The 72,089-nt window shown below is 36.0% G+C and overlaps 3 pseudogenes across 2 annotated transcripts; 1 reads left to right on the top strand and 2 right to left on the bottom strand.

The window, feature by feature from the left end:
* Window positions 1–31,066: 31,066 nt before the first annotated feature.
* LOC149176710 (uncharacterized) lies at window positions 31,067–32,643 on the top strand (annotated as a pseudogene).
* Window positions 32,644–53,835: 21,192 nt separating this feature from the next.
* Window positions 53,836–55,400, bottom strand: LOC149176709 (luminal-binding protein-like; annotated as a pseudogene). Its single transcript, XR_016258358.1, has 5 exons — window positions 55,339–55,400; window positions 54,890–55,155; window positions 54,428–54,642; window positions 54,096–54,338; window positions 53,836–53,969 (listed from the first exon to the last, which is right to left on the bottom strand). The product of XR_016258358.1 is annotated as a luminal-binding protein-like (transcript).
* Window positions 55,401–56,462: 1,062 nt separating this feature from the next.
* Window positions 56,463–58,402, bottom strand: LOC149176708 (protein PMR5-like; annotated as a pseudogene). The gene is made up of 5 exons (XR_016258662.1): window positions 58,023–58,402; window positions 57,747–57,918; window positions 57,475–57,665; window positions 57,194–57,352; window positions 56,463–57,099 (listed from the first exon to the last, which is right to left on the bottom strand). The product of XR_016258662.1 is annotated as a protein PMR5-like (transcript).
* Window positions 58,403–72,089: the final 13,687 nt, after the last annotated feature.

The following is a 72,089-nucleotide window of genomic DNA, read 5'->3' as shown; positions in this document are numbered from 1 at the left end:
TGTAGGAAAAATGAATCAATTTTATCATACCACGACCTCGGTTCCTGTTTTAGTCCATACAATGCTTTCTTCAATCTACAAACTAATTTTTTTTCGCCTTGTTTAAAAAATCCTCCAGGTTGCACTAAATACACTTCTTGTTTTAATTCCCCATTTAAAAATGCAGATTTCACATCTAGTTGGTGTATCATCCAATGATGTTTAGTAGCTAAATAAATTAACATAATGATTGTGTTTAATTGAGCTACAAGGTCGAAGGTTTCCTTATAGTCTATACCTTCTTTCTGCGAGTACCCCATTGCAACCAGCTTAGCTTTACATTTTTTTATACTCCCATCTGCTTTAAATTTAGGCTTGTATAGCCATTTGCAACCTATGGGTTTCTTGCCTTCAAGTAATTCACCTGGATCCCACGTTTTATTTTTAAATATTGATTCATATTCCTCTTCTATGGTTTCCCTCCATTAAATATATTTACTAGCTTATTTATAACTCAAGGGTTCAACAACATTTAACTGTTGGAAATATTGAGAGGGAGGGTGAATTAGTATTTCTTTTTTCGACTGTTGTTTTACGAGTTAAACCATATTATATTCAGAACATTAGATGAACAACAAGAATAAATGATTTTATTAATATAAATTGTGTAGTAACATAGATACAATATATAGATGGTTACAATCAGTTGCCAAGCACCAACTTGGACTTTGGTGAGGCTCCAACCTCCAGAGCTCCAACTCTATTTCGCCAAGGTACCAATCTTGGACTTAGGAGCACCAACTCCCAAGGACTTTAATCCTTTCATTTCTTGAGACATCATTCCAAAGGACACCTATCCTTCCAAATTCTGAGGCATCCACCCCAAGGACTCCAATCCTTCTTACTTATGAGGCACCATCTCCAAGGGTTCTGAGCCAATCTTGTCAAAGAACATTTGATAGTAATGTTTTTCTCCCAGAACTCTTCTCTACTAAGTTCTATCTTTTTATAGCTTCACTATAGTCTCTCTGTTATAGCATCAATGACAACGAGTATTCTCATGAAGAAGTCTTTACAACTCTGCACACTGCCCACACATAGTCTCTAATAACTTTCATGCTCTCTGATAATGTCTTCACAAATGTTTAGTAAGTCTACTATTAGCTACACTAACCTTTGTATAAATACCAACTTTCTGTTCAAGCTTATGTTCTTCGCTCGCTACTTCTCCCATTCGATTATCTATTGTCTTGTTGGTCCTTTCGCCCTCTTTCTGTTCTGCTAGATCCTCTCGCTGTCTCTATCTCCTCTAGCTTATTTTCCACAGCATTCAACAACCTTCAACAACATTCGACCACATACTATTCTCTGTTTTTCCTCCTTTTATTTGTTCTCCATGCCTCTTTTTTTCCCAATTTCCTCTCTTCGCTGGCCCTTTAGCTTCCTCCTCGGTCTCTATGGTTTCCTATGTCTCTTTGTAAATCACCATCACTCCCGAGACCAGCATTTTTGACGTGGTTAAAACCCTCAAATGCAAGGAGGAAAACAGTCCACGGCCTGTCCCAATGTGGGTACTACAGGCAATTTATTAATCAAAGAATGAAAATTTACATAAGCTTCTCTCATGCACGGATTACCCGAACAATGACCCTCCATGCGCTTTAAATAGAACTCATGGACCAATCGGGTGTCAAGCCACGGATCAAGTGTCGGTAATACCAAGGTGAGAGTGAACCGTCGGATCACTACATATCGTGACCGTCGGATTGTAAGTTACAAAATGTACAACGGTAAAGAAACACACTTTACCTAACTCTAACCTAACTCTATACTAGACCAAGTTGAACTTAACTATATCCTATGTGTCGGAATATCCTAACATCCCCCCTTAAGAACAACTTGGGATAGGATTGAAGGATTTACAAATATGACACAATAGGAGAAGGAAGGAGGCACTAGAGCCTATCCCCCCTTAGTGACAACTTCCTGAACTCCAAGCATATATCGAAGTTTAGTGAACTTCGCCTCTGTGAGAGCCTTTGTGAAGATGTTTGCAACCTGATCATCTGTTGGACAATATTGCACTTCAAGAACATGGTCATGAATGAGCTTTCTGATGAAGTGCATGTGTAGTTCAATGTGTTTGCTGCGCTGATGCTGGACTGGATCTTTGCATAGCTGAATGGCACTTTGATTATCACACCAAAGTGTGGTTGGATGCTGCTGCTCAAAGCCAAACTCTGATAGGATCTGACGAAGCCACAAGGCTTCCTTACTAGCTTCCACGACACCACGATACTCTGCTTCTGCTGACGAAAGAGTAATGGCAGCCTGTTTCTTACAAGCCCATGTAATAGGTCCCGAACCAAGAGTGAAGACATAACCGGCAGTAGACTTCCGATCATCAGGGTCACCAGCCCAATCAGAATCAGTGAAACCAACTAACAGAGGAGCTGCTTTGGCACTGTAATGAATCCCAAACTGTACTGTACCTCGAACATAACGAAGTATTCTTTTAGCTGCTTTCCAATGACTTTCACGGGGGTTTTGCATAAAACGAGCAACAAGGCCAACAGCAAAGGAAAGATCAGGACGAGTATGGGTTAAATACAAGAGTTTTCCGACAAGTTGACGGTATAAGGTAGCATCAACTTCAGGAGAAGTACAAGAGACTGAAAATTTGACTCCAGACTGAGAGGGAGAAGGGGCTGGCTTACAGTCTTCCATGTGAAAATGACGAAGAATATCACAAGCATACTTGGACTGGGAAAGGAAAATACCCTCCTGGGATTGCAAGACTTGAAGACCGAGAAAATAGTGTAAGTGTCCTAAGTCTGTCATTTCAAATTTCTTTTTAAGGCTGGACTTAACTGTTATGTCTTCACTCTTGGTTCAGGACCTATTACATGGGCTTGTAAGAAACAGGCTGCCATTTCTCTTTCGTCAGCAGAAGCAGAGTATCGTGGTGTCGTGGAAGCTAGTAAGGAAGCCTTGTGGCTTCGTCAGATCCTATCAGAGTTTGGCTTTGAGCAGCAGCATCCAACCACACTTTGGTGTGATAATCAAAGTGCCATTCAGCTATGCAAAGATCCAGTCCAGCATCAGCGCAGCAAACACATTGAACTACACATGCACTTCATCAGAAAGATCATTCATGACCATGTTCTTGAAGTGCAATATTGTCCAACAGATGATCAGGTTGCAGACATCTTCACAAAGGCTCTCACAGAGGCGAAGTTCACTAAACTTCGATATATGCTTGGAGTTCAGGAAGTTGTCACTAAGGGGGGATAGGCTCTAGTGCCTCCTTCCTTCTCCTATTGTGTCATATTTGTAAATCCTTCAATCCTATCCCAAGTTGTTCTTAAGGGGGGATGTTAGGATATTCCGACACATAGGATATAGTTAAGTTCAACTTGGTCTAGTATAGAGTTAGGTTAGAGTTAGGTAAAGTGTGTTTCTTTACCTAACTCTAACCTAACTCTATACTAGACCAAGCGAACTTAACTATATCCTATGTGTCGGAATATCCTAACACGAGACACGTTGATTCAACGACGAGGACCGAATCATGCATAGAGGACACATATTCAAAAGATTGTAACAATGCTCTCCTTTTTTTTAAAGGATGGCAGGCATATGCAAAGTCGACATAGTTTAATGGATAGCCACATCCCAATCAGAATCGCAATTAGCTTGATTCATCATCCTGAACTATCGTTCAGGCCTCCTGAACTATCGTTCAGGCCTCCTGAACTATCGAGAGTGTTGTTGTATAGCATTTTTGCCTCAAAGGGCCATGTAGGACAAATATCAGAGAGATTCTTTTTTTTTTTTTTCAAGTTCACGAGTTGTGAACTGTTATTTCTTCGTAATATAGATGCCCGAGATCAACCCACTAAATGAAGTGTCTTAGCTCATATATATATATATATATATATATATATGACTTTTTCAAATCACCAAAGGACATGTTCCTTTGTGATTTAAAATATATAACTCGGAGAGTCTTCCATTATAGACCTATTGCTCACGGAAACTATTTAAATAAACATGGTATACCCATATGGTGGTCCCACATGCCACATCATCCTTTTATCTCAATCACCACTTTCGGGGGTTCTTCTACAAGTCGAGCCTAAAGCATTGCCAATGGCCGATGGCCGATACTAAATGTGATATTATATTAAACTGTTTATAATAGGTCTGTCGAGTCCACAATTTTATTGCAATCGGCGCTTTCATGTGGCAAGGCTTTACGGCTTGTGATATAGCGACAGATGCGACATTACAATAGGCGTGATATAATAGGATCATCGGGTCTACAATTGTATATCACAGTCAGAGGTTTTAATGTGGTAGGGCCTTTACCACTCGCGATACATACTCCCAATGCGGGGGAAGCGATATTAAATTGCAACATATTGCAATGGTCCCACGGGTCCGCCTATATATAAGTGCAATCAGAGGGTTTCACGGGTGACAACCATTTTGAACTTTGCAATATATATATTGCTCCACTATTTTAACTTTGTTTATATGCTCCTCTGCTTATGCTCTGCTTATGCACCTTACTCTTGGCATATGCAATAGCTCTACTCCTCTGATAGTCCTTCCTTTGGCATTGTTTCTCCAATAGTTGTTAATGCATATATAGATGGGTTTTGGCCTCTGATAGCTCCTGATTGTGTAATATGCTTCCTCTGATGACTCTGTTTTGGCATATATATATATGTTATATATATATGGCTCCTTCTTTTGCTCTGTTTGCTCCGTTTTCTCCTCTTCTTTGGAATATATATAACATATATATATGCTCTGTTTTGCTCACTCTGTTTGCTCGCGTAGCTCCTCTGGCTTAGTAGTGTCTTTCAAAGACCTCCTTGCATATATGAATGCCTCTCTTACTTTGATATCTTGTGATTTGATTTGATCTGCCTCCTTCGGTAACTCCTCTTGCGTATGGCTTAGCTATCATGATGGTCTTGCTCCTATCTCTCCATGGATCTGCTCGGCTTCCCCTTGGATTCTAGTATCGAGAATATTGCCATATTGACATCAATGACAGCCTAGGTCAACAATCTCTCCCTTTGTTATTGACGACAATATTCTTCTTCTCTCCCCCTTTGACATCAATGGAAAAGGAGTGCTCTGGGACTCCCCCTATCAAACTGCTTCTGTTCTTCATGAATGGTAGATCTTCATGGGTCTGTGCCTCCCCCTCTCATAGTGCTCTTCTTCTTTTTACTCAATATAGAAGGATTGATGCTTTATCATCAATCTGCACATTATTACCTCTTCATGTCTGAGAACCTCTTTATCATGGCTTCGACAATGCTTAAGGATGCTCTACTTCAATGCTTACAATCAGATTTCAAATAGCTATACACCAAGTGTCCAAGTCCACGCTTTTATGCTCCAATTCATATTGCTATCTCCACAGGCAAAATTGAGAGACCTTCATAGTCCGAATCTAGAGAAAAATTCCACTGAGATTGTCTTTCTTGCCATCTTTCTACAGATCTGAGTTTCTTTATGTCTTTGTGCTTCTCTTTAAACCATTGCCATCCAGTGTTCAACATCATTTAATTTGGGTGAAATGGTGAGAGGTTGTGCCTTACTGTTGCTATATTTTCTCAGTGAGGTTGTGCCTTTTGCCATGTTATTCCCTAGCAGATTCAGATATTTAGTCTATGCTTGTATTTTAGATCCAATTACTGATTTGCATCTTCATGCAATGCTTAAGTTTTGTTATATGTTGCTAACTTCTCTAACTTCAATCTTCATTCTAGATGTATCTATATGTTTGAAGATTGCCTCTATTAGTGTTCAGAATTTATCTGTTCTCTCATTAAATCCCTGAGTTAAGACATAAACTTCTGTGATAACAACACCATAGTTTTTTGCCCTATTTTCTCTAACATTAGATGACTTTCTATGTTTCTTCAAATACTACTTAGTGATTAAGTGGAAAGCATCTTTAACAATAGTCCAAAGAATCGTTACAGGATCATATTCTTCAATGGAGTACCCCCGAGAAATGATCCTTATCAAAGAATGATTGTTAATATAGTTCAGCAAGAATTTCATAAGGACCCTTTCACTAATAGCTTCAGCAATAATGATCAAAGCTCCCCCTAACTATATGCATCATCTCTTTTGGAAGTCTTCTCATAAAATGCTTAGATTGTCAAAATTCAGGCCAATGACATATGTTGTTACTTGTGTAACTTTCTTATTTAGCATGGTTCTATCTTGTGTAAGGGCCCAGGTTAGGTTACAATCACGTGCCATATGACCAATGTTATGACACTTGAAGCATTCTATATTGTTCATGAATAAGAATTCATGATTTCTTCCTGCAAAATTGTTTGTTGGAGATTGTCGGGGACTATAATATCTATCTTTATGATATGCTTTACAGTCTTTTTCCATGTGACCAAAGTTTGTACAAGAATAACAATAACCAAAAATTGAACTTTGGTACCTAGGAGATGGAGGTTTCCTTGATGTACTTCTGAAGCCTTTCTGCCTTGAGATCCTTTGATGATAACCATTGCCTCTCGCCTCTTTGACATCATCTATATTTCCTTTTGGAGCTGGATTTCTTCTTGGAGCAGGATATCTTCTATTGTAGCCATGATTTTTCTCCTTACCTTTACTGGAGCTTGAAGCATCACCATTTATTTCTGGCTTTTTCACATCTCTTTTGTTTAAATAATTTTCATTCTTGTTTGAGGATTCACCTACATATCCAAGACCTGATTTATCAAATGGACATTTGTGATTACTGAGCATGTCATCCAAGGCTTGAGAGCTCTTCAAGATTTTTCTCATCCCTTCAACCTTTGTTCTGAGGAAGACAATCTCTTCTTCCAATGTCATAAACTGTTATTTCTTTGTGATATAGATGCCTGAGATCAATCCACTAAATGAAGCGTCTCATCTCATATATCTATATATATATATATATATATATATATATATATATATATATATATATAGATATATATATATGAATTTTGCAAATCACCAAAGGACACGTTCCTTAGGTGGAGGGCTGACATATGAGTTTTCCTCATTTAAAATATATAACTTGGAGAGTCTTCAATTGTAGACTTATTGCTCACGGAACCCATATAAACATGGTATACCCATATGGCAGTCCCACATGCCACGTCATCCTTTTATCGCAATCGCCACTTTCAGAGGTTCTTCTACAAGTCGAGCCTAAAGCATTGTCGATGGCCGATGGTCGATACTAGATGCGATATTATATTAAACTGTTTATAATAGGTCTATCGTGTCCACAGTTCTATCGCAATTGTAACTTTCATGTGGGAAGGCTTTATGGCTTGTGGTATAGTGACGGACGCGACATTACAATAAGCATGATATAATAGGATCATCGCGTCCGCAATTGTATATCACAATTGGAGGTTTTAATGTGGCAGGGCTTTTACCACTCGCGATACATAATCCCAACAGACGCAATATTAAATTGCAACGTATTGCAATGGTCCCATGGGTCCACGTATATATTATCGCAATCAGAGGGTTTTGGGGGTGACAACCCCTTTGAACTTTGTGATATATATATTGCTCCACTGCTTTAACTTTGTTTATATACTCCTCTGCTTATGCTCTGCTTATGCACCTAACTCTTGTCATATGTGATAGCTCTACTCCTCCGATAGTACTTCCTTTAGCATTGTTGCTCCGATGGCTGTTAATGCATATATAGATGGGTTTTGGCCTCCGATAGCTCCCGATTGTGTAATTTGCTTCCTCTGATGGTTCTGTTTTGGCATATATATATATATATATATTATGTATATACGACTCCTCCGTTTGCTCTGTTTTCTCTGTTTACTCCTCTTCTTTGGCATATGTATAACATGTATGTATGCTCTATTCTGCTTGCTCTGTTTGCTCCTGTAGCTCCTCTGGCTTGGCAGTGTCTTTCAAAGACCTCCTTGCATATATGAATGCCTATCTTGCTCTAATATCCTGTGATATGCTTTGATCTGCCTCCTTTGGTAACTCCTATTGCTTATGGCTTGGCCATCTTGATGGCCTTGCTCCTGTCTCTCCATGGATCTACTCAAGTTCGCCTTGGCTTCTAGTATCTAGAATATTACCATATTGACATCAATGACAACCTAGGTAAACATTAAGATACTAGTTATAAAAGCACTCTCCTTATATCTTGTTGGAAACTTAATTTGCCTCCCTGATCTCCTGAGTGGTGGGGCGGCTTCAAACCTATTCTGGTCATCACTTGGTGGGCATGACTTGGCAACTGCATCTGTACTGTCCAGTTCATTTTTCTGTTGTTGTTGCTTCTCATGGTTGTCTCCAATTTCATCACTCCCTTCTTCCATCAGCAAAGGTATGTGCCACTCTTCATTGGCACTCTCATGGTTTCCATCATTACACTGTTCATGAAATACTACATATCTACTTGCAAAGACTTTATGCTTAGAGGGATTAAATAATTTAGCTTTAAACTTTGTACAATACCAAAAAAAATCATTTAATGGCCTTTGAATCCACTTTCTTCCTATCCTCCTTTGGAACATGAGCAAAGGCTTTGGAGCCAAAAACTCTTAAATGACTAATAGCATGCTTAAAACCTAGTAAATCTTTGAAAGGAGTTTTAAAATCAAGACTTTTTTTTGGACTCCTTTTTTTCAAATACACTGCAATATTTATTGCCTCAACCCAAAATCCATTAGATAGATTCTTATGTTTTAGCATGCTACAAGGACACTCCACAAGGGTTCTGTTTTTCCTCTCTACAACCCCATTCTGTTGAGGAGTGTGGGGTACTGTGAACTGCTACAGTATCCCATGGTCTTTACAGTATTTGATGAAACCAACCTTCTTGTATTCTCCCCCTTGGTCCGAGCGAAGAATCTTGATGAATTTTCATGTCTGCTTCTCAATCATGCTTATCAACTCTTTAAAGTATTCAAAAGTATGTCTCTTTTTTCCGAGAAAATATACCCAAGTGAACCTTGTACAACCATGAACAAATAGTGACTAATAATAGGCACCTCCCAATGACCTTGTCTGCATTGGCCTACATAAATCATTGTTCACTAGCTCTAATATATCTCTCTTCTTTTTATCTACATTTATAGGAAACTCATCTTTGTGCATCTTCCCAAGAGCACATGCTTCACAATCAACATGAACATTCTCTAAAATAGGGAGAACATTGACCATACCTCATTTTTGAAATAGAAAAAGGTCATTGAAATTAATATGGTCAAATCTTTGATGCCATAAATCATCTGCAGTTATAGCTAATGATGTCAATGCTTGGTGTGGCACACTTCTCACATTCAGCTTGTACAGACCTCCCACATGAACACCTGATGCAATTGGCTTCATATGATCCAGTAGAGCTTTAATAACACAATAAGATTTAAAAACCCTACCTTAAGATTCTAATTTGTTATCATAGAAACATAGATCAGATTCTTTTTTATTCCTGGTACATATATTACATTTTGAATATGCCTAATATTTCCATTAGGCAAAACTACGGGAACATTAACATATCCTTTGATTTGGTACCCTCTATCATCACCAAGATCGATGTTTACTCCACTGCTGGTCTCTTTAAAATTTTCAAACCAATGCTTGTTCCCTGTCATGTGGGTGGAAGCTCATTAGTCCATAAACTAAGTTTCTTCTTCATCATCCTTAGCATAAAATGCAGAATTATATACGAACATTTTGATATTCTGATTCTATTCTTCATCATCAAATGATGTGCATGCTTTTTGTGTCTCTATTGACCTTCATCAAACTTCTTCTTCTAGCAATATTTAGCTATGTAACCAACTCTACCACAATAAAAACATTTGGGTCATGAATCACTTCGTTTTGAGGGCATATCTTGAGGTGATTTTCTATGTGGTGTACTTTCGCGTTTTTGTCTTGCATTTTCCTTCGCTCTGAAGGGCTTCTTTTTTGCCATTAGAGCAAGATTTGAACTCTAGGGTATCAAGGTCATCCACCTTTCCTCCTTTTGCATTAGGATCGCTGCCAATTCTTCAAACTTGGCAGTGTTCTCTCTCACATTCAAGCCAATGATAAAATTTTGATAGTTGTCAGTCATACCATTCATGGTAATGGTGACAAAATCAATGTCTGACATTGTTTCGTCAATGTTGCCTAGATTATTTTTGAGCTCCTTGATACGAGAGATGAATGTCATTACTAATTCATTCTCTTCCATTTTAATGGAGATAACATTGCTCTTTAGAAACAACAAGTGATTTGTATTCTTTATGAGGAATACAAATCTTTCACAAATTTTCATTCTCGGATATGAGGAATAATGCAATCTTTCACAGACAATTTAAGTAGCACCTTCGCTTTATTCCCCATTTTTCCCAGTCCTAGATTGCTGTTGTTATTCCACCTGTAACTAGGGTCAGCTTCAACTCATCACCGGTTGCAATTACACATGCGTTTTGCCGCTCCAACAGTTTCTTCAACTTAAATTTCCAATTGGAGTAATTGGATCCATCAAGCTTATTTCTCTCATTCCGGTACACCTCTGCCATCTGGCTATTCATCTTGACACTTAAAAAACAAATTCCGACCTCCATCAATTAAAAAACCATATCTACCCCAAATCCACGACAAAGATCGGAGCGAATTACAGTGCTTTTGTTTGCTAGGTCAATGACAATGCGAACAAAATGAATTTTCTTTTTCTCAAGAAGAAGAAACAAAAAAATTACGTGATCGGGAAAAAAATGCAGCACACCTAAAGGGCCACGATTTAATGATTCTCCTATAGTATGGGGAATTCGAGTTTCTATAACGACTTGGTTGATCGGGCCTCCCTAGAATTGCTAACTCGCGTTGTGGACCATTGATGCTCCATCTCAAACAAGCAACACTCCAACAATACCACAGTGATTCTGCCACACAACACTCCAATAATACTAAAGTGTAGCCATTGTGTTAAATCCAGTTTTACAACAATGGCGCGTTTCTTAGAAAAATTTGTTGCATTGATTCGCAATGCATTAAGTCAATACTGATCGGCATGGTCCTCACCTCCTAACCCACGTCGATCCCTCAATTTGGCGCTGATCCCTCAAACTAGAGTTGATCAGCAGTCACACGCAGATCCAATTTATCTCAGATCTCTCTAGTCGAATGCATGCAAGAAACTTTCAGTAATTCACCAGCAGCTCTACAGCAATTCACGAGACCACCGATGCCAACTTGGCCCTGACACAGCATGGAGCTTGGAGCTCTAACTTATACTTCACACCCAGCTTGCGCCATGCTCAATTGAATGAAAAAAACATGTACGACGCTGATCCTATCCCTCGTGTTGGACCAAATCCTCACACTGGCTTCTTAGTCACTATTGGAATTTAATTCCAACTGCAACATAAACAACTGGACAGAAATCTGATTTGCTGTAGATATTCCACACTGTTGGATGCCTCAAAGTCGTGCTTGATATTTTCCACATTTATGTGCATTAAATTTCCAGCATTAAATTCCCCTGCAACAGCCGACTTCATTTCCTCAAAAGGCATAACCGCTTGCTGCATTCAATACGCAGATAAGCTTTAGAAGATATTTTTATTATCTTATTGTTTAAAGTCAGATATGTTTTAACATATAAATGTAATGAACAACAGTTCTGTTTCAGGTTAGAAGAATGATACAGAGTCTTTTTCGTAACGCACAACAGTGCTGAAACTGTAATTTCAATAATGAAAAATCAGTTTGTGGAACTGAAGTGTTCCTGTTGTAATCCCTCTATCAAGAGGAAGATGCCCTTCAGCATAATCTTTTGTGAAAATCGCTCTATGTGAGGAAGACGAATTTGTATCAGTTGGTAAATACTGTTTATAAATAAAAGTTTTATTTGCACGTTGATGTTACACCGTAAGCAGAAAATAGTCTTGACGTCAAAACAGAGTGTTGCTGATACACCAGTTTCAACATTGCTGAAACACCGTTGATGTTACACTGCAAACAGCAACTGACGAAACTGCGTTGCTGAAACATCAGTTTCACCGTTGCTAAAACACCGTATTCCGCAAATGATTTTTATTTCCGCTGTGTTAAAACAGAGTATTGTTCTGTTTGTCAGTTTTGTTTAGAATTATCAGAAATTCCAACATGGTATCAGAGCTGGTCTAGGCACTCAGTGAGTCAAAAACAAAGTTTGTTTTTTCACTGTAGGAGTTGTAAGAAGCTTATTGAGTAGATTTTCTCCAACAGAGAAAGTTTTTGCCTCTTTTTATTTATAAAGTCAGTATCTCTTCTTTATTCATACAGGTTAAGATGGCAGATGCTGGAACAGGTTTGACAAATTCCCAACTGCCATAGTTTAATGGGAAAAATCACAGTTATTGGTCCATAACAATGAAAGCATTGTTTGCTTCTCAAGGAATATGGGAGCTGGTTGAAACCGACTATGCTGAACATGCAAATGCAACTGTGGCGGCTGCTTTGACAGTAGCAGAAAGAGACCAGTTGAAGAGCGACAGGAAGAAGGACGCCAAAGCTCTCTTTTTTCTCTTCTAATCAGTACATGAAAGTGTATTTCCACGGATTGCAGCAGCAAAAAAATCCAAGGAGTCATGGGATATTCTCAAAACTTCCTATCAAGGCATGGAGAAGGTGAAGACTGCAAAGTTGCAGATGTTGAGGAGAGACTTTAAAACACTCAGCATGAAGGAATCTGATACAATAGATTCATTCTTCGCTCAGGTTATTGGGTTGATAACCCGGATAAGGTCTCATGGTGAGATTCTTGAAGAAAGAAGGATTGTAGAGAAGATCTTGAGAATTTTACCCTCAAGGTTTGAATCTATTGTGGTAGCAATAGAAGAAACAAAGGATCTCTCACAGTTCACAGTAGATGAATTGAGTGCTTCTCTTTTGTCTCATGAACGTAGACTGAGTAGAGGAACAGATTCCTCCTTTAAGCAAGCATTCAAGACTCAGATGTCTTTTGGCCAAAGAAAAGGTCGAGGCAGAGCAAATAACAGAGGTCGTGGAAGAAGCCAAAACAAAGGCAGATATAATCCTGCAAGCACAAGCGGAAGGAGCTGCAATTAGAACCAAAATGAAGGTTCAAGCAAACAGCAAGCTCATGGACCAAGGTATGACAAATCCCAAGTCCAATGTCATTATTGTAAGAAATATGGGCACTATGCCAATGAATGTAGGAAAAAACAAAATGACATGAATAGTAGGCAGAATGCTAATTTTGCAAATGAAGAAGATAAGAATCCAAAGATTGTGCTGTTAGCATGTAACATTTCACAAGACAAACAAGAAGATTTTTGGTTCTTAGACTCAGGTTGTAGTAATCACATGACTGGAAATATTGAAATGTTTGCCAATCTAGATGAAAATGTGAAATCTAAGGTAACAACAGGAACTGATAGTAAGATATATGTCAATGGTAAGGGCAGAGTCAGTATCTAAGCAAGAAATGGAGAACACATGATTGTGCCAGAGGTATACTATGTACCTGGTCTGAAATGTAATCTTTTGAGCATTGAACAACTCATTAACAAAGGTTACAATGTGTTCTTCAAAGATGATATGTGTACAATCAGAGACATACCTCCAAGTAAGAAGATCATTGCACAGGTGCAGATAACGAGCAATAAAATGTTTCCTCTCAAACTCAGGGCAGATTTGAAGGAAGGAAGAACTATTGCAGCTGTTACACAAGAAGTCTTTCAGGAACAAGTGAAAGATGAGAATTGTTAGTGGCACTTGAGATTTGGACATCTAAATTTCGAAGGCTTGAATCTATTGCACAGAAATGGAATGGTAAAGGGACTTCCATTGATCAAGAAACCAGACATCCTTTGTGAAGGCTACGTCTTGGGCAAGAAACACAAAGAAAGCTTTCCTTGGGCAAAAGCACCCTTGGAAATTGTTCACTCTGATGTGTGTGGACCAATGCAAATACCATCATTTGCCGGAAATAAATATGTTTTAACTTTCATTGATGATTACACCAGAAAGACATGGGTGTATATGCTGAAACAGAAGAGTGAAGTGTTTGAGAAATTCCGCCACTTCAAAACTCTTGTTGAGAAGCAGTGTGGGAATTATATCAAAGTGCTCAGAAAAGATAGAGGAGGAGAGTACATCTCCAAATACTTTCTGCGTTTTTGCAGAGAGAATGGCATACAAAAGCAGTTCACTGCGAGGTAGACACCTCAAAAAATGGTGTTGCCGAAAGGATGAATAGGACCATTATTGACATGGTTAGAAGTATGCTGAAGGCAAAACACTTGCCACATGAGTATTGGGCAGAAGCTATCATTTGCGCAGTTTACATCTTGAATAGATGCCCAACTAAAGCTGTCATGAACAAAATACCAGAAGAAGCATGGAGTGGTCAAAAGCAAACTGTCACTCACATGAGAGTATTTGGTTGTGTAGCATATGCACATGTACCGGATCAGCTAAGGCAAAAGCTTGACATTAAGGGGGAGAAGTGTGTCTTTATTGGCTATTGTGATGAGTCAAAAGCATACAAACTCTATAATCCATCCACCAAGAAATTGATAGTAAGCAGAGATGTGCAGTTCATTGAAGATGAAGCTTGGGATGGAAGCTTAGAGAAGACAATGAATGTGAAGACAATTGTGTCTCACGAAGAAGAAGAGGAAGGGACAACAGCAAATAATCCTTCCTTGGTGGATCCTCCTCCACCACAGCAAGTACAACAAACCACAACACAAGCTGGAATTCGAACAGCCTTGAGAAGTCAAGTAAGTGCTTCTCCAAGCACACCATAGGGATCAGAAATACCCTCAAGTTCGGATGGAACTCCAAGCACACCAAGAAGACCAAGATTCAAAAATCTGAATGAGATTGATGAACAAGGAGAGCTAAGTAACAATACCGGTCTGAATTCATTATTCGCTTTGTATTGTCATGTTGAAGGCCCAGTTCGTTTTAAAGATGCTGTAAATGAAGATAAATGGATTGAAGCAATGAATGAAGAAATTGGTGCAATTGAGAAGAGTAAAACATGGGAGTTAGTGGACCTCCCTGAAGGCAAAGATGCCATTGGAGTTAAGTGGGTCCATAAGACCAAAAGCAATGCTGAAGGAAAGATTGACAGGCATAATGCAAGACTTGTTGTGAAAGGCTACAAGCAGCAACAAGGAAAAGACTATTATGAAACCTTTGCACCAGTAGCAAGGATGGAAATAGTCAAAACAGTGTTGTCTATTGCAGCACAACACAAATGGAAGATTTATCAGATGGATGTTAAATCTACATTCCTGAATGGAATGTTAAAAGAAGAGGTTTATGTTGAACAACCTCCAGGTTATGAAGTTGAAGGCCAAGAGCATAAAGTCTGCAAACTGAAGAAGGCTCTTTATGGGCTGAAGCAAGCTCCAAGAGCATGGTACAGCAGAATAGATGCTTATCTAATTGAGAATGGGTTTGATAAGTATGATGGTGAACCCACACTCTACATAAAGGAGAATGACGGTAAGATTCTTATTGTTGTTTTATATGTAGATGATTTGATTTTTACTAGCAATGATGCTTCTCTCATTGCTGATTTTAAAGAAGTCATGAAAAGTGAATTTGAAATGACTGACTTAGGCTTCTTAAGATATTTTCTTGGAATTGAAGTAGACCAAAGTGAAAATGGTGTTTTCATTTCTCAAGTTAAATATGTAGAAGCAGTGTTGAAGAGATTTAACATGCAGAACAACAAGGCAGCTATGACTCCAACTGTAATGGGGTTGAAATTGACCAAAGAATACAGTAGCAAGGATTTTGATCCAAAATTGTACAAGAGCATAGTTGGCAGCCTTATGTACTTGACTGCAACTAGGCCGGACATTATGCACGCTGTGAGTTTAATCTCCAGATTTATGGAAAGACCGAAAGAGACTCATTGGCAAGCAGCCAAGAGGATTCTAAGGTATGTGAATGGAACGAAGGGGTTTGGTATTTTATACTCCTCTTCTGAAAATTTCATGTTGACAGGTTACACTGACAGTGATTGGGCTGTAAGTGTTGATGATAGGAAAAGCACATCGGGGTATGTGTTTCATATGGGTTTAGGAGCCATCTCATGGGCTTCCAAGAAGCAACCAGTTGTGTCTTTGTCAACAACAGAGGCAGAGTATGTGGCAGCAACAGCAGCAGCATGCCAAGCAGTGTGGCTGAGAACAGTTCTCAGAGATTTGTGTCATGAATAAGAAAAGGACACAACCATTTACTGTGACAATAGATCAGCAATAACATTGTCTAAAAACTCTGTTTTTCATAAAAGGACAAAGCACATAGACACCAAATTTCACTTCATACGTGAATTGGTTAACAATGGTGAGATTGTTTTGCAGCACTGCAGAACAGAGGATCAGTTCGCTGACATCTTGACAAAACCATTGGGAAAGAAAAGTTTTGATCATTTCAGGAAATTCTTGGTTATGCAGAAAAACCCAGCAGTTGAAATTAAGGGGGAGTGTTGGAATTTAATTCCAACTGTAACATAAATAGCTGGACAGAAATCTGATTTGCTGTAGATATTCCAGACTATTGGATGCCTCAAAGTCGTTCTTGATATTTTCCACATTTATGTGCATTAAATCTTCAGCATTAAATTCCCCTGCAACAGCCGACTTCGTTTCCTCAAAAGGCATCACCACTTGCTGCATTCAATACGCAAATAAGGTTTAGAAATATTTTTATTATCTTATTGCTTAAAGTTAGATATGTTTTAACATATAAATGTAATGAACAACAGTTCTGTTTCAAGTTAGAAGAATGATACTGAGTCTTCTTTGTAACGCATAGCAATGCTGAAACTGTAATTTTGAGATAGTGAAAAAACGGTTTGTGGAATTGAAGCGTTCATGTTGTAATCCCTCTGTCAAGAGGAAGATGCTCTTCAGCATAATCTTTTGAGAAAATCCCTCTATGTGACGAAGACGAATTTGTATCAGTTGGTTTATTGTTTATAAATAGAAGTTTTATTTGCATGCTGCTGTTACACCGTAAGCAGAAAATAGTCTTGACGTCAAAACAAAGTGTTGTTAATACACCAGTTTCAGCGTCGCTGAAACACCGTTGTTGTTATAGTGCAAACAACAACTCACGAAACTGCGTTGCTAAAACACCAGTTTCACCGTTGCTGAAACACCGTATTCCGCAAACGATTTTTATTTCCGCTGTGTTAAAACATAGTATTGTTCTGTTTTTCAGTTTTGTTTAGAATTATCAGAAATTCCAACAGTCACGAATCTAAGGCCACATGTTTCCCACCACATAAACTGTTGTCACTGGGGTTCCCTCGTTAATTGTCATGAAATCACACAACATATATCCACAACAGATCGTAATTCTTTAAGCTAATCACTGGAAAACCCTCACTTGACAACACACAGGCCTCTTATCACCCACTCTGTTGTGATACTATGATAAAAATTGAAGAACCAAATTTATTATTCAAACTGGGCAGCTCACTTCACCAGGAGACTGCCTCAGCAAAGCGCTCTACATCTAAATCACATTACAAATTATGAATATATAATAAACACGCAAATAGGCAAGTTAAAACAAATACCTAAGAAATAGGAACTAATTCCTAATCTAAGGCTCCAGTGAACCGACTCTTTCCTAACTTACATTTCTCCATTATCTGCAATAGTATTGATGTTGTGTCATGATCATAAAAATTCGGTACTCACTTATCCCCTTACCTCAGAGACCAGCTCGTCGGCACATAAACGCTAATTTCGTTGGACTGCCCCGTAGAGAACCCCCAAATTCGCCGATCGACCCGCTACAACAAGCTGGTTTTGAACCTCCAACATTTTTTTGGTTGTATCCCTGCAACTATTTACCATTACATTGTAGAATACCAGAATTTGGTATTAGAAATCCTATGCAGTAGTTATGGCAATCAAAATTTTGGTTTTTGAATATCTTATTTTTTTTAAGAAAGCAATAACTTACAGAGATGAAGCCCTAAAGAGATTTTTGAAAATTTTATATTTCAACCACTACAAGAATTTAGTATAGCACTAAAGGCCATCATGAAGAATAATGGAGTACCAAATTTTTATGATCATGACACAACATCGATACAAGGATGTTTTGGTCAGTTATACCTCCGTATCACACTCACTTTCCCCTTACCACTGGTTTTGAAGCACAAATACTAGGTTTCGTCTATTATGTGAAGAACACTATAAACTAAAAAATTGATATTTAAATCTTCCATTACTTACCTTACCGTGATAGTGATACTCGGTACTAAACATAAAAATCACATAATCCCCTGAACGCGAAACATAATTATAAATATGATCATAAATTATAATAATGAGAAATATTATGTTAATATTTTCAATTAATTTAAATCGGTTCTATAAAAAACAATAGTAATGATACTCCATACTAAATCTAAAATATCCTAGTTCTCTAAACTTGAAAAATAATTATAAATATGATCCTAAATTATAATAATAATAATAAATTATACTAATATTTTCAATTAATTTACATTTGTTCTATAAAAAAAAATTAATGCGAATGATAAAATCCTTTATTCAATTTTCTAAATATAACTTTATGTACTATCTTCAAATAAAATAAAAGATTATTTACTTGACAAACTTGTTATTTTATATAAAATTAGTTGAATAACGAAATTTATTTATTCAAATCTTCTTGCATGAGTCCATATACCATCTTTAAATAAAATAAAATTTTATTCTATTTAAAATTTTATAATAGACTTTTTCTTTCATGAATATAACTTTTAAAACTATACAATTTCTTTTAAATATATACAGTACTTATAAGTTTTAAAACCAGCTTTTAATCAAAAGTTCACGAGGCTCTTTACTTTAGGAATATATAAATAAATTAAAAATAAATAAATAACTCAACTGCGTCATATTTGAAACTAAACCCTCTTACGAATTCATCCTGCTTGGGGTTGGTACTTCGACAATTTCCATATATTGGCTCAGAGGTAACGAACAATTTTCTATGAAAGCGTAATCTTAGTGATGAGGGAACCGAGTGAATACACTATACATTCTTAATCTTAAATAGTGATGCATATTTAAAAAGTAATTCTGTAATTTTCTGTTTAGTAGTTTTTTTTAATTATTTTGAGTTTTTTTTTATTAAAAATATGGTAAAATAATTTTTGGTAAATTATGGTTTGTTGTTATTTAAAATTAGCTTTTAATTTTATATATAAATTTAACATTTTAAGAATTCACAAGTCAAATTCATGGATCCAATAAATCTCTACAATATTTTAGATAAATTGTACCAAAAAATATGTCAAAAAAGTCCAAAAAATATCACAAATAGATTACTACTTTTGTATGTTAGCTTGATTGTTTTTTCATTGTTTTTTTTCCTTTTTTAACTTCACAATATAGATAATTTCTTTTTGCTAATTTCACAATATAAATAAAAATTTATTTTTTTATTATTTCAAATATAATTTTAAATGCATAAATATATTAACAAGTATAATATATTATTTATTATTTAATAATTTTGATATCATTTTTTATATATTGTATTTTTATGTTTTTCTTTTTTATTAGGTCAAGTGAGTCTTCAAATGACTTGCACGCTTGTGGCTCTAGAAGCTACAACCAGGGGCATTTAGGCCATAGTGGATTGCACCATGGGTGGGCCACATCCCTTAGCATGACTAGATTTTTTACCTTTACACCCTTAAGTTACAGTGTGAGTGCCTTAATAAAACACCCTTTACACCACGAAGTGTCTTAAGAGTCAATGGACTACTTTTTATGTTTTTTTAATTTATCTTTCGTTTTAGTATTTTCATTTTTTTTTGCTTAGTTATATATTTATATATATCTAGTTGGTTGACTTATGGGAATTTGAACCTAAAATCTCATGGAACATAACACTTGATTATCAAAACAATTATCAATTAAACTACCCCATCAACTTAATTATATTTTTCATTATAACGAGCAATTGCCCCAAATGTTGCAAAGAAAACGTCGTAAGGCGGTAGCATATGGAAGAAGAGCATAGATGAAGAGAGATGTGATATGTTATGTGATCTAGGTACAAGGAAAATTTTAAGGATGGAAATTTATCTTAAATTTTAGAAACCTTGGCGAATCTTACTAGTCCCTAACATGAAAACTATAAAATGTTTAGCGATATGTTTGTAAAATTCTTCAAATATCTAATGATTTTATATAGTTTCTATAAAAATTTGGCCATTGTTCTTAAGGTAAAATAACTTTATTGTATAAAATTTGGCCAAATTATTTTTAGGAAAAATGGAAACTGACGAATCCTTTTTCTGGAAAAAAAACATAGAAAATTAGCCCACCAATGAATATTAGCCCATAAAATTTTCCCTATATAGGTTTGCTTAGTTTAGAAATATTTCCTTCATAACATAAATTACTACCTATAACAACAGGTAATAAACTAATTCAACTTTACAACATATTTAATTTGACTCAAGAAATCTCTACTCTTCTCAACATAAAGACATGGTACAAGATGTTTTGCGACATGCTAAAAGAAAAGCGTAGATGGTCCATGGTTGAAGAAACATTTCATGGTCACCCCCAAAATAGTTAAGAAATATTCATCGGTTAGGAAAAGAAAATTTGAAGGTATTTGACAATCACCATCAAACAAGAATTGACCCTACAAATAATATGACATGTGAAAAATCTGCCAATCCACCACTAATGCTACAAAAAATTCCCATGTATCATTTAAAATGCATTTGGTACAAAGAAACACAATAAATATCTCACAAGTGATGTCATTCATTGTAACTTCAAGCACTATTGTCCGACATGAGGCATGTACACTGTGAGCCTATTATATGAAAGATCTAGTTGTTGTAACTTCACACATTTCCTTAGAGTTACACATATACAATCTGATCACTAGTACACCCCATATGAAACTCAATGTGTGTTTCTGAGGAAAATATTTTCGAATTATATCAATTTTCTAGTTATAATTTATCCAATGACTCCAAATACGTGTATTGAATTTCAATTGACACGAAAAACTACATAGATATTAAGACACTAGCATCTTACAATGTTGACACTATAAGAACTGCCATCTCATTTAAAAAATATCACAAATTTTCTATTCTCATTATTCAAATGAAATTCAATAGGTTGTAAGACAAGATAAGGCTGACAAGCAATAATTATTGTTTCAAAGACAATGAATAATTGATATAGTAATGGAGCCAGTAAATGTGACATCAGAACTAGTTGTAGTCAGAAATGTTTTGAATAGGTTCCATTGTTGCAATGGAAACATCCTGAAGGTGGAGAAAAATAAACACATGAAATGAGAGTCCTAAAAAAAATCATTTCCTCTTAAGTGCCTATTCATGGGGACAATATGCAAGATCCATATAACTTACCTTGACAAAGATGAATCAGTTAGCTTCTCGCTTCACTATAGTGGCATCAACTAGATCTATTCTAGCTAACACTTCTACACTTGGGATTCTCCTACCATAAATAAGCGACAACAACATTATCTGTTTGAAAAATGAGAACTAAAAGATAACTAATGATACAAAATAAATGTTGACAAAAGCATGGGTCTGTTGATATGTTCTTAAAAGTATGTCCACTTTATACGTCATGTCACAATTAAAGTTAGACTTGATGGCCAATATCTTCAGCTATAGGAATGGTGCCATCAATATGAAGCTGCAAAGAAGATTTACACTACACAAAAAAGAGGTTTAGACATCACAAAGAGATTAAATTTGATATGCAAAATTATGACGTAAAAATAGCTAAAGTATTCTTAAAAAATTTTGAAGGCTAGCAAAAATATACGTTGTTGCCTCTTAAGTGCCTATTCATGGGGACAATATGCAGGATACATATAAGTTACCCTATGAAAGATGAATCAGTTAGTTACTTGCTTCACTGTAGTAGCATCAAATGCATTTATTCTAGCAAATAATTTAGCGCTTGGGATTCTCTTATGATAATTAAGCAATAACACCTTTATCTATTCAAAAAATTAGAACTAAAAATAAATTAACAATACAAAATAATGATTGACAAAGGCATGGGTCAATTGATATTTTCTTAAAAGTATTATCCACTTTCTAAAAGTGTGTCACAATTAAAGCTATACCTGACAATCAATAGCTTCATAGATGAAGAGAGATGTGATAGGTTATCAGATCCAGATGTTGTCTAGTTTGGAACTATTTCCTTTGCAAAATAAATTACTAGCTACCTCTAACAACAAGTAATGAATTAATTTAACTTTTCAATATATTTAATTTAACTCGAGAAATATCTATTCTTCTCAACAGAAAGACATGGTACAAGAAGACATGGTACAAGATGTTCCATGACCTTCTAAAAGACAAGTGTAAATGGCCCATGGTTGAATCAACATTTCATGTTCAACCCCAAAACAGTTAAGAAATATTCATCAGCTAGGAAAATAAAATTTGAAGGCATTTGACTAATCACCATCTTTTACTTGAAACAAAATCTAACCCTACAAACAATATGACATGTGAAAAATATTCCAATCCTCCACTAATGATGCAAACAATTCCCATGTGTCATTCAACATGCATTTGGTACAAACAAATAGAAGAAATATCTCATAAGTGATGTCATTAGTTGTAACTTGAAGCACTATTCTCTGACATGAGGCATGTTCCTTGTGAGCTTGTTATATGAAAGGTCTAGTTGTTGTAACTTCACTCATTTCCTAAGAGTTACAAGTATACTATCTGATCATTAGTTTACTCCATATGGTATACTTAATATATGTTTTTTAGGAAAATAATTTCGAATCATCTCAATTTTCGAGTTATATTTTTACATTGACCCTAAAGAAGTGCATCACATTTCGATTGACACAAAAAATTTCATAGATATTAAGACACTGTTAGATTACAATGCTGACACTATAAGAATTTCCATCTCATGTAGAAAACAATCACAAATTTTGTATTCTCATTAGTCAAATTAAATACAATAGGTTGTAAGTCAAGATAAGGTTGACAAGCAATAATTATTGTCTAGGGGAAATTGAATAATTTCTCTATTAATGTAGCCAGTAAATGCAGCATCAGAAGTAGTGATAGTCAAGAATATTTTGAACAGGTCCCATTGTTGCAATGGCAACTTCCTGTGGGTGCAACAAAATAAACTCATTAAATGAAACTCCTACGAAAAAAGATTTATTCGTCTTATGTTCCTATTCATGGGGACAATATGCAAGATCCATATGACTTAACCTGTCAAAGATGAATTGGTTAGCTACTCTCTTCATTGTAGTAGCATCAACTACATCTATTCTAACAAGAAATTTTGCACTTGTGATTCTCCTACCATAAATAAGTGACAACAACCTTATCTGTTCGAAAAATAAGAACTAAAAATCAATTAATGATACAAAACAAATGTTGACAAAGGCATGGGTTAGTTAATATCTTCTTAAAATTATTGTCCAAATTCTATATCATATCACAATTGAAGCTATATTTGACAACGAATATCTTCAGCTATAGGACTAGTGGCATCAATATGAATTTGCAAAGAAAATTTCAAATGCACAAAATATAAGTATAGAGATCACAAAGAGATTAACATTGATATGAAAGATTATGATGTAAAAATAGCTAAATTATTCTTAAGAAATTTTGAAGGCTAGAAAAAATATGCATTGTTGCCTCTCAAGTGCCTATTCATCGGGACCATATGCAAGATCCATATAACTTACCCTGTCAAAGATGAAGCCTACGCGCTTCATTATAGTAGCATCAACTACATATATTCTAGAAAGCAATTATGCACTTAGGATTATCCTACCATAAGTAAGCAATAACAACCTTATCTATTCGAAAAATGAGAACCAAAAACAAATTAACGATAAAAAATAAATGTTGATGAAGGGATGGGTCAATTGACACTTTCTGCAATCATGTCACAATTAAAGCTATACCTGACGACCAATATCTGCATAGATGAAGAGAGATATGATATGTTTTGTGATCTAGATGTTGTCTAGTTTGGAACAATTTTTTTTGCAACATAAGTTACTACCTCTAGCAACAAGTAATAAATTAATTTAACTTTAGAATAGATTTAATTTAACTAGATAAATCTCTACTCTTCTCAATAGAAAGATATGGTACAAGATGTTTTGCGGCCTACTAAAAGACAAGTGTAGATGGCCCATGTTTGAAGCAACACTTCATGTTTAGCCCCAAAACAATTAAGAAATATTCATCGGCTAGGAAAAGAAAATTTGAAGGAATTCAACTAATCACCATCTTCTACTTAAAACAAAATCTAACCCTACAAACAATATGACATGTGAAAAATATTCCAATCCGCAACCAATGATGCAAACAATTCCCATGTGTCATTTGACATGAATCTAGTACAAAAACCACAAAGAAATATCTCATAGGTGATGTCATTCGATACAATTTTAAGCACTATTATCCGACATGAGGCATTTTCCCTGTGATCCTGTTATAGGAAAGGTCTAGTTGTTGTAACTTCACAAATTTCCCTAGAGTTACAGGTATACTACCTAATCAACTGCATATGACATTCAGTGTGTGTTTTTGAGGAAAATATTTTCAAATGATCTCAATTTTCTACTTATAGTTTATACAATGACCCCAAAGAAGTGCTTTGCATTTCAATTGACACGTAAAACTATATAAATATATTAAGGTACTAGCATCTTACAATGCTGACACTATAATAACTTCCATATCATTTAAAAAACAATCACATTTTTTATGTTCTCATTATTCAAATCAAATGAAATAGGTTGTAAGTGAAGATAAGTTTTACAAGCAATAATTATTGCTTCAGGGACAATGAATAATTGATCTAGTAATGAATCTCGTAAATACGGCATGAAAACCAGCTATAGTCAGGAATTTTTTGCATAGGTCCCATTGCTATAATGGCAACATCCTGTAGGTGAAAAAAAATAAACTCATGAAATGCAAGTTTTAAAAAATTAGATTGTTGCCTCTTAAGTGCCTATTCATGGGGACAATATGCAAGATCCATATAACTTACCTTGTCCAACATGAACCATTTAGCTACTTACTTCACTATAGTGGCATGAACTGCATCTATTCTAGCAAACAATTCTACACTTAGGATTCTCCTACCATAAGTAAATGACAAAAACCTTATCTGTTAAAAAATGGGAACTAAAAACCAATTAAAGATACAAAATAATCGTTTAAAAACCCATGGGTCAGTTGATATCTTCTCAAAATATTGTCCACTTTCTACATCATGTCACAATTAAAGCTATAGTTCATGGCCAATATCTTTAACTATAGGACTGGTGTCATCAACATGAAGGTGCAAAGAAGATTTCAACTACACAAAACATAAGTCTAGACATCACAAAGAGATTAACTTTATATGCAATATTATGATGTAGAAATAGCTAAAGTATTCCTAAGAAATTTTGAAGGGTCACAAAAATATACATTGTTTCCACGTAAGTCCCTATTCACGGGGACAATATGTAAGATCCATATAACTCACCCTATTAGAGATAAATCATTTATCTACTCACTTCACTGTAGTAGCATCAACTACATCTATTCTAGCAAATAATTTTGCACTCAAGAGTGTCCTACCAAAAGTAAGTAACAGTAATCATCTATAGTGAAAAATGAGAAATAAAAATCAATTAATGATATAAAGTAAACATTGACAAAGACATCAGTCAATTGATATCTTATTAAAAGTATTGCTCACTTTCTATAATCATGTCCCAATTAAAGTTATACCTAACAACCAATATCTTCAGCTATAAGACTGGTGCCATCGATACAAAGTTGTAAAGAAGATTTCAACTACAAAAAAAAAAAAAATCGAGACATCACAAAGAGATTAACTTTGATATGCAAAATTATGATGTAAAAATAGGTAAAGTATCCTTAAGAAATTTAGAAGGTTGACAACAACATAACGCTAAGGGACTATCTACTATGATCAAAGGTAGCATTGTCATGATATTCTTGATGCAGTTTAGTAGAGAGCATGGTTTCCAACATTGTCTAGAGGGATTTCAAGCAATGGTTGAAAATTTTTAATTACCAACTCTAAAATAGGTACAAAAACAAAAACTTAGATGAAGTAAACATAATACAAAGAAATACACAAGTACATAAACTCAAATTAGGTAAACATGGAAAATAATGTTTGACTAGTAATTAATCACCAATTAAAACTGCATTCACTAAAGCTTGATCATAGATCATGGATGTCAAAAGGGTAACATGATTCCATACCTGTGTAGAAAGCCACAAGTAACTTTCAATTTTATATAGACTTTCCACTTTATTTTTTCTAGATTCCCATGTAGACAAGCCATGTCTAAAGCTATTGCTATGTTGGCTTGTGGCTTATAGTCCCTAATTTTGAATCTCTTGTCGGCTAGATCTAGGACTCTTCTCTTCAAGATGTTCGTAGGATCAATGTTATGTATGTTGAATTCTTTGGGGCTATGATTCATAGCACCATTATGCAACAAGGATAGAAAAACCATACTTATGCCCCTTGAATCTTTGTTCCAAAGGCACAAGACAATAGGTTCCTTTAAAATTTTAATGCAAATCAAAGGCAATGTGTTCACTTACTATGTTATTTATTGGAGTGTATTATTTTAGAGGTGGGTGTTGTGATAACCATACAAATGTTCATCAACAAATCTTTAATTATGTTGTTGCTAGTAGCTTCTCATAGATATTTGTATTACCAACCAAACTTGTAGTGCGCATAATTGTAAGAGTAAGCTTATTTAATCATGCAAACTCATGAAAGTGCAATAAGTTAGCTCAACACATTTGAAAGATTAAATATTTTTTAATACCACATTCATACCCGAAAATTGATCACGAAGGAAAACATAAATATTGAATCCATCCATCTAGATAAGGTCGTCTTAACATTAGGTGGGCATAAACTAGTTTAGATAGAAGGAAAATTCAAAAAAGCACTAACATAGTCATAGGCCAAGATAGGTTGTTTAAGTTCCCCATCCTAAGAATGTCTCATGACTCTTTACACGTCATATGTTGTTGTAGGGTTTGAAGTTATAAAAAGTAAAACCACAAAGGGTCAAATTGGGAGTGGACCAAAACTATCCAAAAACACTGATAAGAAAACTAGTTTATTAAGAAGAGACTTTATATATGCATTATTATTTTTATCCATTAGTCCCACCAAGTTTAAGTTCAATAGGGGTTTCATTTTTCCATTCAAATTAATTATCTAATTATCAAGATTCTAAGAAAGAGTACTCTAAATTTAAAAGCATTGAAATATCAATTTTACAAATTTTGAAAACACGCCTATATTTCCTACACCCTAACCCTATGATTCTTAACAAAATAATTACTCAAATACCTAACAATATTGACAATCATCAACAATTATATCTACTATATAGTTTCCACTATGTCCTCTCTAATGGCGTAGGAAACTCTAAATTTGTAAATGTGACTCTGCAAGAAAAGAAGAAGTTAAAGGGATCCAAACATTCCTTCAATTGGAATGAGAAGTGCGAGACAACAATCACACTTTTTTCCTCACTAAAACTATTGTAGTTGTTTCACACTATTGTCTGAAGCTCCTCCATTTATTACTTTGATGTTGGCTTGGATATGTTGTTTTTGTCGCAGCACAGGACTTGGTTGCATTGAGGCCATGTCACATGGGAAAATGTATAAAATTATTAATGTAAAGTCTCAGTTTCTAGGTAGAAGAGCGCCATATCAGCTATAGCCACTTCACTTTCTCCAACTTTTCCTTGCTTCAGTTCTTTCCTCGACCTCGATCCGAGGTTCGTAGGATTTCCAATTATTGTTCTTGAACACTGCTCTATATCTTGTTACCTGCCTGTGGTTCTTTTGTTCGAAATATATACGATGGATTGAATTGAATTGAATTAGATAGCAATGTCTGTCGAGAATTATTAATGATGGGTGATTCTATGAGAAGGGTTTGGGTTTGGTCCTTTAGTATGAAGTTCCACTGTGATGTCAGGTTATGATTTTCATGCTTGGGAATGATGAATAATGTTATTTTTTTATTGAGTATTCTGATGAGGATGACAATGAGTTGCAAGGCATATGTGATATCTCAGAGGAGTGTAAGAATCAAGCAATCCACGAGATCATTCGTTGGATTTTCATAGAATTATAATAATGTGTTTGAAGTAGCACAATGTATGTGAATACATCTTGCAAGTTTATGATTATATTTAGACAAATGCCGCAGTATCAATATCCACAATCAACTTACCTTGTTGGTTATTGATCGTAGTAATTTCTTTATTATAAGTTTGTGATTGCATTTTGCTTATGGTTGCTTCATCCTGATCCAAATTGTCTTCCAAATATGAGGTTCGTAGCTTCAACATTATTGATTGTCATCGTTATTTTGTTTTCCAATGTTATTGAGTTCAAAATCTTAGAAAGCAATTATTTTATGTCCTATGACTTATCAATTCTGTGAAACAATTTAAATTTTATGGAACTGTTAGGAATCAGGACGACTGATAAATTTTATTGCCCTAAAATCTACCTATTAAATGAAAGTAGTTAAGTATGATTTGGATGTTTGAATCACAATAGGAAAATTTGAATATGTTGTATCGGTAGACCTCATTTGTTTATGATATTATAAGTATGAGGTTTCTCTAAAGTAAATACACATGGGTAAAAAATCTATTAACCAAACTGGTGGATTCAGGTTGAAAATTTTCCTATAGATTTGGGATTCGAACCTTCAAGTTTATTATGATTAAGGTAGAGCTTAAAAAAAAATAGATTCCTTGAGCCTTCGAAACTATCCCATAAGCTTCCTCTCAGACCATTCTCAGACAGATCCAATTCTTGACGATTGTGAAGATATGATAAAAATGGAAGAACAAAACCATTGAGCTTATTAGTGTTGAGACACAACGTCTTAAGCTTCCTGAACTTCCTAAATGACAAAGGAATATAGCAAGTTTATTTTTCGAATCTCATCGGAAGAGGTTTTTCATTAGTTACGCCGTAAGGCATTTCCCTTTGAAATGAACCCCCCAAATGCCTCTGTCTTAATTGTAGTCGTTAGATGTAATGTTAGACGATTGAAGAGAAATCAGCCGTCTAATTAATTAGGCCAATAGGCCTTTCTCTCAATGTAGAGATGGTAAACTGCCCTTCTCTCCCAAAATCCAAGCACTTCAAATGCGAAGATCGTCAAACACGCACAACATTATAGTGCTCTTCAAATGCGGAGATCGTTAACCCCTAACACAGAAGCCTAATTCAGTGCATTCAAGCAGTCGGTAGGAGCCTTATTCTAGCGGGGAAGATCCGAGCGTATACATCGTATACATGGTTTTAATCTTGTTAGAGATTGTTGTTCACACTCTCGCCATTCTACACACAAGCGACGAACCAATCATCTCTCAATCAAACGACCTTATCATCTGGAGCGGTACCTGATCAGTACAACCTTGTATTGTTGATGCATGGTTTGCTCCATTCTCGTTGTGTTTTCTTTGCTCTGCAAAATAAATCATTTACCCATTTACGGTGGCCATGGATAAAGTTGGGTTGCACGGCTAACTGTATTGTTTTTGGAGTATTTCTGGTTTTGTTGCAGAAACCTTGAATTCGTACAATTCACATCTTTGGGGGAAATATTGATATCTACATCCTTGGGTAAATATTAATCTCTAATGAACCCAGTATTCAGAAGATAGAGGGTATAGTTACCACTATGTTCCTTTGAATGGAATGATTTTCTGTTGTAATTGTTGTATTGGGCTGACATGTTAATAGACCTATAGAAAGCTTTGATGCGGTTGGAGGTGAAGAATTGTGGTAAATTAAAGCAGGTCATTTTTCTTTTGCATCACGAGAAATAGCCATGTTAGCTTTAGTTTTATCCGGAGGTCTGTTTGTTTACAGGCCCTTGGCAGCAGTCAGCAGCCCTCGCGATCCTTTTCTCTTTTATTTCAACTCAAGAGTTGTTTTCGCAACTGCCCGCATGACCTAAACGCAGATTAAATCTGCCTCCGCCCAATTGTTTGCAGGCAAGCCGTTGCAAAAAAGCAAAGCGCGAGGAGAAGGGAGGGGGTGGCCTTCTTCTTCTTTGATTTTACGCTGTGAGGAATCGAACCCGCGACCACCTCTTTATTCTTCTTTTCTGAATTGGCAGAGGTGCTTTAACTTCTTCTTCTTCTTCTAAGCTCTACTGCTATTGTGATCCTATGATGATGGCCATTCTTTGTTTGCTTATTCTTCTTATATGTTTTGTTAATGAATTATTGATGAAGATGATGCACAGCTGAATGAGGGTATGATGGAGATTGTTGCTCTCTGTCCACTTCTTCATTCGAATCCTCGAGTCATATCATATCATGGAATGTAGTGACGAACCAATCATCTCCCAATCAAACGACCTTATTATCTGGAGTGATACCTAATCAATACAGCCTTGTATTGTTGATGCAGGGTTTGCTCCATTCTCGCTGAGTTTTCTTTGCTCTGCAAAATCAATCATTTACCCATCTGCCATGGCCATTTTTGGTTAAAAGGTTTTATCAGAGCCTTCCACTGCTGTTTGCAGGGAATTTCAAGTTCTCAGGGTGGAATTCGACCTATCTGTTATCCGCCAGGTTGGCATTAACTAACCCTTTACCCACATTTTTTGGATCTACAAAAAGCCTTTTTAAATTCCTATATTTTAGGCTCAGAATTGATCACAGTGGAACAATTTAGTGGTATATTCTTCTCGGCCTTTATAGTCTTTAGCGGTAGGTTTTAGGGTTTTATTTTATGAAAAACACATAATGCATTTTATCTTTAAATACTTGAAATATTGTGTTTCTTATATCGCTTAATTGTTTGGAGTAAGTCTGTTCTCTATATTATTTGTTTTACATTTCCTGTGCTAAAACATGATGCAGATTCCTTCATTTCGCGGTCTAAAACAGTGTAGAAATGGCCGAGGGTCCAATGGCTGATATGTTTACAGTACAACAGACCACAAGTCGAGTACTGTGATATATGTGCAGTATTTCCATGCCACCCAACGCAGTAAACATGTGTGTTAATTGTATAGGAACCCAAGTGGATATCACAGAAGGTCTATAAAAGCACGTAAAAATCCTTCATTTCCCTTAATGTAATTCGTATTTACAGCCCCCCAAAACATGGATAAAAGCCCAATTTGAATCCAAGGAACTCTTAACATTTTGCATTAAGAGGCTCAAGAATTTGAACAAGGTTAGGCTTGTACATGCTGAATTCATATGGACAGAACCCCATTCTAAGAGAATCAAGGACAAGTTGCGAATACAGAAGGTAGTGCTCAATGGGGCTATATTGGAACAGGCTTATGTTGTTGAATATGTTCAGCAAGATCATATGTGTGAACACTGTACAAGGGTTCAGTCCAACCCAGATCAGTACGTGGCTGTTGTGCAAGTCAGGCAACATGTTAGCCACAAGAGAATGTTCTTCTATCTGGAACAGTTGATTCTCAAGCACGGTGCAGCTACTCAGGCAGTCAATGTTAAACAAGTGCACGACGATGTTGATTTTTTCTTTGCTAATAGAATTCATGCAGTTAGGTTTGTGAGCTTTTTGGGCAATGTGGTGCCTATTTTGAAATGCAATGACAAACAGCTTGTGTCTCAGGATTCAAAGAGCAATACATACAATTATAAGTACACTTTCTTTGTTCAGATTTGCCCTATTTGCAAGGAGGATTTGATTTGCCTCCCTCCAAAGGTTGTGGCAAACTTGGGTAACTTAGGTCCCCTTGTTCTGTGCACAAAAATGAGTACCCATATTATGTTGCTTGACCCATTTACTTAGAGGCATGCTTTTATGGACGCGAATCAGTATTGGAGGGTTCCTTTTAAGCCTCTCCTTTCAAACTGTCAGTTGGCTGAATATATTGTATTGGATATTGAAGTTGAGATGGGTTTGACTACTGTGGGTGGTATCAAGTATTCATTGGCAGAGGCAAAGGTAGCCCGTGTTTCAGACTTTGGAAAGAATGACACTATTTTTACAGTGAAAACTCATTTGGGCCATCTTTTGAGTCCTGGTGACTATGCTCTTGGTTTTGATTTCTATGGTGCAAATACTAATGATGTGGATTTAGATAAATACAAAGGACTTAATCTTCCAGATGTGGTTTTGGTGAAGAAAAGTTACGAAGAGAAGCGCCAGAAGAAGCGGGGCAAGCCTAGGCCTTGGAAGCTTAAGACATTGCCCATGGAGGTTGAACCATCTTCCAGAGGCAGAATGGAGGATGCGAAGGAATGGGAGGACTATGAAAAGTTTTTGGATGAACTGGAGGAAGACCAGGAGATGCGATCCAAGATTGCATTGTACAGAAATGAAAATTATCAGCGAGCGGATACAGCGTCTATGACAGATGGTGAAGATGTTCCTTCTGTACCTTTGGATGAGCTTCTTGGTGATCTTACACTCGAGGATGATGAGCACGAAGATGAAGAAATGGAAGGCTAATTGTTAAAACACATTTCAGAAAATCACAGTACATTTATTACTCACTGTGAAAACCTTCATGCTCAAAATCGATGTGGTATCACAGCTACACAATGGTAGACATATCATTTCCAACAACAATCTTCTGCAGTTGATTGTCATGATGTGCAGACCTTTTGTCAGCCTATCAGTGGCATTTATTGGAGCTAGCATATTGAAGATTGGCGCAGCAACATCAGTAATGATATGTTTGAGTTGTACGTTTGAGTTAAGAATAATTGCATGGCTTAATTTATTGCAGACACTAACATTGCTTTTGCATTAAATTATTGCAGTTGTTTGTATTTTTATTGCCATTATGATGCTTGGAAATCGTACTGTCATTTTGTAAGTTGCACAGATGAATAGATTAATAGTATAATGTATGGATGTTGTATGCATTTTCCACATAAACACTGCAACAGATGAAATGATGCTTTAAGAATGCTGAGGTGACATTACGTTTTTTATGTGCTGGATAAATTGTGTTTACTACAACTATTTTGCATCTCTTGGATACTTGTGTGGTTTTCCAATTGGTGTGGCTGCTGATTTTGTGGTTGTTCATTGCAAAATTTTGAAGAAAAGGCCTTCCAGGTGTAGAATTTGATGATGTCACACAAAGCATTTCTCCGGATTTGAGGTTCCTTACCACTGCTATTGAATCTGCCACTTCTGCTAAATTTGTTGCATTTTTATGAAAAGTTAAAATAACTAGGGAACCATTTTTGCTTTAGAATATGAAACATTGAAGAGACCACTCCAGAAGATGATGTTGCTGCCATCATGAAGAAGTAGTTAATGGTAATAAGAATACATTTCTGCTGAAAAAATCATCATTTTGGTTTGTTTTCTGGAGGCTTTTGTGACCAGATGCTGATTACACAAGTTCATTGTTGCTCCTATCCAATGACTACTATTGATGTTCGCTGTTATCTGAAGGCAACAGGTTGTCTCTTCAGATTCCAGGTATTCTTAAAACTTGATCATCAAAAAAACAAAGAGGAAAAAGTTGATGGTAGAGTTCGTTGTTGCTCCTGTCCTTGGATGCTATTCATGTTTACTGCTATCTGGAGGCAGCAGGTCGTATCTTCAGATTCACGGTATTCTTAAAACTTTATCATCAAGAAAACAAAGAGGAAAAATATGAAGGTATCGTATATGTTATTTTCATGCTGCTGATTGGAGAAAATCATTGTTGTTTGTAGCATTGGAAGATTGTTGGTACGATAAGAGAGTAAATTTATTAAACAGAAAGTGTTGTTTGCTTTGCTGGTCACACATTGAAACCTCTGGTTGACAGGGTGAAACAGTTCATTAAATGCTCTCACAGTACAACCAACAAAAACTGGGTTTTGGTGTTTGAAGTCAGGACTAGATTCTCTGTCCTTGCTTTTCTCCAAAGAGTTGAAACTGACACACAGGGTTGAGAGTTTATTAAAACTGATATGCGTCTAGGAAGGAGTAGTTATGGCAAGACTTACACAAGGAGGAATGCTTTCTGACTGCCATAAATTACATGGGAAGAATTACGCTGTTAGGGAATAAAGGATGAAGACAATTCATACATACCACAATTTAAGAGAGGCTTTGACGATTGTCACCCTATCAATTGCAGACGACATTATTCCCCATGTCCAGGATGTTGAGGATATCCTTCAAGATTGGGACTCTGTGTCCAAGGATGTACCCTTTACAAAATAAATATAGGCATTATAGACTTACAAAAGATAAATATGTATAATGGTTGTTCTAATTCTTTGGAGAATCTTTTAACAATTCCAGAGCCCTGCAATTTACTTGTGGTTTCAGCTTTATTAAGGACTTGCTTGTAATTTCCCTTGTTCAGTAGGGGCTTCGCCATTTTTGTTTTAGTTCTGTTGTGGATCTTGAACGATTCTTATTTGCCTAGTTAACTTTTTGTAACTTTGTAGGCAACCTAACTATTTTTGACATTTCTTATTGGTAGGTTAATTGTTATTATCCAAATTAGTTACTGTAGTTGTAAGGGGTTCACGCTTGAATGTGTTCTATTTGACCTTGCAATAAGAATTCCGGGAAATATTTTGAATGCTTGCTGTTTGATGCCATTTCCATTCAACTGTACTAAGTTTTCAAACCATTTATTGCTATCTGTTTGGCATTGTCACCTCCAATTATGTTTTGATTTGGCAGCAGAAATACCTCTCCTGCATGTTTGATAAAACATTTAGTATTTCGTGGCTGTCATTATTTGTAAACTCAATGTTTATGTTAATCATTAAACCACTGGAATATATTAAGCCGGGTCTATGTTATGGTCTTCTAGCAAATATAAGGGTCACTTGTATAAGCAAAGGGTAGATATCCTTGGGAATTTGGTCTATGTGAGTAATGGCTGAGAATTAGTATATATAGGAGATTATTATAGTGAATTCATATTTACTGTTCTATACTATCTAATAAAATTATGATATTTTGGGTTATAACTTATTAGGGGTTATATTCTCTTAGTATCTTAGAAATTGTTCTGTAAGTTATCATTATTATTATTCTTGGGAGCTGTACTCTCCATCTATATTTGTCTGTCAATCCTTGTCATACTTTTTTGAGTAATTTGGATCTTATGCTTTCAGAATGAAGCATTCCTAGAAGGGAGGTAATTGTTATGGCCCTCCAGTGAATTTAAGGAGTCCTGGAACTGGAACTACAATAGTAATGGCTGAGAATTAGTATATATTTTGTGTAATGTAATGGCTGAGAATTAGTATATATGATATTATTATGATCATTGACATGCACAATTGTCTATGATCATTTGATATTGCAATCTTTTAGGTATCAGGAGTTATTCTCCTAGTATCTGAGGAGTCATAGTACAACTTATCATTATTCTTCTTAGGAATTGTGCTCCTCATTTATATTTGATGTGTTCAGGGTTTATTATGTTCTTTTGGGTGTTCTGGATCAAAGTAGTCTACTCTGATGAAAATTCTATTGATTCCATATTAACAAAGGATCAAAGAGTACAACCAGAAAGATACTTGAACCAACATCTCTTCTAGAAAATTCAACAATTCCAATTTAATAATCCTATCGGCCTCTCTTTGTACCTTTTGGGACAATTGCTAGTAAGTAATACGTTAATAAATCAGTTTTGTTCATAAATCGGTTTTAGTTAATAAATCGGTTTAACTTTACCATAACGACCTCACTAAACCCGTTCTGCCCGCGGATATCTGCGTTTGATGCAGAGGAGGGCAGGGGTGTTGAGGATGGCACAGCGGAGTTGCTGCAGAGGAGGGCGGCAGACCTGCAGAGGGAGAAAGGTTTCGACGAGGGCCACAGAGGACGAGGCGACTTTGTTCGCTACATGAGGGCTGCGTAGGCCGTTTTTCTTGCAGATCATTTTGCCCTCGCCCTCTGCATATTATGGTGGTAGTTATGAGGTTTTATATATATTTGGGTCATTGTTATCTTAAATTTTACCTTATCTTTGTTGTTTGTGAAAACCCGCAGGTGTATGGAAGATTGATTATACGCGTTAAGAGAAAGCCCTACAAGATTTTTCGGGTATGCATTATTATTATCTCATGTGAGAGGTTCCTCTGGATATTTTTCTCTTAAGCCACTTGTAACATCTATTTCCTGCAAGTTTTATCTATTTTATACTTCCACTGAGTGTACTTTCGTTACAGAAACCCTTTTTCTCATTTCCACTGAGTGTGAATTGTTTAAAAACTCATAATTGTTTAGATACTTTTTGGGTCATGAAATCAGTTTCAGCAATAATCTGAGCCAAACCAAACAGTTTCTTCTTTTATATGCACTATGTATATTAGATCCCCTGCCTTAACACTCTAATCTGTAGGTGTTGTCTCACTTCTTGTTGACACAGAGCATCCTATGGTCAAATCATGTTAAAACATGGACAGTGAAGAAAGTCAAGATATGTATTTCCAGTTCAACAAAATGGGGGAGATTTCAACCTCACACAAGCTTTTTGTCTCTGACCCTCAGGAGCATAGCCCCACTTTAACGATGACTGATATGACATTTTCTAAAAGGACAGCAACATAATTGTATTCTTCATTTATTATTATATAGCTCAGGAATCTTGCTTTTCATTTATCCAAGCTATTAAAAGTCTTGATTGGCCCTAGATTGTATGCCTGTGGGCCAGAAAGCTGCATGAATTTGTACTATGTTTTCATTCTGAATAGTTTCCAGGTTTCCAAGAGTGCCTTTTTTGGAAAAGTTTTCCCAGCATCAGATGGATATTACACATGAATGCTCAGTAGAGTCCCCACCTTGTTAGAGAATGTCCACTTTATGATGGTCCCTCCTATCTACGCTGATAAGCTCTGGATTTTTTTCACCTTTGCTGAAGTTTGCAGAGGTCTGCTAATGAGTTTTTGATGCGCAGCCTGTGTTGGGAGTTGCTTGGAATGAAAGAATATATTGTTGATTGCCACTTGGGAGGTCCACTACCTTTGTAGCTATCACCCAGCCAAGACCTGTTACAGTTGGCCTGAAGCAGACCATAAGCTGAAGTTAGAGACTGATAAGCTCTGGATTTTTTTCACCTTTGCTGAAGTATGCAGAGGTCTGCTTCATGCAACACATCCCCACTCCCATGCAAGGGCGAAAATTGGGTAGTTTCTGTCCCCAACAAAAATAAAACTGGGTAGCTTCTTTACCCAACAAAAAGAATTGATGCTTTACGTTCTCTAAAAAGGTTGGGAGTTATCAGTACCAGTTGGGAAAATTTGGGGACGTGGCCTTTCACACTTAATGGGGTTTCAGCTCCCCTTACAAACATAGGCTACCCTTCAGTCAATGCAATGAAGGGTTAGACTGAGAAGTCTTTACGTGTCACGGGGCTACCCACAGGTAAAGAAATGTCCAACCCAAAGCTAAGGAAGTGTCCTCATTCCGTTAGGGGTTGATTCAAAGTGCGTACTTCCTCAAATCATGTTAAAACATGGACAGTGAAGAAAGTCAAGATATGTATTTCCAGTTCAACAAAATGGGGGACATTTCAACCTCACACAAGCTTTTTGTCTCTGACCCTCAGGAGCATAGCCCCACTTTAATGACGACTAATATGACATTTTCTAAAAGGGCAAAAACATAATTGTATTCTACATTTATTATTATATAGCTCAGAAATCTTGCTTTTCATTTATCCAAGCTATTAAAAGTCTTGGTTGGCCCTAGATTGTATGCTTGTGGGCCAGAAAGCTGCATGAATTTGTACTATGTTTTCATTCTGAATAGTTTCCAGGTTTCCAAGAGTACCTTTTTTGGAAAAAATTTCCCAGCATCAGATGGATATTACACATGAATGCTCAGTAGAGTCCCCACCTTGTTAGAGAATGCCCACTTTATGATGGTCCCTCCTATATACGCTGAATTGAGCACTAATTCTGGAGCTCTATGTATTCTGGAGTGTGAATTGTTTAGAAACTCATAATTATCTGAGCCAGACCAAACAGTTCCTTCTTTTATATGCACTATGTATATTAGATCCCCTGCCTTAACACTCTAATCTGTAGGTGTTCTCCCACTACATGTTGACATAGACCATCCTGTGGTTGTTTCAGTTAAAGTGACTGCTATTGAAAACAAGGGCATTTCAACATGTACTTCCTTCTTTTCTATGCATTATTTGTTGTCTTAGTAGTAGTTTTTCCAGTCTCAATAGGTATTAAATGGGAAAAGAAAAAAAATTCTTGAGGGTTGTAGTGGTACTTCCCATTTCCATTAGGGGTTGTATGTATATTAGATCCCCTGCCTTAACACTCTAAAGGAGTCATTCCACTTTCATTTTAACTATCAATTCACACCTTTGTAGAATTTATTTGTAGTTACTGAACTACACGTTTTCCTTATTTAGTGATATGCTATTATGCATATCTGGAAAATCACGTCATCCTTAATGTAGCAGCATTTTGTTTTGACTGTCAAGAAACGCAGAAATCAGATTATGTTTTCTAGGTTATAGCCACTGATTCATGATCCTTTCAACTCATGACTTAATTTCTATAGAATATAATTTATAGAATGTGTTTTCCTGATCAGTAAATGGACAAGATTGACATAAAAGAGGAATCAAAACAAGAGAGATGTTCTATCCAGGATGAGCAGTTATTTATTCTCTTTTAGCATCATTGCAGAAATATTGCAACGCGCAAACCCGTGGGAAGTATACACACAAAGAATTAACAGTACTTGGAAATTGTTGCTCACAAACATCAATTGAATAAAACATACAATAGAATATTTACTCTTCACACCATATTGATAAAGTCTGCTTACCATTTATTTCAAGAAAAAATGCATTGTAACCTGCTGGAATAAAAACTGGAATTCCATGTATCATGGTTTTGTGCTAAAGGAGTCATTCCACTTTCATTTTAACTATCAATTCACACCTTTGTAGAATTTATTTGTAGTTACTGAACTACACGTTTTCCTTATTTAGTGATATGCTATTATGCATATCTGGAAAATCACGTCATCCTTAATGCAGCAGCATTTGTTTTGACTGTCAAGAAATGCAGAAATCAGTTTATGTTTTCTAGGTTATAGCCACTGATTCATGATCCTTTCAACTCATGACTTAATTTTTATAGAATATAATTTATAGAATGTGTTTTCTTGATCAGTAAATGGACAAGATTGACATAAAAGAGGAATCAAAACAAGAGAGATGTTCTATCCAGGATGAGCAGTTATTTATTCTCTTTTAGCAATTTTGGGTCAGGCAAAGTTATGAAAAAACGTATATTAAGGCAATTGCAACCTTGGAAGAGAGGAGGAACGGTGCTTTGGCAATCCTAAGAGCCAGTTGCAGGAATTTGCCTAGGCAGGAGCAGATGGACTCTGCAGTTAAAATAGGGTGCTTTCGCAGGAATTTGACTAGGCAGGAGCAGATGGACTCTGAAGTTAAAATAGGGTGCTTTTGCACTTCAATCACCGTTTAGGCCTGTTCCTAATTGCCTGGAAGCTCTGTTACAGTACAGATTATGTTTTAAGATAAGGTAAGTTGGGATGAGTTGACCAAATACCCACCATTAGTATATATATATATATATATATATATATATATATATATATATATATATATATATGGGGCCAGGACCATGTGTAGCTTGTGAACTATTATATATATGGGGCCAGGACCATGTGGCAGGTAGCTTGTGAACTGTAATATAATTTGTACCACATTTAAAACAATAGATAGCCTTTCAGATACAAGTGACATGCAATAGTGCGAATGGATGATAATATGATTAAATTTAAGTTTCTGACACAAGGCTGAGCATTGTAAAAGAGTCATGCTAGACATGAATTAGATTTACTATGCGTTATTTATAAACGGTTTGAAATTTTTAGGATAGCTCATGTGGTTTTACTTGCCATGTGAAATTCATATGGACCAAGAAGTTCACGAGGTCAAAATCCATATCTGAGAGCTTCCCCTGGAATGAATAAGCTTATAGATATCAAATAAGATGCTTGTTATTTTACATTTGGCTTTCAACATCCTGTCACGTTCTAATTTTTCCACTTTCTAAAATTGTTACTTCATTTTCTTCCTTTTTTACTTTGCTCCATACATTGAAGCCAGTTCTGTAGAAAAATAAAGAACTATTGTAAAACAGTTTGATGGTTGATTGAAATGCATAAATTAGAAGTATATTCGCTTAGCCCGATAAGGATTTTTAGAAGAATAAAGCAGAGGTTTGCTAATGAGTTTTGATGCTCTTGCAGTTGTATTGACATTGCTATTTCCTAGAATCTTGTACATAGTCATCACACCTCATATCCACATGGATATGTTGAATTTAGGACTCAAACTTGGGTTTGTTTCCCTACAAAGGCTCGATTGCCATTATCCCATACTCCCTTCTTTTTCTTTTTAATGACGACTGATATGACATTTTCTAAAAGGGCAGCAACATAATTGTATTCTACATTTATTATTATATAGCTCAGGAATCTTGCTTTTCATTTATCCAAGCTATTAAAATTCTTGATTGGCCCTAGATTGTATATATGCAGGGAAGAGCCACGGAAGCGCACTGTGGAACACCTTCAACACAGTCATCACATTATACATGGTATTTCGTCAACAGGGCGACAACATCGTACAAGTTACTTTCAGGAACATTCTCCAGAACGTGAGAGATGAAAATCCAACAATCGACGACTACAACATACTCATGTTGCACATAGATTCCTCTTTATCAGAAGATGAAATACATTCATTCCATGATTCCATGTATCTATTTCCAACAAATGCTCAAACAATGGTCCATAACAAGCAAATGATGAAATCTCTAAACACTCCAATCACAAGATCCATTGCTGAAGATGACAACACATATTCCAACATTTCCTCAGAAGACGAGCAACTTGAGCAAATTGTATTACTATGCAATGGAAAAAAAGTTATCTTAACTTCCAACCTTTGGGTTTCAACCGGACTTGTTAATGGTTCCCTAAGAGAAATTGTAACCATCTTTTACAAAGAATCAACTGCACCACCACAAATTCCAACATTTGTTGTTGTAGATTTTCCCAAATACATCAGGCCTCCTTGGGATGAAAGAAACCCCACTCACTTGCCTATTCCAGAAGTAAAAAAAAATGGACGTGCACAAATTCCACTGAAGATGGCTTGGGCTTTAACCATACATAAATCTCAAGGTATGACACTTCCAAAAGAAACAATTGACATTGGAAAAACAGAACGTCAAGGTCTCACATTCACAGCAATTTCAAGAGTACCTTCTCTACAAGATCTCCAGATTAGCCCCGCATTCAGTTTTGATCATTATAGTAAAATGAAGGACAGGAAAAACATTGCTCGTAGAAAACACGCAGAAGAAATTCTCCGTTCAATGCCACCTCCAGATAATCTGCTCCAACCCATATTTTAACATCACCAAAAGGTTTCCTCCATTTATTTACCTCATTCTATTTCATAACATACTTTTCATATATTTCAACAGCGACCAAATTTAATCAACATTAATAATTAAGCAAATATTAGAATGTCTTTATATTATCTATACATCCCATTCTAACATTTTCTTTGCTTTGCAACATGGAATATGGACTCAGAAATAGCATACCTAAGCAACTACAAGTAGAATGACAAGCAAAAAATATGTGTCTCCAACTACGCATAAATCTCCAATGGTGTTCAGTATGCCATTATTCACCATGCATCTTCCACTAAGAAAATATTAGAATGTCTTTATATTATCTATACATCTCATGCTAACATTTTCTTTGTTTTGCAACAGGACATATAGACACAGAAATAGCATACCTAAGCAACTACAAGTAGAATGGCAAACAAAAAATATGCGTCTCCAACTATGCATAAATCTCCAATGGTATTTAGTATGCCATTATTCACCATGCATCTTCCACTAACAATATATAAATCCCCATGGCAAAGGTAACTTCATTTCCATTCATTCCAAATTCATTTTAACACAACTCACCTGCAAAGTATTACTAAGAAATTTCCACAACTGATATACATATTACTAATTCTAACAAAATAAACATTTTGCAGGTCCATTACTGCTTCTTCAGGTCTTCGATGCCTCCAACATGTTTTGATACAACTTCAAATGTGGAATGACAAGCACAATGCTCCTTAGAATATTATATTGCTTCTCGAACCTCTTCTGTTACAATTCACTATTTGTATTTTCCATTTGAAACTTAAAAAAGGAAGTTTCAAGATCAAAGATCGAATACCATTTTGATAGTTTATGTCTTCACAACCAATTCATTGTCAATGGGTTTCAACATATTTTGTTAACAAAATCAATTGATTTTAATGAATATAATACATGTTTTCAATATATCTTCATATTAATTTAATTTCCCGTTTGAATAATGATTTCTTAAATAACCCTATCCAAATCAATATGGATACCCGGTTGTTGTTCACGTGAATTAATTCGTTTACCTTCACATTCAACTACGCAATTTTTACCAAATACAAACAAAGGTCTCTAAACAAGTTCAATGGATATTTATGCCTACTTGCATTCCATTTCGTAGCCACTTTAACCCCCAAATTTAACCCCCAAAAACAGTTTTCGGCATGGCTTCCTCAAATTAAAACTTGGAATCATCGACCCTTGCTTTCAAAAAAGCCCACAAAAGCCCATTCACATTTCAATATTCTTCCACACACTATGCCTTACGGCATTTCCTTTGCAACATTAGGTGCAAATGCTAGTTTGTTAGCTCATGTAGCTACTTTCCATTGATCCAATGGAGTAAAATGTTTTGATCATCTAACACATAGCATCGACAACTCACAAAAGTACCCAATGTCTAGAAGGGGAATTGTTCCCAAACGGAATCACCTTATGGCATAAAAATATACATTTGACAATAATAAAAATGTAAATATAACCTAATTTTTCAAGAGAATATTTTACAATATTAAATTCATGTATTAAAATCCAAATCTAACCTTTAAATTAGTGTCTTCACATTAAATAATTTAGCATCAAAAGTTATTACAAGAATTTATTATTTATAGCTTCTTCCATTGAAGACGTAGTGACATAACAATAGATCCTTTAGACTTGAGTCATTATATTGGAAGTTACCTACGCATTATCAAGGATTTATTTGTTCCATTTGTAATGCCCAAGGTCAAAGGATGGAAAATGATCTTTATTTATGTGCAAAATCATTAGTAATTACTCACCTCATAGTACAAGAGTTTGAAGCTCAAAAATCAATTTTTTAATTAGATTTATTATTAAGTTAAATTTATTAAAGTGAAAAGTAATTAGCCTGGATCAATTTTTCTTATAAAATTTGAAGAAAAAATTACACTTTAAACATTTTATCTCTTAGCGCTATATAAATTTAAAATTAATCAATTTAAATGGATTATATGTATATATAACTCACTAAAAACACTTACAACAAAGGTGAAAATGGGACCATTAAATTACTTGAAATGTGTGTTTGTGTTGATAAATCAAATTCTCCCACTGTAATTAAATGTCCCATTTAACCAGACAACAATTGTCCATCCAAGCTTGTATTTCCTCCATGCTAGTGGTTTCTTGCTATAAAGATTGATGTATTAGTCCAACTGAGTTGTCCCTTCTTTTTTCTATTATAGTAATAATAATAAGATGTTTTATTCTACATGAGTTGTGTATCGTCAGAGATTCATCTTGTGATTTTTTCAGTACTCATAAAAGTGAGATGAAACGAAAAAAACCACGCATGTTTCTATAAATTTCATCAACATATAGATGTACTAGTTCCATGATATTTCTTTTGTTGGAATATTAATTCCTACTTGTCTCAGTTGTGACTTTCTATATAAAGAGTCTGTTCCTATTCTATAGGAGTGGTTTTCCTAGTTTGGTGTGTGGTTGAGATATTCTCTCAACCAATAGAATGTGCGTCCAAGATAGTTTTCCTATCTTGCGACAATACTCCTGTATATGTAGAAATTCTCATTGTAGATCACCTGATAATGCAATGTAACTAAAGCAAAATACTATATCTACTTCTACAATCAAACTTAGCGGAATCTTAATCAATTTGAGCAAGATCAATCAGAACACATATAATAGAGAAGAAGAAATCATACACATGAAACATAGAAGAATACTCTTGGGAAAGCCTCAACTAAAAACCCTTCCATCTGTATTATCATACAAGTCAAAATATCTCAGGATTACACAAAGCTTTAGCTCACAAGCTATCCAGCTCTCAGTACAATCCCTCACTGCTGCTCATAGATAGAATAGACAACACATATGCCTTTCCCTCTGCCCTCCAAGCCTCCTATTTCTTTGCGCAGTTTTCCCTGGGTACTTCAACTATAACCTTGTGTGACATTGATCTCACACACTGCTCCAACACATTGTAAAACTGTGCAATCCTCAAGGAATTAATTCCTTCTGCATGCAAGAGATTTTCTTATAGGAAAATTCTTGCAATTGATAGTACATTGTCCTTGCCTTTAATCTCAACTGGGTCTTTGTCTGTACTAACATGCATGAGTTATTTATGGTAGAATATTCAGTTATCTGAAGTACACTAGTTTCATGCATGCATGCATTAACTAACTGAACTCACAATTAGTTCCACAAATTGTTTGGAACTAATCTAACTGTACTTAACTCAGTTGACTGAGCTAACTAATTACAACTCAAATACAACTCATCCTTATCTCATTAATTAAGGGATAACTTTCTCAAGGGATAACTGTTGCATGTCTTCACAAAGACTTCATGTTTGAATTTCTCCAACTAATTAATCTAGGATGAATTAATTAATTATTTTTCAAATAGCTACTAAGACTAAATTCATATTTTAATTCTCAATTTTAATTCAAGGACAAACTAAAAATGGAATATATCTTGAAATGCTATCTATAGCAGTGCTATTTTTAGCATTTCTTGTTGCTATTTTCAACACTCCCTCTCAACAAGAAAGGGATTATCTGTCACCCTGATCCTGTCTCTATGGAACTCAAATTTACACTTTGACAATGCCTTAGTAAAAATGTCAGCGTCTTGCTCCTCGGTCGAAATATACTCAAAAACATGATTCTCTTCACCACACAGTTTCGAAGATGATGTTATTGAATGTCGATGTGCTTGGACCTGTCATGAAATACTGGATTCTCAGAGATTTTGATACAACTCTAATTATCGCAATAGATCACAGCTGGATCCATCCTTTGATCAAACAAACCAACTAGAATTTTCCGCATCCAAATGGCTTCACATGTTGCCTCGCTTGTAGCCATGTATTTAGCCTCTGCTGAGCTAAGTGCAACTGACCTCTATTTCATGTTGTACCAAGAAACAACAGTTGAACCAAGGTTGAAAATTCCTCCTGATGTGCTCTTCCGATCTGATGGACTCCCTACCCAATCTGCATATGTGAAGCCCTACAGCTTCACTCCCACTGTCCGTTTGTACCATAATCCATACTGAGATGTGCCTCTGAGGTATATCAGCACATGCTTAGCTTCCTTCCAAAACAGCTTGGTAGGGTGAACCATAGCTTGACTCAGTTGGTTCACCGTAAAGCACAAATCTGGTCATGTGTTCACTAAATACATTAGTGAACCCACAAGCTATCGATACATTGTAGCCACTACCACCTCACCTGAAGTAGCATCCTCCTTCCTCCAGTTACCTGCTAGAGGAGTCTGCATGGGCTTGCACTTCTCCATGTGGAATCTCCTGAGTATCTCATTGGCATACTTGCCTTGATACATAAACACTTCGCCATCCTTCTGCCACACTTCCATGCCTAGGAAGTAGTGCATGAGACCTACGTCTTTCATCTCGAACTCTCTTGCAAGATCCTCCTTGCAAGACTTGATCAACTGATCATCACCTATTAGTATTAGATCATCAATGTAAAGAACAATGATCAATGTCTTACCTTCTACCATGATATGGTACAGGTTTGCATCCGCTTCACTCTTTGTGAAGTCCAACCGGTGAAGTAGCTGTCAATCCTGGTGTACCAACCATGAGGTGCTTGCTTCCACCCATACAAAGTTCTCTTGAGTCAACACACATGTGACTCACGATCGAAGGTCTCAAATCCTTTCGGCTGCTCTATGTACACCTCTTCCTTAATCTCGCCATTGAGGAAGGTAGTATTTACATCCATCTGTGCTGATAGTGCTAATATTGATTTGATAGATGAGTACCTTGCTATAGGAGCAAAAGTCTCATCATAGTCGATCCCTTCGACCTGTGAGAAAGCATGGGCAACAAATCTTGCCTTATGTTTCTCCACACTATCATCAACAGCTTGCTCTAGCTTGTAAAGCCAACAGGAACTCACAACTGACTTGTTCTCTGGTCTTGGAACCACATTCCAAACATTGTTCTGAACTATGGAGTCATACTCCTCCACCATAGCATCAACCCAAATCGGCTACTGCACTGCTTCCTCAAAGGAAGATGATTCGATCTCCACACATTCCCCGACAAGGGCCATGTAACTAGTGTACTGCTCAGGTGACCTCCTCTGTGACAATTAGTTGCATAATGGCCCACCTCATGACAATTAAAGCATCTCACTTTAGATTTGTCAATCTTCTTCCCACCATGAGAAGAACTTGATTTGGAATGGGAATCCTTCCCTTTCCCTTTCCTCACCTTACTGGCTAAGGCTAGATTTTCTTCATCATCATGCTTAGATGAAGAACCATCTCTAGTGCTTCTCTTGATCTCCTCCTGCATCAAATTCGACCACATTCATTCCCAATTCAACAGTTTCTCTCTTCCATTAAATGAGTCCTGGTAGCTATGCCAACTCTTAGGAAGACCGAGGAGAGCAAGACTCACCATATCATCATCGGCTTTCATGATTCCTACACTTCCAAGCTCATCTTTGTAGGTGGTGAGCTTGTTCAGATATGTAGAAATTTTGTCGCCCTTTTCACACATGATTTTCCAAAGCTTTTCCTTTAGTGCCAGCTTTCTCTAGTCGTTGTTGTTTTGATAAAGGTCCTTCATTGTCTTCCACATTGAAAATGGAGTCTCCTTCCCATGGAGACTTGAGACAATATGGTCTCGAACTCCCTCCAGAAGAATCCTCGCTCTCGCCACACATTTCTTCCATTCAGCCAATTCTTGGGCATTAGTTGCTGCTAGCTTGGGGACTTCTTGATCAATGAAGTCCTTCAAACCATTGTCTCCTAATACCACTTCCATGTGATCCTTCCATGCTATGTAATTCGAGTTGCCATCCAGGGAATACTAGAGTCTCAAGCCATTGAACGCCATTGGTGAACTTTGAGATGTGATAAGAAATCGATTTTGTACTTGCAATCAACAACTACAAAAATTTAACTTTTCCCTTCACAGTATATTGTTCTCTGCTTTGATCACCTTTTCTCTGATACCATGTAGAAATTCTCGTTGTAGATCACCTGATAATGCAATGTAACTAAAGCAAAATACTAGATATACTTCTACAATCAAACTTTGTGGAAGCTTAATCAATTTGAGGAAGATCAATTGGAACACATATAATAGAGAAGAAGAAATCATACACGTGAAACACAGAAGAATACTCTGGGGAAAGCCTCAGCTAAAAATCCCACTATTTGTACTATCGTACAAATGGAAATATCTTAGGATTACACAAAGCATTAGCTCACAAGCTATCTAGCTCTCAGTACAATCCCTCACTGTTGCTCATAGACAGAATAGACAAAACATATGCCTTTCCCTCTGCCCTCCAAGCCTCCTATTTCCTTGCGGAGTTTTCCCTGGGTGCTCCAGCTATAACCTTTGTGACACTGATCTTAGACACTACTCCAACACACTGTAAAACTGTGCAAACCTCAAGGAATTAATTCCTTCTGCATGCAAGAGATTTTCTTATAGGAAAATTCTTGCAACTGATAGTACACTGTCCTTGCCTTTAATTTCAACTAGGTCTTTGTCTGTACTGACATGCATGAGTTATTTATGATAGAATATTCAGTTATCTGAAGTACACTAGTTTCATGCATGCATGCATTAACTAAATGAACTCACAATCAGTTCCACAAACTGTTTGGAACTAATCTAACTGGACTTAACTCAGTTGACTGACCTAACTAATTACAACTCAAATACAACTCATCTTTATCTCCTTAATTAAGGGATAAATTTCTCAATCAAAGGGATAACTGTTGCATGTCTTCACAAAGGCTTAATGTTTGAATTTCTCCAACTAATTAATCTAGGATGAATTAATTAATTATTTTTCAAACAACTGCTGAGACTAAATTCGAATTTTAATTCTCAATTTTAATTCAAGGACAAATTAAAATTGGAATATATCGTGAAACGTTATCTATAGCAATGTTATTTTTAGCATTTCTTGTTGCTATTTTCAACCGTATATATGTGATTGCATATCTCATTAATAAAATATAGATTCCTTTATTGAATTTTAACATGGTTTCAAAGCCCTGAGGGCCTCGCCCCTCGTGGGCTTGACCCGTGCTGGGCTGAGGAAGCTTGGCCCGTCATGGGTTGAGGGAAATAAGGGAGAAGTATATTTTCTTTTAGTTTTTTTAAAGTTTTTCCATCATCTGTCGAAACCTGTGGTTAATTTTAAGTGGTCTGCGGGTGGCATCGGGACTCCTGCTTCTGCTTCTTGTAGTGGTGTGTGTAGGTGCCATGGACGCAGGCGATGACGTGCTAAACTGGGCAATGAAGCACGGACAATGCAGTGGTTCAATCGACGGTTTCTTTGAAAAATAGGAGGAAATGTTGATGGACTCAGAATCGAATCGGAGGAGTTTGTGGTGGAGGACCTATATTAGTTATGGTGCCCTCAACAGGGATAGGGTGTCGTGCACTAGATGCGGGGTTCCTTATTACAATTGTGGGCGTGGCTCCTAAGCCAATCCTTATACTCGCGGTTGTACCCAAATTACGCGATGCGCCAAACATATTGGCTGAATTATGCTTATAATTCTCTGCTAGGATTCGAACTTGGGTCATCTTACAATAATAATATTTCCTTTGTTCTTTTTTACCACAACCCTAGTCCATGTTTTATTCGAGTGTGACGTTTTATTTTGATTTTCAAAATAAATTCCTTTTATTCATATGAATGAAGTTTACATGAAGGATATCATTTGGATTGTTGTATTTGGACTCTACCACTAGAAATGGCATAGAGAAATGGCCTGTTTGGTGCCTCTGGTTACTGGTTAAGTTGTTGTTGGCTGTCGTGGCACACATTTGGGCCGCTTCCTACAACAGGACCGTGGCACACATATGAGCCGTGATGGTGGAGCTTTGAGGGCCGACATAGAGAGGCCACATGATTTTGAAGGATTTGTTCATAGTGTAACAACTATGGACTTGTGAGCATATTATGTTCGGTGCACGAATATTATGACTGTGCACAGTTGAATTATATGATAACTGGTTGGTACCATAGGCCACATGATGTTGCCACAAATTTTAATGGGCACGGGGAATGAAAGGATTCCTCAGTAAATATTATATATATCCATGTCATTATTTCTCACATCCATTTCATTTACTTGTTTTCACATGACTAACACTTTGTAGTTTATACCCAATGTATTTTTACCCATGGTGTATTTTTTGGTATCGGTAAAGGTAAATTAGTCTTGGAAATTGTATACATATTGAGATTCACGACCTCAATATGAAGTCATTTTGTTAGAATTCGCGACTCTAATGGATGACAGGTAAAACATGGAGATTAAGACGTGCATGCCAAAGTTAAAAATGAAAATGTCAAAGAGTCTAAATTACAAAGCCAACAATATTCATGTGGGAAAGCAGTGGTGTGTTCGAGCATATAAATGGTATGGTGTATCCAAGATGTGTGGCAAAGGATTCAAATGGCCTTGAAAGTTTGTTTGTGTTTGTAGAATAGACTCAATATTATGTTGTATTATGAGTCACGCATTTTAATAGTAAGCAAGTATAGGATGTTTTGTAGTGGTCTTTGTAATGTATGTACCTAGTAACTCCAAAAGTTGGAGTTGTGTTGTAAGTCTTGTAAGGCATGTGTATCCCCATACAGTTCGTGGTAATCTAGAAACCACTTTGTATTTGCAGTGTTGGTTTATGGTAAGACAGAAACCACATGTAAGAGTGAAGTGGGACAGAGATTCCTGTTGGCATGGTTTAGGGTTAGCTGAGAAAACCCTCGGCCTCGTTGAGTCAGGTCTTTGGTGAGCCTCAGTGGCTGGAGTGCCCTAGTGGAAGGTTTGTGGCCCAGAGTGGCTAGAATGCCTTAGTGGCAAATTTGTGGCCTAGAGCGGCTCGAGAGCCTTCGTGGCTATGTTGAGCCTTCATGGATGAGTTGAGCCTGGTGGCTAAGAGCCCTTGGCGGCATGGTTGAGGGTGATCCGATAAAACCTAAACCATAGTTACGGGTAATTTCATAAAACCCATGATGATATTGGAGGGGGATTTACAGGTACAAGTACATGTGTGTAGTTATAATAGTTGACATAACCATGTATGAAAAGGACATCCTACAAGAGTGGCCGTTGCAGCGGTTGACACCCATGCATTCCGGTGGATGGCCACTCCTTTATATGGACATCAACATATTCTTTTATGTTTGACCACAACTAGACTTTGCAGCTTGATATCAAGACATGTACTCATTAAGGGGGTGCATTGGAATATTAATTCCTACTTGCCTCAATTGTGATTTTGTATGTGAAGAGTCTATTCCTATTCTATAAGAGTGGTTTCCCTAGTTTAGTTTGTGGTTGAGATATTCTCTCAACAAATAGATTGTATGTCCGAGATAGTTTTCCTACCTTGATACAATACTCTTGTATATATGTAATTGCATATATGATTAATAAAATATAGATTACCTTATGGAATTTTAACATCCTTTAACCATTTACTTTCAAAACAATGAGTGTTATATATATATATATATATATATGGTATTTTATGTTATTTTACATTATTGTCATTGATAAATTATATTAACCTAGATCCATCTTAACTTTGTATCTACTATGAGTCTAAAGAGATCAAATCTCTTAGATGTAAACCTCTAAAATTTAGAGTGAAAAGAGACTTGAGTAATCTTGAATTAAAAATCTAAATTGATATAATCCTAAATATATAAGCAAAATTATTTTATGTGTTATTATATCAAACTGTAAAATATATATTTTTATATTAAATTAAAAAATAGATAATAAAAATAAAAGTATATTTTTTTAAAATTAAAATTAAATTATAAATATAAACCTTTATAATTAAAATAAATAAAAAACACTTTAATTTGTATATTTAGCTATCTTTTTATCATCGCTATAAAATTGTTCAACCCTATTTAGCTATCTTTTTATCATCGCTATAAAATTGTTCAACCCTAGTCTATGGATAGAGAGAGCTTAGTTCCCAAAAAAAAAAAAACTCTTGAAACATATGTGATATATGCAACAAACTTAGTGGAGAAGCTTCAGGAATATGATATTCTATGGATATGGGTTAATCATTCACATGCCATTCCACAAGAGAAAAATTTCCAAGCAAATGGTCAACATCCTTCTCAAACAATCTCAATGGCCCACAATAAATTGTCTAACAATTAGCCATGTTACATTACCTTATGGGATGGTTGTAAATGGTCAACTTCCTTTTCAAGCAATCTCAATGGCGCAAAATAATTGTCTAACAATAGCCATGTTACATTACCTTATGGGATGGTTGTAATCATAAAATGTGAGAGTGAAAAAGATATTGGTAAATAGTTGAATTTATCAACAATGCAATTATCATACTATAAATAGCCCTCATTTCACCACAAATAATGAATGAAATCGTAAGTATCCCTACTTTCTTTCTCGGCATTGGAGCCCTGATTGTCTATCTGTTTCGTTGGTGGTTTTGCACAGAAGCTACCTCCCCTTAATGAAAATGTTGGGCAAAGAATGAATGAAATCGTGAGTATCCATACTTTATTTCTGTGCATTGGAGCCCTGGTTGTGTGTTTGCTTCGTTGGTGGTGATCTTTGCAAATTAATATTGTTAGCCACAAATGGTTGTGTGTCTGCTTCAGTGGTGGTGATCTTTGCAAATTCATATTGTTAGCCACAAATGTTCACTTTTGAGAATAAATTCGATAAAAAATAAAAGGAAATGAAATTACCACACTGTAAATAACCCTAATTTCAGGACTAAGAGTCCATGGAATCATGAGTATCCCTACCTTCTTTCCCGCCATTCTGTCCATGGTTGTTTGTTTGGCTTAGTTGGTGGTTTTCCACACAGAGTAACATCCCTAATGAAAAAGTTGGGCATTAGGAGTACAATATTTTTTGAAATCAAATCATTTATATCTCGCTGAGATCGTAACCTTCCAAAGTTCAGCTGTGTCAAGGCTACAATCTCAGTAAGGCAGAACTGATTTGATTTCAAAATTAGACTCCGGCCATAAGAGCCCCTATATCATTCTCCTAATACCTAGCATTTTCATAGGGAGAAGTTGCTTCGTGTGGAAAATCACCGTTTCAGTGGTGAGAAAAAAGGTAGGCATACTCACGATTTCATTCACTCTTTGCCCTGAAATTATGGTTATTTATAATGTGATAATTTCATTTCCTTTCATTTTTTATCTACGCTATTCTCAATAGTGAACCTTTGTAGTTAACCATATGAATTTGCTTTAACCGCTGTGACGAACAAGATATGTGAACCTCTACATCAAATCTGATTTAACTGAATGTATATCTATTTTCTCTATCAACTTTTACAAGAAGTCGCTAGATCTACTCTATTTGGTAAAATTATAACTCTACTCCTTTTACGAACTTTAATACACAATAAGAACCGAATCTCCACATCAATTCATGGAGTTAAAACTTCAATTTGTTTTGTACTTCTGATTGCGTGCTAGAGATGAGTTCGAAAGCTAATTGCATCTAAAAACCTGAGGAACGAAGTTTTAAATTAAGTCAGTTACTAAAAAAAATACCCCCATTTAAAATATCTGATGAAATAAGTTTTAAGATAAAAAAATTTCATTCTTGAAAAAAAAAATCATAAAGTAATATTATGCAAAATATAAAGTACTATTATGCAAAATACAGTACATATAAAAATTCAAATAGCTTAACATTACAAAGGTGTTGATATTTTGTTGATAGATCGTTACATTCTTGACAAATTGCTGCATTGGAAGAGTACTCCAGATTTGTAAACTGCCATAAACTATATAAAAGCCTGCAACGAATTCATGGGAAACGAAGACATGTTCACCTACGTTGTTGACAAATTGTTGTATTGGAAGAGTAGAATCCGGATTTGTTTACTGTGATAAACTCTACATAAGAGCCCGCAATAAAGCATCATGAAGTTTATGAAAAGCTAGGACCCGGAGGATTACTTTTTGTTGTTTAACAACACTGAAAATCGAACTATCTGACGTTGTCAAATGTGGTTCCAAAGAATGGTGGAGAAAAATCAAATAGAAGTGCAGTACTACATATGCCAGATTGCAGTACTACTAGCAATTGTCTCAAAAGGTACAAAGAGAGTCCCAAAAGGTACAAAGAGAGGCCGATAGGATTATTAAATTGGAATTGTTGAATTTTTCTAGAAGAATTAATTGGTTTGTGGAAAACCTTGTTTCCTTGGACTGAATCATTGTGCAATTACTTTTCTTTAGATGTTTTGTTTATATCTATATTACAAGGAACACATTGAATGCCTTATTTCATTTCTGCTATCCTTACTAATATCCTTTCCGTGCTTTTTCTTGATCAATTTGATGAAATATTCCATTATCCTTTGGTCAAAGTCCTCACCTGCATATTAGTGTACATCCCGGTAAGTTCAAAGCTCGAAAGCCAACCAAAAAAGTCAATGATAACCACCGTGCACGTATTCAAATTTGTAATGTAAAACTGTCAAACAGAGTTGAGACAGATTACCTCCAAGATGGGTATCACCGTTTGCAGCCAAAACCTCAAAAACTCCGTTGTCAATAGTCAGAACGCTGACATCAAACGTGCCACTACCAAGATCAAAAACAACAATATTTTTCTCTCCACCCTTCTTGTCCAAGCCATAAGCTATTGCTGCAGTTGTGGGTTCGTTGATAATACGAGCTACATTCAAGCCAGCAATAACACCAGCATCCTTCGTTGCTTGGCGCTGTGCATCAGTAAAATAAGTTGCGCAAACCCACAAGTTAACAGTCACAATGCAGTCAACAATTGGTTACCCAAAACCTCATAAAAAAAAGGTTGAAAAGAAAGCATACCAGGGACAATCACCACAACATCCTTTATAGTCTTGCCAAGGAATGCTTCTGCAGTCTCCTTCATCTTAGTCAAAATCATAACACTGATTTCCTCAGGGCTAAATACCTTTGTCTCTCCATCTCGTACCTGAACTTGAATATAAGGTTTCCCATCTTTGTTCACAATCTTGTATGGTACCAGTTTCATATCCTTCTGAACTTCTTTGTCTTCAAACCTATATAAAACAAATGTTTTCATTTAATTGTGCTCATCAAGTAAAAGTTTTAAATCATTTTCTTGAAGTTTGGACAGGGCAGAAATCAAATCCTGATCTGACCCCAACCAGAATGTTGCTCGACCCCTGACTTAACATGCCAATTTCATGACTGGCACCCTTGTGGGTTCAATATCAAGGTGAGAATTAGACTTGCAATAAATATAATTGTCTAATGAATGGGCAAATCAGAGACCAGAGTACTTACTTTCTCCCAATGAGTCTCTTGACATCAAAGATGGTTCGTTCGGCATTGACTACCGCCTGGTTTTTGGCAGCCTCTCCAATCAACCTCTCATTTTTCGTGAATGCTACCCATGATGGGTAATACGGTTGCCTTGGTCATTGGCAATAATCTCCACATGACCATTCTTGTAAACCCCACAACAGGAGTAAGTAGTTCCCAGGGCTATACCAATCACCGTTCCCAATTTCGCAACTTCTTCCTTCGCAATCAAAGATGCAAGAAGGCATCTTGAGAAAAATTAAATTCCTCGTGAAGAGTATCAGAAAATGCCTATATGTTACCATGGAAAGGTTGCCTATATGGTCAAGTTTCTAGCATATATATTTTAACTGATTGCAGGTTTATCGTGGTCAAATTTCTAGCATATATATTATTTGTAGATATTTGTCAAACCAAATAAATTATAAAACTTGGCGTAAGTAGATAGCACAACATGAATAACGAGGAAACATTTCAAAAACCCAACAATCATTCTTTAGTAGGCTACATCAAGACAACATTGTCATATTCGACTCGATCTTATTTATACTTTGGAAAAAATAAAAAGGGCTTCCTGTAATAAAAACAAAGAGATGACTCCTTCCAATTTTAATGCATTCAGACGATGTGCAAAAAATGTCGATGCAACTCAAACTCATCAAAATCATAACCTCAAACTCATCATAAATATTGGTTCAAATTTACATAATAAATTAGCAAGGCATTGTAAACTTAACCAATGCCATATCTTGGCACATTATTAAGAATACTTTTGTAAAATTGATATGTATCATCTTAATTAACTTTTACATAAATTATTCTAATATTTATAAAAGATGTTTTTTAACCAACCTCCAAATTTACATAATAAGTTGTTTTTTAATCATTTTTTTCTAATATTTGTAAAAAATGATTTATAAAGAACCTCCAAATTTATATAAGTTGAGACATTGCAAACTTATTTCATAAACATTTAAAATACTTGTCTATTTAAATATACGATAAGATTAACCCAAAAAAAAAATCATTTTAAATATATCCATTTAAATATATCTACCTTTTATGTTTTAAATTATTTAAATTTCTTAAATATATTTTAATTTTATTCCTAAAATATTATATCCATTTATAATTGTATAAATCAATTTTAATTTTCAATAAAAATTAATATTTAAATCAATTAAATTAAACCATTGTAATATAATTCAAAGACCTTTTATATAAGGAAATTTATTTTATCTACTAATGTGAAAAAAACAAACAAAACAGAAATTTGGTACGAAGAGACTTGGAATCCAACTTTAGATTTGAACATAAACTCAAAATCAATGAAGTTATTTTTATACATACCTTTTATATAACAAAATTTACTTTATCCACCAATGTGGAAAAAACAAACAAAACAGAAATTCGGTACTAATTGACCTGGATTCCAACTTTACATTTTAACATAAACTCAAAATCAATGACGTTAATTTTATGCATAAAGGTACAAAAATATAAATATGGAGCTACTTGGAATTTCAACTTGAGGTTAAAACAAACTTATAAATAATGATACAGATGGTAAATAAAAAATTATTGGCTCTAACATTGAGCAACGGCCAATCACAAAGTGTAAACGGTGAACTGGGCGGGCAGCTTATTGTTGCAAGGGGTCCCGAGCTCTAAACTCGTCCCGCCAGCTTATTATTGCAAGGGGTCTCGTGATCGAAACTCATCCCGCCAACGATGTATTGACAATTCCGAGCGTACAACAATGAGATGTTTACAAATGATGCGCTCAGGGGCAGAAGAGAGCCGATAAAGGAGCTTACAACAATAAAATGTTTACAAATGATGAGATCAGGCGCAGAAGAGAGCCGAACAAAGGAGCTTGAGATCAGGGGTAGAAGAGAGCCGAGTAAAGGATCTCGTTCCAGATATCGGGAAGCCCAGGCAGACACCAGTGGCTGCAATCTGCCTAGCGCTGTGGATTTTTCCGTTGCCCGACTGTCAAATCGTTGCTGTATATCGAAGGGTGCGCGTCCTGGCTGAGCAACGACAGCGTCGTTATGTTGAGAAACGACACAGTTGATCTCATAGGTCTCACAACGCTTTCCGCCACTTGGAATTGGGGAGGATAGGCGCCCAGATACGAAGTCCCCGCGGTAGGTTCTTTCTTGGAGTAACAGTTACCGCCATTCATAGTACTGCAAAGCACAAAGATTCATTAAAAAATCAAGCAAACGCCATTCATCACAAGCAATTTTTTCACATTTTCAACCGGATCTGAGATTACTAAACCTGGAATGCGAGGGCGAGAAACTGCGGAAAAGGACTTTCGTTCTGCTGGTATCGATGTTGGAATCAATCCACTTTACCCACGTAGTCATTCCTTTCCGGTAAGCCACCATGAAATCCATGCTCGTGTATGAAGTATTCCCTTCCTGCAGGTAATCCCAACTGCTTTGATTTTTTACCCGAACAAAGTGTCAGTCATCCAGTCCGCCATTAAAGATCACAGTGCCATAAAAGATCAGAGTAAAAAATCTAACAGTTACCATTAATGGCTTGCATAAAAGTACCCTCTGAGATTGCCTCTGTGAGTCCACTAATGGCCCGAGTTAAAAACAAGAATATCGGCTCCCTTCCATCCTCTGCCATTACTCTCGGCCGAGTCCAGACGAAGCACCACTTTCTGCTGTCCTTGAACCGTAGTGGTCACCATATCCACCAGGTACGGAGCTCGATAAAATGACATTGTAACTCCGTAATCCTGCCAATACCCAAATCATAACAATTTAGCTTAATACAATAACATCACAGAGATCATATTAACTAAGTTACCAGTAGCCACCATGGCTCTGAAACTGGAAAGAGTATCTCCAGAAACCACGTATGTTCTGCCTTGCGGCAACGCTGCGTGAAGAAGGCAAATCATGGACTGCCATTGATCTCGATCCAGTGAATCTCCCACAAACATTAATGTTTTCCCCCTCAGCTTCTGCAGCATGTCCAGCGCGTTGAATCTGCGACAATAAAACAGCAAAATCATTTTAATCACTGCAATATAATATTTAATTACTCGAGCAAAGTGTACATATAAATTTATTTGGGATTTTTGTATTCGTGCCTTCGAAGGTTGCAGTAACCAGGCTTCCATCTCCATTTCTGGTAGTCCGAATCAGGTCTTCCATTCTTCTGCCAGTTGAATTCGCCATCGATATAAGGGCATTTACTCCAGTCATACAGCGGGTACGATAAATCGTGAACCCAGTACCCAGAGAATATATTGCATCTGGTTCCAATAGCTATATCCGACATTGTAAGGTTCTGGGATGGATTTAACTTCTTCTTTGCATAACAGGGCCAGGTTCAATGCACAGCAGAACTATGAGGTGAAAAGAAGGCAACTCAATCAATATTTGGAAAAAACAGTGAAAGTGCAACGCATGCTTGCTAGATGACACTTCAAATCAATAGTTGAAAGTGTCTTACTGAGCTGGGTAAAAGTGTTGAGCTGGGTAAAAGTGTTGACAATGGTTAATGAATAGGAAAGCCTATCGGCCTAAGTGGAAAACAGATTGAAAATGTATGTAAACTCATTGAGTAACATTGGGACAAACGGATGGAAATGCTCGATTTAATACAAAGGTAGCTGGGAAATGCAATTGAAAAATGTGTGTGTTTCATGTGAGAATTTAGTGGATAAGTGGAGCAGTGTCAACCAAAAGGTTGGAAGAATTGATGTAACGAACTCTTTCCAATTCTGCCCATTTCAATCCTGCACATAAAGATAAAACAACAAAAATCCTTCTCACATCTTCCGGTTCCTGCTGAAATGATCGCAAACACAGAATTCTGGGACGTGTAGAGCGCAAAACATGAACAATTTAATGCAGTATTTCGAATCTTCAAAGCGATCATTTCAGATATCGGATGGAAGACTACTTGGAGCGAAGACTTTGGAATGCCTTTGGATGAGTTTCGTATAAATGAGCCTCAAGCATTTAATTAATCATGAAAATGGAATGCTCTGTATCACATAACTGACATGACTGGAGCATAACAAAGAATTCCATGTGACTCAATTGGTACAACACGTTTCATGTGACTCGTCCTTCAAGGGTAAGGGAAGTAATTCATGTTATTTATTTGGTTTCATGTGAATCGTCTCATGTATCCATCACATCAGAAATACATGGCAGCTTTGACCGGCGAATGAATGCATTGGAGAATCTTTCGGTCGGGAGATTCCATGGTGCCAATCATAAAATCGTCCCTCAATGCTGCATTAACCCGCGAGGGAATATATCTGAACCCATCTTCAGTTTTGGGCAGAATGTCCCATGGTGCCAATCACAATCAAATCGGGTTAATATATTATTCACAGAAATGTAGTATGAGATGCCAATGCTTTAGATCCGAGGCGATATATCCAAAAATATAAATTGCGTTTAGTAGTAGCTTCACATCGAATTACATAGACGCCAAATGACATTGCATTTAATGAAACAAGCTTCCCACATATTTCAAAATTTCGAATATATGAATTAAAAAATAATCGACATGAAAATTGTAAGATAGTTAAAAGATTCAAATTAACAACTATTTTAAAAAAATTAAGAATATTTTTATTTACAATTATATAAATGAAGTTATTTATTTAAATCCTCAGGTATAGATTCAAACTTCATCTTGAAATAAAATAAAATTATATATTATCAAGAGTGCACGGAGCTCTTACAAATTCATTCGTTCTCATGATGCTTGGGATTGGTAATTTGACAATTTCCATATCTAACAATATTGTTAATATTGTCTAAGAGATAATTAAAGATTTTCTTAAAAAGTGTAATTTTAATGAAAATCCAAAATCTAAATAAAATTATTAATATTATATATATCTATATATATATATATATATATATATATAAAATAAGCTTATATATAACTAATACAATTATATTAATTAATAAATGTAGTTGATATATATTTATATTTATAGTTATTAATTAATATTAATTAATATTTTATTCATTATTAATTAATTCATTAGATAATTAATTATTTATTTATTAAATAATAAATAAATAAATTTATTTATTTATTTCTATTTTATTCATTAAATAATTAATTATTTAATTTAATTATTCCATACATAATTAATTAAATCATTTATTAATTATTTGGTGGTGGTGGTGGTGGTCCACTAAGTCTAATGTGGTCTATTGGACCTGAATAAACGAGAGTCTTATTGTCATTTTTCAAAATCTTGTTTATGTGATCAAAAAGCAAGGAAAGAAGCGTTCCAAGGTTGTTATAATTGGTCTGACTTAATAAGTCAAGAAGATTGGAGGTGTCACTGATGATAGGGAATTGAGAGTGGATGTGGGCAAGAGTCGGGCAGTCTAAAAGGAAGTGATTTTCATCTTCCGCCTAGTTAGTACAAAAAATTGACAAATTCTATCGTCCTAGGGAGTCTTGGGAGTAGACTAGCGATCGGTCTCACTACGAAGCTCGTGAGAGTTAGTTCTAATCCTAGCACTATTCATTTTCTTCTTAGTGCTAGTCAACATAGAGAGATAATTTTGGTTATCGAGGGTGGGGTTGAACACCTCCTTATAGTACCTTAGCTTAGTATTAAGGGATTAATACTAAAATCCCAAGGGATTATGAACCTAAGGGAATAATATTAAGCCCAAGTGACTAATCTCATAAACCCAAAGTCCATAAACCCTAAGATAAATATTATAAACACTAAAATAAACATGGTTGACCATGGTTGAACATGGTTGAGACAATCCTTGGACCATGGTTGAGTATGCTTAACCATGGTTTATTTTCATATTAACACAATCTTTGTGACAATGTGATGTTTGACCATGATTGACTATGATTTACCATGGCTGATGATGTTTGAATTTATAAAACATGGTTGACCGTGGTTAACCAAGGCTAACCATGAATGACCATGGTTGAGCATGGTTGACGATGATTATTATATTGAGACAATCTTTGTCATAATGCGACGTTGGACCATGGTTGAGACATGATTGATTTTCATATTGAGACAACCTTTGTCACAATGCGACGTTAGACCATGGTTGACCATGATTGATTTTATAAAACATGGTTGACCATGGTTGAATAATATTAAACCCAAGGTATATAAACCCTAAGATAAATATTATAAACACTAAAAGAAGTTTGGTTTACCATGGTTGATTTTCATATTGAGACAATCCTTGTCACAATGTGACACTCAACCATCCTTGACCATGATTGATTTTCAAATCGACCAAATCTTTGTCATAATATGACATTAGACCATGGTTAACCATGGTTGAATCTCATATTGAGATAATACTTGTCATAATGCGATGTTTGACCAGGGTTGACTATGTTTGAATTTATAAAACATGGTTGAACATTATCGATATTATAAACCTAAGGGAATAAAAAAACCTAGGGATTAATACTAAAAACCCAAGGGATTATAAATCTAAGAGAATAATATTAAACCCTAGGAATAATAAACCTTATATACCCAAGAAAATAATAAACCGAAGGGATAAAAGTTAAAAACCTAAGGTATGTAAACCCTAAGATACATATTTTAAACCCTAAAATAAACATGGTTGATCATGGTTGATTTTCACATTGAGACAATCCTTGCTACAATGCAACATTGGACCATGGTTGGCCATGCTTGATAATGATTGATTTTCATATCGAGACAATATTTGTCACAATGGAATGTTCAACCATGGTTGACCATGGTTGGCTATTATTAACTGTGGTTGTCCATGCTTGATATTATAAACCCGAGGGAATAATAAACACATGGATTGATATTATAAACCCAATGGATTAATACTAAAACCCTAAGGGTTTATGAGCCCAAGGAAATATTATTAAACCCAAGGAACTAATATTATGAACCCTAAGATAAATAGTTTACACACTAAAATAAACATGGTTGATCACAGTTGATTTTAATATTGAGACAATCCTTGTCACAATGCGACGTTTGACCATTGTTGATCATTCTTAACCATGGTTCATTTTTGTATCAAGACAATTTTTGTCATATTGCAACGTTTGACCATGGTTGACCATGATTGACCATGATTGACCATGGATGACCATGTTTGATTTTATAAAACATGGTTAAACATGATTGACCAAGGTTGACCATGATTGACCATGGTTAATCATGGTTGACCATGATTATCATACTGAGACAATATTTGGCATAATGCAAGGTTGGACCATGGTTGAAACAACGATTTATTTTCATAATGAGGAAATTTTGTTACAATGGGATGTTGGACCATGGTTGACCACGATTGATTTTATAAAATATGGTTTACCATTATTGAATTTATAAAACATGGTTGACCATGATCAATACTATAAACCCAAGGGAATAATAAACCCTAGGGATTAATACTAAAAACCCAAAGGGCTATAAACCAAAGGGAATAATAATTAACCCTAGGAATATGGACCCTTATATTAATAAGCAGAAGGGAATAATAAACCCAAAGGATAAAAATTATAAACCCAAGATAGATAAAATCTAAGATAAATATTATAAACTGTAAAAGAAGCATGGTTGACAATGGCTGATTTCCATATAAAGAAAATCCTTATCACAATGCAACGTTCGACCAGGGTTGACCATGATTGATTTTCATATCGAGACAATCTTTGTCACCATGTGACATTGGACCATGGTTGACCATGATTGATTTTCATATTGCGACAAACATTTTCATAATGTGACATTTGACCACGGTTGACCATGATTGATATTATAAACCCAAGGGATTGATATTATAAACCCAAGGGATTGATATTATAAACCCAAGGGATTAATACTAAAACCCCAAGGGATTATGAACCCAAGGGAATAATATTAAACTGAAGGTTTAATATAAACACTAAAATAAACATGGTTGACCATGGTTGCTTTTCATATTGAGACAATCCTTGTCACAATGTGACATTGGACCATGGTTGACCATGCTTAACAATGGTTGATTTTCATATTAAAACAATCTTTGTCACAATGCGACGTGTGACCATGGTTGAATATGATTGATCATGGTTGACCATGTTTGATTTTATGAGACATGGTTGACCATGGTTAACTAAGGTTGACCATGATTATCATATTGAGACAATATTTGTCATAATGCGACATTGGACTATGGTTGAGACAATGATTGATTTTCATATTGAGACAATATTTGTCATAATGAAACATTGGACCATGGTTGATCATGATTAACCATGGTTGACCACGATTGATTTAATAAAATATGATTGACCATTATTGGAATTATAAAACATGGTTTACCATGATTAATATTATAAACCCATGGGAATAATATACCCCAAGTATTAATACTAAAAACACAAGGGACTATAAAACATGGTTTACCATGATCAATGTTATAAACCCTAGGGATTAACACTAAAAACCCAAGTGACTATAAACCTAAGGGAATAATATTAAACCCTAGGAATATGAACCCTAGGGATTGATATTATAAACCCAAGGGAATATTAAGCCAAAGGGATAAAAATTATAAACCTAAGGTATATAAACCTTAATATAAATATTGTAAAACCCAAAATAAACATGGTTGACCATGGGTGATTTCCATATTGAGACAATCCTTATCATAATGTAACATCGGACCATGGTTGACCATGGTGGATCATGATTGATTTTCATATCGAGACAATCTTTGTTACAATGCAATGTTGGACCATGGTTGACCGTGGCTGATCTTCATGTTGAGACAATCAATGTCACAATGCAATATTCAACCATGGTTGACGATGGTTAACCATGGTTGGCTATAATTGATGATGGCTAACCATGATTGATATTATAAACCCAAGGGATTGGTATTATAAATCCAAGGGAATAATAAACCCAAGGGATTAATACTAAAACCCCAAGGGATTATGAACCCAAGGGACTAGTTTTATAAACCCAAGATATATAAACACTAAGATAAATATTATAAACACTAAAATAAAAATGGTTGACCATGGTTCATTTTCATATTGAGCCAATCCTTGTCATAATGCGACGTTGGACCATGGTTGACCATGCTTAACCATGGTCAATTTTCATATCAAGGAAATATTTGTCACAATGCGACGTTCGACCATGGTTGACCATGATTGACCATGGATGACCATGTTTTCTTTTTTATAACATGGTTGAACATGGTTGACCAATGTTAACTATGATTGAACATGATTGACCATAGTTGACCATGAATATCATATTCAGACAATCTTTGTCATAATGTGACATTGGACCATGGTTGAGACAATAATTGACTTTCATATTGAGACAATCTTTGTCACAATGTGATGTTGGACCATGGTTGACCATGAGTAATCATGGTTAACTAAGATTGATTTTATAAAATATGGTTGTTCATGATTTACCATGATTGAATTTATAAAACATGATTGACCATGATTGATATTATAAACCCAAGGGAATAATAAACATTAGGTTTTAATATGAAAAATACAAGGGACTATAAACCAAAGTGAATAATACTAAACCCTGGGAATATGAACCCTTAGATTATTAAACACAATGGATTGATATTATAAACCCAAGGGAATAATAAACCCCATGGATTAGTGCTAAAGCCACAAGGGACTATGAAACATAGTTGACCATGATCGATATTATAAACCCAATGGAATATAAACCCTAGCGATTAGCACTAAAAACCCAATGGATTATAAACCTAAAGGAATAATATTAAAACCTAGGAATATGAACCCTTAGATTAATAAACCCTAGGGTTTTATATTATAAACCCAAGGGAATAATAAAACTAAGGGATAAAAATTATAAACCCAAGGTATATAAACTTTAAGATAAATATTATAAACCCTAAAATAAACATGGTTGAACATGGTTCATTTCCATTTTGAGACAATCCTTGTCACAATGCAATGTTGGACCATGCTTGACCATGCTTGACCATGATTGATTTTCATATCAAGACAATCTTTGTCACAATGCGACGTTGGACCATGGTTGACCATGGTTAATTTTCATATTGAGACAATCATTGTCACAATGTGATATTAGACCATGGTGGACTATGATTGACCATGGTTGACCATGATTGATATTATAAACCCAAAGGAATAACAAAGCCTAAGGATTGATATTATAAACCCAAGGGAATAACAAAGCTTAAGGATTGATATTATAAACCCAAGGGAATAACAAAGCCTAAGGATTGATATTATAAACCCAAGGGAATAATAAACCCATGGGGTTATGAACCCAAGGGAATAATATTAAACCCAAGGAACAAATATTATAAACCCAAGGCATATAAACCCTCAGATAAATATTATAAACACTAAAATAAGCATGGTTGACCATGATTGATTTTCATATTGTGACAATCCTTGTCACAATGCAACATTAAACCATGGTTGAGACAATGATTGATTTTCATATTGAGATAATCTTTGTCACAATGCAACGTTGGACCATGGTTGACTACAATTGATTTTAGAAAATATGGTTGATCATGGTTGACTGCGATTAAATTTATAAAAACGTGTTGACGATGGTTAACCATGATTGATATTATAAACCCAAGGGAATAATAAACCCTAGGGATTAATACTAAAAACACAAGGGAATATAACCCTAAGTGAATAATAAAACCCTAGGAATATGAACCCTTAGATGATTATACCCAAGGGATTGATATTATAAAATGAAGGGAGTAATAAACCCAAGGGATAAAAATTATAAACCTAAGGTATATAAACCCTAAAATAAATATTATAAGCCCTAAAATATTGAGACAATCCTTGTCACAAAGCTACATTGGACCATGGTTGATCATGCTTGGCCATGATTGGTTTTCATATCGAAACAATATTTAGCACAATATGATGTTCGACCATGGTTGACCATGGTTTATTTCCATATCCAAACAATATTTGCCACAATGTGACATTTGAACATGATTGACCATGGTTTGCCATGTTTTGATTTTATAAAACATGGTTGAACATGATTAACCATGGTTGACCATCGTTGACCATGATTGTCCATGGTTGACCATCATTGTTGATCATGATGAAAGGGATTTTAATCAAGGTTGATCGTGGTTGATGAAATTTATCCATGGTTAATCATGGTTGACCATCATTGACCATGGTTGATCATGGTTGACCATGGGTCATTGTGGTTGACCATAAAGATATTGACCATGGTTGACCATAGTCAAACATGATTAACCATCGTTTATCATGGTTGACCATAGAGACATATCAAGATAGCCAACAACAATTAACAACATTTAATAACAGTAAACAACAACCAACAACAATTAACAACATATAAAGACAACCATTATCACAACCAAAGGTTGGACAATGGTTGACCATGGATGATTTAAAATGAAAATATCAAATTAAAAATTAAAAATGAAAAGAGATTATAAAACATAACACACACACACACATAACTGTGAAATATAATAAAATATGTTATCGAAATAAATGATGATTCATAACTATAATATTTTTAAGTTTAATTTTTATATTTAATTAATAAATATATAAAAACTCAAAAACATAATATCATTGGGATAATGACACAAATATTATGGATTTGAAGAGAAGGGATGGCTGATGAGCCCTGGAAATGGGTAACTATATGGGCTCATTTTGCCTATTATTCTCATTTAATCCACAATTCTCCATAGTTTTATGTATGCTTTTGAATATATTTATGTTAATTGTGTGAATGGGAATAGTCGCTTTAACACAAGGTCCAATACGTGCTTATTGCAAATTTTTGGACATTTTTAGACCAAGAACAGGCATTTATGAGTAGATCGGCACCCAAATACGAGGAGACAAGGCTGAGGATTTATAGGAGGGGTGTCTACTACACTAAATGACCCCTTCCTCGAGTTCTCCACCATCAGCTCGGAGTTCTATAGCCCACCAAAGATGATTTCTAGGGGCAACCGAGCAGGTCTAGTGAAGTGGTTGATTAACTGCAGTTTTGGGCAACCAAGCTCCTAAAGTTAAGGAGGACTGTTGGGGGTCCTCGTATGCATAAGTAGGAAGGCTTCAAGCCTCGGTAGTTTAGTCATTTTGTTAGTCTATTTTTGCACTTTAGTGCAGCTCTGTATCAACACATTTTCGAGCTTCTTCTTGTAGACAGTTTTTGGGATGTAACTCTTATTTTATTTATTAATGAAGATGAATCCAGCTTTGCACTAGCTCTGATCTTTCTTAGGAGGCTGTAGCTCTTGGGGTTGGGCCCAACCCAAGTGCCAGTACCTCCTTTGTGTACTTTTATGTGTTTTTCTTGCATTCATAGACTAATTTTTTTATTTAGGTTAAAATCTTGCGTCATTTCTTAGGTTGTTTTTGATAATTAAGATAGTTGTTCATGCTTCAGGTTGATTTGACAGTTTGGTCAGAAAATATCCAAAAAAATGCTACCAAGCAGTTCTTGGTCTCATTTCTCCCTCCTTGGGATCATGAATTGAGACCAAGGTACACTTGCTGCCACAAAAACAATGTTTTTTCCTTCCAATGCAGTCACTAGTGTTAGATTTTAGGTTGGAAAAGTTGATATCAGTTGTGTTTCCATGTTTAGATCCGTTCTTGCTAAGTTTTCATAAGCTCTCTTGTATGATTTTCTATCTATGAACTGTTGTTCATCATATTTCTGGTTTTTAAGAGTATATTAGGTCAAAATAGATAGATCTCTATTTTTTAGTCTTTGTTTGGATCAGTTTTTGGAAAGTAATGTGCAGAACACCTGTAATACATTCCTACCTACCATTCCTCCATCATACAACCTGCTCCAGTCCCTCACTCAAGATTTCTTCCCTTCATTTGCCACACTTTCCAAACTTACCCTAATTTCTACATTTTTATGCAACATTTCTTTCTTCATCCTTGAACAAATCCAACCATCTTCATCACTCCTTAGCTTCATTTACCAGGTCCTACACCTCTTAACATCCTTATCCATCCTTCATTTCCACTTCCCCACCATTTTTCCTCCATCAATATTCTAAAAAATCACTTTCGGCCTGTTCCTGTAGAACTTCCTGTAGATCCCCCGTAGCCTCTTGTAGAAGATAATGCGAGCAGTTTTTAGAGATCTGAGCATGGTGGAAATCTCCAGAAGGGTGCTAGGGACCCCTTAGGTCCTCTTCACACCTTCCTAACCCCATGAAATTCCCACTCCATTTTCTTTCACCAATAAACCTCTGCACAGTAAAAAATAGTTAAAACACATGCATAATAATTTTGCATAAAATTGCTCAAAAATACAAAAAGATGAATTTTCCATATTTTTCTTCAAAAATAGCTTAAAAACATGTATTTTACCTCCGCAATAGTCCATGGCATCCATTTCAGTAGTTTTACATCTCTTTTCTTGCACAAGTAGGGTTAGTCGGTGAAACTAGGGTTTGTTAGGGTTTGCACTTCCTTTTAGCTTTCATCTTCTTTCTGCAAATAGACTAGCCTCTTTTGAGTTAGCTTTCATCCATCACAGTTAAAAGCTTCTTCTAAGAACTCATATAAGTTGGCTTAAGATCCTAGCGAACTTGTGCCAACTGATCAAGTGACAGTCTGCAGTAAGAGCTAGTACTTGTGCATATAGCACTGTCGCTTCCAAGTTTGTTACGAACTACAGGGTTGATAATAGTAAATACAGTGACATTGAATTCGGCTAGGGTTTCCTCCACCTACAATTGCAAAAGGGGGTTCTATACTTGTGCTCCCTCCTCGCCCAGCGAGAGCCTCGGGCCACATCTGCTCTCCTTTTTTGGCACCTTATGGCACCTGGCATCGGGTTCGATTTTGATTTTCTTCTACCCATCACTTTTTGTCGATGAGTATGGAGGACTTGGTAGACTATACGGATGACCCGGATGATTCAGTGCCCATTTGGGCTATTACTCCTTCTCCACTATCAATCGCGTCACCATCTGCTCTCCCTGTTACTTCTATAAATAACCTTAGGGACAGCTCCCAGTCTTACCCTACCTGCCCTAGCTCATCGCAGCCAATAATCTCCTCACCTATGGACTCCAATCCCTAGACGGGCTCTGATTACTCTCCCCCTTCTCTGGCATCCCTACATCTCCTGGCAACTTGTTTGGATACAACTACCCCCTCTTATCCTCCAGGAAATGTTATTAATTTTCCTTATGTTGGCTTCCCTCTCAACCCTCCTTCAGAGCCAGGTCATATGTTCCCTTCCTAAGTGTGCCCTATTGAACCTCCTCTATCTGATTCTACACCCTCCTCCCATCAAGATACTACACCCCTCTCTTTCGGTTTTTTGAAGGCCCTTCTACTGACATGTCTGCATGTGGTTTTGATCCTAGGGTTGATGATGTTCAGGATAACCCCCATGAGCCCTCCTCCACTCCTCAGGCAGACAAGTCCTCCAAGTCTGTGAAGAAGTCTAAGTGTGTAAAATCTAGGAACAATGGAATTTCTCTCTGATTTTGGGAAGGGCTCTAGATGGGGGATTTTATTGACAATACAGACAAGGTTTTGGTCGGGAGAGTGTGTGGTCACACTTACTCTAGAATAATATTATGGCAGTAGATCATTGAAATTTGGGGGCAGGTACTCTTAGAACTGCCATCGATCACTACTCTCTCACATTGGTGGTTCGCTCTCCAGTTTCAGCAGGCAGATTATACATCTTAGGTGCTCTCAAAATATTGGCACATTGAATTGGCTCTTGTCCTTCTCAAGCGGTGAACTCCTATGTTTGACCAAGAATGTGAAAAATTCGGGGGCTGGACCCATCCGGGTTTGCTTACTAAGTTTGTTGCTTCACTTCTTGTCTGAAGACATCTTCATCCCATTGGAAATGCTCTCAGAAACTATCTAGATTACGAAAAATCTTATATTTTTTCAGGCAATATGTCGCTCGCCCGCATTATGGTCCATCTAGACACCTCGGAGGGTTTGGAGGAAGAAATTACTTTATTTTGGAAGCATTTTACTCATATCCAGATTCTTGACTATGAAGGGGTGTCATTCAAATGTAGACACTTTCATAAGGTGGGGCACTTGTACAAGGAATGTCTACTGGTTCTATCATCCTCCCCCCATGAGAATGCACCAAAAATCATCAGATTGGAAAACCAAATTGGTTCTCAGGACAAGTGGATTCCCAGAGAACTTAGCAAGTAGTCAAAGAAAATATTTCGAGAGAAAGGGAATGTGACAGAGCCGGTTTTCCCTCCCTCGCCCCCTCTTACCACGTCTAATGCGACGACCACAACAATGCTCTCATCGGGTAATCCTTCTTCATGTACTTCCTCCATGACTCAATGTTACATGTCATATGCATGCTCATCGCACCCTCTGACCTATCCCTCGTTTATTCCTCCCCCATTTTCTCCAACATTCCTCCATCCTTCTCTAGTCATTCTCCTTCATTCCCTTCGATTGAGGCTTTGAATGCTTCACGTCCTTCTCACTCCTACAATTTGCGCTCCTTGGAAAAAATTTCTTCCTTGGACGTCTGTAGAATTGGTAGACATTCATCCATTTCTAAGGCCATCCATCAGGCTAGTATAGACGTGGGTCAAGGAAGAAAAATTTCTATTGACAGGGTTCTTAGAGCAAAGAACACCCTATATTCTCCACACCCCCCCCCATGAAGTGGCTATCCCTAAATTTCCACAGGCTAGCTAGGCCTAGTAAAAAGCTAGCCTTTAAAAGACCCTTGGACACTCAATTGGTGGATGTGATATACCTACAAGAAACTCTTAGACTTATTGACCAGATTATCCCCGCTCTGGAATCCCTTATCCATGGTTGGAAATTCCAAGTCCTTGATGTTCGAAGGCAATCTAGGGGAATTGATTTTGGGTTCAATCCATGGTCTTTTAGGCTTATTAATATTTGGGGATGAGTTGGTTTCATTGGCGCAGACATCTTCTCATCAAACTTGGGGAAGGAACTAAGTTTGATCAATATGTATGGTCACTGTCATAATCAGACTACTTTTTGGGACCACTTCCTCAATTTATCTCTTTTGCAAGCAGAAAATATCATATTGGGAGGCGACCTAAATTTTTCTATGGGCCATGCTGAGTCCTCGGGGAACAATTCTTAGATTGATCCCCTATTTGATTTTATGGAAAAACTCTTGGAAAATCATCGACTCATAGACATTCCAATGGCTAGGCCTCAACCTACCTAGAGGAACAAAAGGACTGGAGAGGTCATGCTAGCTCAAAGACTGGATCATTCTCTTATCAAAGAACCTCTTATTGGGTTTCTTTCTATCTAGAGACAATGGGAAGGATCAGGTGGACTATCTGACCACTCCCCCTTTACCTTAAGATTGTTGGTCATGCTCGCAAGCCTAAAGCCCCATTTACGTTTAATGCTACCTGGTTAAAGGACACGGACTGCATCAAATTGGTTTTGGAATTTTGGAAGGATCACCCCCTTGATTCTAGACGGTTTATCACTGCAGGATTTTCCAATAACCTTCTTAGACTTAAGATATTAACCATTGATTGGGTCAAAGACAAAAGAATGAAGGATGTATATGCCTACACTCTTTCTCTAATGCAAAGTGTAAAAGGTGTCTGAGGATGATCAACTCAACAATGTTGTTTGTTCTAATGCCCAAACCGATCTGAATTTTGAAAAAAATGATTATCAGATAGATGAAAAATGACACCTCCTCCACAACGATTCTCTTAGGCAAACCCATCAAAATAAGCCCATGGGAGACTCCTATCTATGAATTAAAGGATAATAGTTCTCTAAGGTATAAGTCGGTCATTGTCTAGAATGCTGGTGTATAAAGATATTATATGTGCATATGCCTGTGACCAAAGAGGTTCAATACCCTTAAAAATAGATTTGTTATGAAGCAACCAAATAGACCAGCAAACAATAATAGGGAGGTTCCTAATTTTAGCAAGTTGAGAAGATTTCCACCATGATTGCTAGGCCTCAAGGGTGGATTGCCACTGTCATCTTATGGTAATTGAGAGCGAAGATAGAACCAGAGTCTAGAAAGGTTGAATGGAGGGGCAGTGAAGGAAAAGGTGATTAATCGACTTAGATGTCTTTTGGTAAAGGATGTACTAGGTAGGTC

The sequence above is a fragment of the Pinus tabuliformis genome, chromosome 4_1 (genome assembly GCF_031772625.1).
Source record: "Pinus tabuliformis cultivar Carrire ecotype Pingquan chromosome 4_1, CPIR1, whole genome shotgun sequence".
In the NCBI taxonomy this organism is placed as follows: domain Eukaryota; kingdom Viridiplantae; phylum Streptophyta; class Pinopsida; order Pinales; family Pinaceae; genus Pinus; species Pinus tabuliformis.
This window is presented reverse-complemented; position numbering and strand designations above follow the sequence as displayed.